Source organism: Zea mays, chromosome 9 (genome assembly GCF_902167145.1).
Source record: "Zea mays cultivar B73 chromosome 9, Zm-B73-REFERENCE-NAM-5.0, whole genome shotgun sequence".
Taxonomy (NCBI): Eukaryota; Viridiplantae; Streptophyta; class Magnoliopsida; order Poales; family Poaceae; genus Zea; species Zea mays.
Window position 1 is genome coordinate 138,223,847 of NC_050104.1, and position 70,816 is coordinate 138,294,662.

General features: G+C 46.5%; 4 protein-coding genes across 6 annotated transcripts; all 4 read left to right on the plus strand.

The window, feature by feature from the left end:
- Positions 1-19,355: 19,355 nt before the first annotated feature.
- On the plus strand, positions 19,356-20,158 carry LOC100383105 (17.6 kDa class II heat shock protein). Its single transcript, NM_001175775.1, has one exon. The coding sequence runs from the start codon at positions 19,419-19,421 to the stop codon at positions 19,899-19,901; it is 483 nt and encodes a 160-aa protein (NP_001169246.1). The 5' UTR covers positions 19,356-19,418; the 3' UTR covers positions 19,902-20,158.
- Positions 20,159-20,841: 683 nt separating this feature from the next.
- Positions 20,842-21,864, plus strand: LOC103640324 (9-beta-pimara-7,15-diene oxidase). The gene is made up of 2 exons (XM_008662926.3): positions 20,842-21,531; positions 21,604-21,864. The coding sequence occupies exons 1-2, from the start codon at positions 20,884-20,886 to the stop codon at positions 21,862-21,864; spliced, it is 909 nt and encodes a 302-aa protein (XP_008661148.3). The 5' UTR covers positions 20,842-20,883.
- A 2,647-nt stretch (positions 21,865-24,511) lies between these two features.
- Positions 24,512-26,881, plus strand: LOC111590120 (uncharacterized). Of its 2 annotated transcripts, none has more exons than XR_002749205.2 (2): positions 24,512-24,837; positions 26,766-26,881. XR_002749205.2 is itself a non-coding variant. In XM_023301040.1 (2 exons), exons 1-2 carry the CDS (start codon positions 24,596-24,598, stop codon positions 25,358-25,360), a joined length of 678 nt encoding a protein of 225 aa, XP_023156808.1. In that variant the 5' UTR covers positions 24,545-24,595; the 3' UTR covers positions 25,361-25,538. The 2 variants fall into 2 exon arrangements, 1 of the variants encoding a protein (XP_023156808.1); XM_023301040.1 differs by lacking the exon at positions 26,766-26,881 and adding an exon at positions 24,925-25,538 and having other exon boundaries at positions 24,545-24,837.
- Positions 26,882-31,305: 4,424 nt separating this feature from the next.
- On the plus strand, positions 31,306-33,616 carry LOC111590124 (uncharacterized). 2 transcript variants are annotated; one of them, XR_002749209.1, is made up of 2 exons: positions 31,306-31,631; positions 33,576-33,616. XR_002749209.1 is itself a non-coding variant. In XM_023301043.1 (2 exons), the coding sequence occupies exons 1-2, from the start codon at positions 31,390-31,392 to the stop codon at positions 32,168-32,170; spliced, it is 693 nt and encodes a 230-aa protein (XP_023156811.1). In that variant the 5' UTR covers positions 31,324-31,389; the 3' UTR covers positions 32,171-32,321. The 2 variants fall into 2 exon arrangements, 1 of the variants encoding a protein (XP_023156811.1); XM_023301043.1 differs by lacking the exon at positions 33,576-33,616 and adding an exon at positions 31,720-32,321 and having other exon boundaries at positions 31,324-31,631.
- Positions 33,617-70,816: the final 37,200 nt, after the last annotated feature.

Sequence of the window (70,816 nt, forward strand, 5' to 3'; positions counted from 1 at the left end):
ACAGAGCTATTGCCTCCTAGCTCGTAACCCTGTTGTCTCCACTGTTCACCCTTGTTGGCTTCCTTGCGATTGAGAGCAAGTTCCAACAGGGCCCAGGCGCGGCGCTGGCTTCCTTTTTTGAGGTGGAGATCCTTTCACCTGTGTCGCCGTCTGAGGCCGGGCCAGATTCCGCCGCGGGTGGAAACGACGCCGAGGATGCTGCTCCTCCCTCTGCCGACACCTGAGACTGTGAGGAACAGTTATTTTAAGTATGTGTATGTTTCTTGCGGCCGCTGAGGCCTCAACATTTTTAGTGTCAGAGAATAAAGCTGCGTTTCTTTCCTCCTGTTTCGAGCGTTAGGACTTGTTCGGTAGCAGAATCACTTATCCGAGCGCGAGTTACTTTTCGCGGAAGGTGATGAGTGAGGTATCCGTATCCCGGAGGCGTAGGAGTCCCTTGGCTCGGTCGGCCTTGCCGTTCGAGGTCTCTCTCGCTCGTTTTTAGGATTCCGTTATTGACATAGTCGAAAGGCACGAAAGTCGTTTTGGTAGAAAACTTTTCCGAGGAAAATTTTGACGCAGAGGGGGTTCCCCTTCTAGCCCCCGAGGGAGGGTCGGTTTTTGCTGAGGCAAGGCCGATCCTCCCTTGACGGTTAGACTTTTTATTTATACACGTAAAGGGACCAAGATACATGAACGACTTGAAATATTTTAAGGGTAAAAGTGACGTAGCTGTTCGATGTTCCAAGCGTTGCTGTAGACCTCGCCTTGATCGTTGGCCAGCCTATATGTCCCGGGCTTCAAAATTTTGGCGATGATGAACGACCCTTCCCAGGGAGGAGTAAGCTTGTGGCGCCCTCGGGCGTCTTGTCGTAGCCGAAGCACCAAGTCTCCCACTTGGAAGCCTTAGGGCCGAATCCTTCGGGCGTGATAGCGTCGCAGAGACTGCTGATACCACGCTGAGTGTAGTAAGGCTACGTCCCGAGCCTCTTCCAGCTGGTCCAATGAATCCTCTCGGTTGGTCTGGATGTTTTGGTCGTCATATGCCTTTGTCCTCGGGGAACTGTATTCTAAGTCCGTGGGCAGGATGGCCTCGGCCCCATAGACTAGTAAAAACAGCGAGAAACCCGTGGCTCAGCTCGGTGTCGTCCTCAGACTCCAAACCACCGAGGGTAGCTCTTTTATCCACCGCTTGCCAAACTTGTTGAGGTCGTTGTAGATCCTCGGTTTTAGTCCCTGCAAAATCATGTCATTGGCGCGCTCCACCTGCCCATTTGTCATTAGGTGAGCTACGGCGGCCCAGTCCACACGAATGTGGTGGCCTTCGCAGAAGTCTAGGAACTTTTTCCCAGTGAATTGCGTGCCATTGTCGGTGATGATGGAGTTTGGGACCCCAAAGCAGTGGATGATATTTGTAAAGAACGCCACCGCCTGCTCAGACCCGATGCTGGTTAAGGGTCGGACTTCGATCCACTTGGAGAATTTGTTGATGGCGACCAGCAGGTGCGTGAAGCCCCCGAGTGCCTTTTGCAAGGGACCGACGAGGTCCAGACCCCACACGGCAAATGGCCAAGTGATAGGTATTGTCTGTAGGGCATGAGCGGGCAGGTGCGTCTGTCTCGCGTAGAATTGACACCCTCAGCAGGAGCGTACAATCCTAGTGGCGTCGGCCACCGCGGTCGGCCAGTAGAAACCTTGTCGGAAAGCATTTCCTACGAAGGTTCGAGGTGCTGCATGGTGACCGCAAGCCCCGAGTGTATTTCCTGTAACAGCTCTTGTCCTTCGGTGACGGACATGCATCGTTGGAGAATGCCTGAGGGGCTATGGTGGTACAACTCTTTTTCATCACTCACTAAAACGAACGACTTGGCGCGCCGAGCCAGTCGCCGAGCTTCGACCTTGTCAAGGGGTAGCTCTCCTCGGAGGAGATATTTTAGGTATGGGGTCTGCCAGTTTAGGTTTGGTGTGACCCCATTCTGCTCTATCTCGACGCGCAGGGCCTCACCCTCGGCGGCCGAGGTCCCTTCGGGTTCGGGTGCGTCGTTGAGTTTGACAGATGGTTGATATATGTCCCTAGAGAAGACATTTGGGGGAACCGTCGTCCGTCCCGAGGCTATTTTAGCCAGCTCATCCGCAGTCTCGTTGTACCATCGAGCAACATGGTTGAGTTCCAGCCCATAGAACTTATCTTCCAAGCGCCTAACTTCGTCACAGTAGGCCTCCATTTTTTGATCACGGCAGTGAGAGTTCTTCATGACCTGGTCAATAACGAGCTGTGAGTCACCACGAGCGTCGAGGCGCCGAACCCCTAGCTCGACGGCGATGCGCAACCCATTAACCAAGGCCTCGTATTCGGCCACGTTGTTTGACGCCGGAAAATGGAGGCGTATCACATAGCGCACATGTTTCCCGAGGGGTGAGATGAAGAGCAAGCCAGCACCTGCTCTGGTTTTCATAAGCGACCCATCGAAGTACATGGTCCAAAATTTGGCCTGGATTGGAGCTATTGGCAATTGGGTGCCGGCCCATTCAGCCAGGAAGTCTGCCAAGACTTGGGATTTTATAGCCTTCCGAGGGGCAAATGAAAGTGCTTCCCCCATGAGTTCCACTGCCCATTTTGCTATCCGACCCGAGGCCTCTCGGCGCTGGATGATCTCTCCTAGGGGGAAGGATGACACCACAGTCACCGGATGAGACTCGAAGTAGTGTCGCAGCTTTCGCCGTGTTAGAATCACTGCGTACAGTAGCTTCTGGATTTGTGGGTAGCAGATTTTGGTCTCAGATAGCACCTCGCTGATGAAGTAGACTGGCCTCTGGATGAGTAGCGCATGCCCCTCTTCTCGTCTCTCGACTACGACCGCAGCGCTGACCACCTGAGTGGTTGCGGCTACGTAAATCAAGAGGGCTTCTCCCGCAAGGGGCACCAAGATGGGCGCATTAGTAAGGAGTGTTTTAAGGTTTTCAAGGGCTTCTTCGGCCTCGGGAGTCCAAGTGAAGCGCTCGGCCTTCCTTAAGAGGCGGTACAAGGGCAATCCTTTCTCGCCAAGGCGCGAGATGAAGCGGCTCAGAGCTGCAAGGCATCCCATGACCCTTTGTACTCCTTTTAAATTTTTGATGGGTCCCATGTTGGTGATGGCTGCGATTTTCTCTAGGTTGGCCTCGATGCCTTTTTCGGAGACGATGAACCCTAGGAGCATGCCTCGGGGGACTCCGAAGACACACTTCTCGGGATTGAGTTTTACGCCCTTCGCTCTTAGGCACCTGAATGTCACCTCAAGGTCAGAGAGGAGGTCAGAGGCTTTCCTCGTGTTGACAACGATGTCATCGACGTATGCCTCGATCGTTCTACCGATGTGCTCTCCGAACACATGGTTCACGCACCTTTGGTATGTTGCACCTGCATTCCTCAAGCCAAATGGAATAGTAGTATAACAATACATGCCAAAAGGTGTGATAAAAGAAGTCATGAGCTGGTCGGATTCTTTCATCTTGATTTGGTGATAGCCTGAATAGGCATCAAGGAATGACAGGATTTCGCACCCAGTAGTGGAGTCCACAATTTGATCGATGCGAGGCAGAGGGTAGGGAACTTTTGGACATGCTTTATTTAACCCAGTGTAGTCTACACACATCCTCCATTTCCCACATTTTTTCTTTACAAGTACAGGGTTAGCTAACCATTCTGGATGTAATACTTTTTTGATGAACCCTGCAGCCATTAGCTTGTGGACCTCCTCGCCTATGGCTCTGCGCTTTTCTTCATCAAAACGGCGCAGGTGCTGTTTCACGGGTCGGGCACCGGCTCGGATGTCCAGTGAGTTCTCGGCGACATCCCTCGGTATGCCTGGCATGTCCGAGGGACTCCACGCAAAAATCTCGGCGTTTGTGCAGATAAAGTCGACGAGCACTGCTTCCTATTTGGGGTCGAGCTCGGAGCCGATCCTGACTTTCTTGCCGGCGTCGTTGTTGGGGTCGAGAGAGACAGACTTAACTGCCTTGGCTGGCTTGAAGTTGCCGGCATGCCGCTTCAGGTCGGGCGCCTCTTTGGAGAGGCAATCCAGGTCGGCGATGAGGGCTTCAGACTCGGTGATGGCTTCGGCGTACTCCACGCATTCCACGTCACACTCGTAAGCGTGGCGGTATGTGGATCTGACGGTGATGGTTCCCTTGGGGCCTGGCATCTTGAGTTTGAGGTACGTGTAGTTGGGGACGGCCATGAACTTGGCGTAGCACTATCTTCCCAACACCGCGTGATAGGTGCCTCGGAACCCGACTACCTCGAAAGTGAGGGTTTTCTTTTGGAAGTTGGAGGGAGTTCCGAAGCAGACGGGCAAATCAAGTTGCCCAAGGGGCAGGACACGCTTGCCGGGGACAATCCCGTGAAAAGGTGCTGCATCGGCCCGGATCGTGGACCGATCGACCCCCAAGAGCCCTAGGGTCTCGGCGTAGATGATGTTGAGGCTGCTGCCTCCGTCCATGAGGACCTTGGAGAGCCTAGCGTTGCCGATGACAGGGTCAACGACAAGCGGGTACCTTCCTGGGCTCGGTACGTAGTCGGGGTGGTCGCCTTGGTCGAAGGTAATGGGCTTGTCGGACCAGTCTAGGTAGACTGGCGTTGCTACCTTCGCCGAGCAGACCTCCCGACGTTCTTGCTTGCGGTGTCGAGCCGAGGCATTCGCCACTTGCTCACCGTAGATCATGAAGCAGTTGTGGACCTCTGGGAACTCTTCTTCCTTGTCGCCCCCCTTATTGTTGTTGCCTTGGTCCTTGCCACCTTCTGCCGAGGGCCCAGCCTTATTGAAGTAACGCCGGAGCATGTCACACTCTTCAAGGGTGTGCTTGACGGGACCCCTGTGATAGGGGCACGACTTCTTGAGCTTCTTGTCGAACACGTTGGCCCCTCCGGGAGGTTTCCGAGGATTCCTGTGTTCGACAGCAGCGACGAGATCTGCGTCAACGGTGTTGTGTTTTGCTTGCGCCTTTTTCTTGGTCTTCTTCTTCATGCCACGCTGGACGGACGCCTCGGGGACGTCTTCCTTCTGCCTTCCCTAAGGCTGCTTGTCCTTCCGGAAGATGGCTTCGATCGCCTCCTGACCAGATGCGAACTTGGTGGCTATGTCCATCAATTCGCTTGCCTTAGTGGGAGTCTTGCGTCCCAGTTTGCTTACCAGGTCCCGGCAAGTGGTGTCGGCGAGGAATGCTCCGATGACGTCCGAGTCGGTGATGTTGGGCAACTCGGTGCACTGCTTTGAAAACCGCCGGATGTACTCTCGCAGGAATTCCCCTGGTTGCTGGTGGCAGCTCCAGAGATCCGACGAGTTCCCAGGGCGCACGTACATACCTTGGAAATTTCCAGCGAAGGCCTTGACTATGTCGTCCCAGTCGAAGATCTGCGCAGGAGGCAGATGCTCCAGCCAGGCCCGGGCAGCGTCGGAGAGGAAAAGGGGGAGGTTGCGGATGATGAGGTTATCGTCGTCCGTCCCTCCCAACTGGCACGCCAGCTGGTAATCCGCGAGCCATAACTCCGGCCTCGTCTCCCCTGAGTACTTGGTAATGGTAGTCGGGGCTTAGAACCGGGCCGGGAACGGCGCCCGTCGTATGGCCCGGCTGAAGACCCGCAGACCTGGTGGTTCGGGTGAGGGGCTCCGATCCTCCTCACTGTCGTAGCGTCCTCCGCTTATGGGGTGGTAGCCTCGGCGCACCCTTTCCTCGAGGCAGGCTCGACGGTCGCGGCGGTGTTGCTCGTTGCCGAGGCGGTCCAGGGCTACAGGTGTCCTGTCTCCTGTGTGCTCGGTGTGGACCGAGGTTTCTCGCATGTGTCGGGAGGACGCTGCGTGATGCTCCGAGGGGCATCCTCGCCTTCGGGAGGCAGAGCTCTCGGCTCGTCGGACTGCAGCATTTTCCAGGAGGTCCTTGAGTTCGCCCTGGATACGTCGCCCCTCGGTGGTGGATGACTCCGGCATTGTTTGGTGCAGCATCACTGCTGCAGCTAGGTTCTGGCCGGCCCCGTTGAAGGCCGGGGGCAGCCCTGCCCTGGCGTCGTCAATAATACGGCGCTGGACGTCCCGGGCCCGATGACGCGCTCCTCCGGCGAGTGCTCGGCCTGCCCACTCTTGCTCGAGGTTTTGTCGGAGCTGCATAAGTCACCCCGTTTCTTTGTCGAGCTTGGCCTGCATCTCATGGAGTTGCTCAAGCTGTGTGCCTTGACCCCCCGCAGGGGCCCAGGCCTCAGCTAGCTCCCGCGGGATCTCAACACGAGACGCAGGCGCAGGGGCGTCGTCGTTTCTTGGCATGCCGAGGTGGTTGTCTTCGTCGCAATCCTCCTGATCGATGTGGAAGCACTCGCGAGTTGGGTCGTAACCCTCATCGTCAAGGCCGTGGCCATTGTCAGAGTAGCCAGAGAGGCAGTGGTCACATGCGAACATGAAGTCTCGCATGGCACTGGGATCACGGAGTTCGGAGAAATTCCAACTGAAGTCGGGGTCGTCCTCTTCCTCGGATTCCACGGGTTCGGAGGTTGAGACGGCCGTCAGTAGGTCCCAAGTTGACCACATATGGTACCCCTGAAGGTCAGGATATGCCCTTGCGGAAGCGCTTGCCGAAGTGGGGTCGCTTGGTGGATCGAAGCTGAATCTAAAGGGAACAGGATGGAAAACTGATGGTACCTCCTGGTTGGTGGATGGTGGTGAAGTTGCATCGAAGATGGAATGTGTCGTTATCTCAGGTACGAGACTAATGCCCGACAAGTCCCTCGCAAGGGTGCTGGCGTCATCGTACCGCCTAGGGTTGGCACGTTGCTGGGAAGCGACACCCGTCGTTGTCCCAGGTGCGAGGATAACACCCGACATGTCCCCCGCAGGGGTGCCGGCGCCGTCGACTCGCTCCGGTTCGACAGCCGACGAGATGCTGCCTCTTGCCTGGCCACGGTTGCTCCGTCTTCTCCTCCTCCGGCGAGGAGGGTGGTGGGGCAAACCCGGGTGTTCCTCTTCCGCCCCGGGGAGATGTCGTCGTCGGGTTCGCCTCCGCCGGGCGAGCCGACGACCGTCGTTGCTGTCGTGCTGCAGGGGGAGGAGTATCATGTCGTAGCTGCCGTCGGGGGACATGAACTCGAGACTCCCAAAGCGGAGCACCGTCCCGGGCTGAAGAGGCTGCTGAAGATTGTCCATCTGGAACTTAACGGGAAAGTATTGTCAACACGAAGCTGAGCCTCTACCTGGCGCGCCAACTGTCGGTGTTTTGGACCCGCGACGACCCTCAACCGACTAGTGAATTTTACGCTGTGTGTCCCTGCCCGGATGGATTGATGCAAGATGAAACACAAGAGGGAGGATGAGGCTTATATTATCTTGCACCGGGGTGCTTGTAGTAGGGGTTATAAGCTTCGCGAGAGAGGGTTTGGCCTTGAAGTGAGCCGTCTGAGTTAGCCTTTTTTGCGTGCCTTGGGAAGGCCCTGGGCATCCCCTTTTATAGATACAAGGAGATGATCCAGCTGTACATATGGGGGTGTAGCTATGTGCTAACGTGGCCGACGGAGAAGTACTTGAGCCCTGCAGAAGCGTAGCTGGCGGTGCGGCCCCAGGTCCTGCTGACGTTTCTTCGCCTTCGTAGAGAGCCGAGGACAATCGACGTCATGGACGCATGCAGGGAACCATCATTACCTATTACCAGAGTAATCTTGATGTGACACCGGTCTTGTTCCTTTGGAGCCTGAGGTGGCTAGCTAGGGGTAGGATAATGTCTTATTCCCTGTAGCGTAGTCGGTCCGAGGCCGAGGTCGGGCGAGGCGGTGACTTCTCCCGAGGCCGAGGCTAAGGTCGGGCGAGGTTGTGACTCCTCCCGAGGCCGAGGCTGAGGTCGGGCGAGGCGGAGACCTTCTCCCAAGGCTGAGGTTGAGGCCGAGGCCTGGGTCGGGCATAGTGATGACTCCTCTCGAGGCCGAGACTGGGGTCGGGCGAGGCGGAGCTCCCTGTTGCGCCTGAGGCTGAACTCGGGAGAGTTCGTAACTTACTGTTGTTAGTCTTACCCTGGTGGTTGGCACAGTAGTCGGAACAGGGTGAATAGTGTTGTTATCCTGTCAGAACGATCAGTAAAAGGGCGAAGTGACTGCGGTCATTTCGACCTTGCCAACTGAGGCACGCGTGTCAAGATAAGGTGTCAGGTGATCCCCGCATTAAATGCGCACGTGAAACTGTTGGGGGTATGTTTCGTAGCCAAAGATCCCAAAGGAAGAAAACACCATCGGCAGATTCTATCAGAAGCAGCGCCGAAGCTATCACCTATAAAGCTTCGGCATAATGACAAATCTCAAGACGAAGGGGTGAACCGACTTAAAGATGAAATGACCTAAAGACCCATGATGTTTTGTGTCATTATTGTAGTCAATTGTAAAGGGCATAAATGTAATTTTACACAGGCTTTGCCCTGTGCCTATAAATAGATGAACAGTATCCCTATACTGTTCACACAATCTTGTAATCACGGACACGTTATGCTGGAATTATTGTCTTCTGCCAAGACGAAGGTATAAATGTACCTAAATATTATGTTTTAATATTCAGATTTATGCAATAAAATATGTGAATAATATTATCTGTTTTCGCTATATCTTTCTATAATATTTCATGCTTTATATTTCATTTTATATTATTTTATAAGCCTGATCACGAAGGTGCGACCTTCGTGATATTTTGTTCATGGCCTTCGTCCGAAGCTCATTAAATCCTTGGGGAGATAATGCTTCAGCGGACGAAGGGCATTAATATTTAACATTTTATGTTGCCTTGTTCTTGATTCATAGCATTTGAGAACAAGTCCCCAACATTGGCGCCCACCTCTGGTGAACTCACTTCCACTTTCTGAGCTGATGGCTTCGTTCAACAACCAAACTGGAGCTGCTTCGGCTCTGAAGCTCGTACTCCCGATAACAGGCGGTTCATGCTCAGAACCGGCCAATAAGAAGCAGAAGGAGGCACAGAGAAGGGTACAACATGTTGGGGTGCAAGGACCCTTCATCAAGTCAAGATGGTCCCACATCCCAATTACCTTCTCCCAAGAGGACCTTCAGCTCAAGGATTACCCTCACAATGATGCTATGGTTATTTCTTGTGTTATCAAAGGGTTTATGGTTCACAATGTTCTGGTTGACACAGGCAGTGCAGCAGATATTATATTTACCAAAGCCTTCAAACAGATGTAAGAGCCAGAGGATAAGATTCATGATGCTATACACCCTCTTTGTGGCTTCGGAGGAAGGCAGATTGTAGCGCTCAGCAAGATCACGATGCCAGTGACCTTCAGATTTGTCAACAATACAAGGACTGAGCAAGTTGTGTTTGATATTGTCGACATGGAGTACCCCTACAATGCAATCATTGGTCATGGGACACTCAATGCTTTTGAAGCAATTCTTCATCCAGCATATCTTTGTATGAAGATACCTTCGGATCAAGGGCCCATTGCTATTCATGGAAGTCAGGAAGCTGCCAGAAAGGCTGAAGGAAACTGGACAGATTCAAAAGCAATCCATAATATAGATGGACCTGAAGCTTGCGAGCAATACAAGTACAAAAGGGAGAAGGCTGCTTCGGCCGATCAGCCGAAGCCCATGCTCTTATGTGAAGATATAGCAGAGCAGAAGGTGTTGCTGGGATCTCAATTATCTGAGGAACAGGAGAAAAACCTAACAAGGTTTCTGTTCAACAACAAAGATGTATTTGCATGGTCCGCCAATGATCTCTGTGGTGTCAACAAGGATGTCATTGAACACTCGCTCAATGTCGATCCATCCTTCAGACCCAGAAAGCAGAGGCTTCGGAAAATGTCTGATGACAAAGCCGAAGGTGCTCGAAATGAGATGAAAAGACTTCTTAGCGCTGGAGTCATCAGAGAAGTAAAATACCCAGAATGGCTAGCCAACACTGTTATGGTGAAGAAGGCCAATGGTAAATGGAGAATGTGCATTGATTTTACTAATCTCAGCAAGGCTTGTCCGAAGGATGAGTTTCCATTACCAAGGATAGATTCTCTAGTAGATGCAGCAGCTTCGTCAGAGCTCATGAGTCTATTAGATTGTTATTCAGGCTACCATCAAATTTGGATGAAAAAGGAAGACGAGCCAAAAAAAGCTTCATAACCCCCAGTGGTACATATTGTTATCTTCGGATGCCTAAGGGGCTCAAGAATGCTGGAGGAAGCTTCAGTAGAATGGCAGCGAAAGTCCTTCATTCTCAGATAAGCAGAAATGTGCTAACTTATGTTGATGATATCATAGTAAAAAGCACGAAGCAAGAACATCACATTGCTAATCTGCAGGAGACATTCGCTAATTTTAGGCAAGCTGGCCTGAAGTTGAATCTAGAAAAGTGTGTCTTTGGAGTAAAGAAGGGGAAATTTCTTGGTTGTCTAGTTTCAACAAAAGGGATCGAAGCTAATCCAAATAAAATCGAAGCTATTCTTAGGACGGAGCCGCCAAGCACAAAGAAGGGGGCTCAACGGCTGACAGGAAGACTGGAATCTCTGAATCGATTTATATCTAGATGAGCAGAGAGAAATTTACATTCTTTGAAGTATTGAAGTCGGCCGAAGTCTTTCAATGGGGGTCAGCTCAGCAGAAAGCCTTCGAAGAGCTGAAATAGTATCTGATAGATCTAACGACGCTAACTCCACCCGCGCCAGGGGCTCCTCTGCTGTTGTACGCAGCAGTTTTGCACTCTGCAGTGAGTGCGGCACTTGTCCAGGAGAAGCTTGAAGGACAAACTAAAAAGCAAGCCCCAGCATACTTTGTCTCCGAAGTTCTCAGTTTATCAAAGAAAAATTATACAGAATTGGAGAAGGTGCTATATGTTGTCTTAATGGCCTCCAGGAAGCTTCGACATTACTTTCAGGCATACCATATAATTGTTCCTTCATCACAACCTTTGAAGGATATTATGAGGAATAGAGAAGCTACTGGAAGGATTGAAATGTGCGTTGCGGAACTCAACGAATTCAGCATTGATTATGTGCATAGATCCTCGATTCAGTCCCAGGCGTTAGCAGACTTCATCGCTGACTGGACGCCAGGGGCTCAGGAAGAAGAAGCAAGTAAAGATGCCGAAGCTTGGACAGTGTTCTGCGACGGTTCCTAGGGAACCTTCGAGGCAGGTACAACCGCTGTTTTAGTTGCACCTTCCAAAGTTAGAACATGTTATGCAGTGAAACTTGATTTCAGCTGCACAAATAATATTGCTGAATACGAAGCTTTGCTTTTGGGGCTTCGGAAGTTAAAGGCAATGGGGATAAGAAGGGCGGTTCTCAAAACCGATTCCCAAGTTATTTCTGGTCATGTTGACAAAAGTTGTAAAGCAAGAGATCTGAAGCTCGAGAAATATTTGGATACAGTTCGAATGCTTGAAGCTTCTTTCGAAGGGTTTTCTGTCAAGAATATTCCACGAGGAGAAAATGAACACGCTGATCTGCTAGCCAAGTCAGCGGCACAGGGGTTGCCTTTACCTTCAGAAGTATTCTTTGAGACAATAAAAGCACCTTCGGTGGAACTTCTTGAAAGAGCAGTGCTCAATATATCTCATGTCCATAGTGAAGATTGGAGAACAGAGATTATATCTTTTCCCCAGGGCAATTGCCTTTCAGATGATGAAGCTTATAACAAGAGAATAGAGGCAAGAGCCCGACCATATGTAATAATAGAAGGGGTGTTATACAAACATGGAGTCTGTTCTCCATTGATCAAATATTTATCCAGAGCTGAAGGTATATAATTGACGAAGGAAATACACGCAGGCCTGTGTGGATCTCACATCGGATCTAGGCCCTTGTTGGGAAAAGTTTTCCGTCAAGGATTTTATTGGCCGAAGGCAGCTTCGGATGCAGCAGAATTAGTCCAAAAATGCGAAGGCTATCAAAAATGTGCAAGAGATCAAAAACAGCCTTCGTCTCTGACTCAGTTAATACAGCCCACTTGGCCGTTGCAAAGGTGGCGCCTTGATTTGCTAGGCCCACTTCCACCAGCACAGGGAAATTTAAAATATGTTGTGGTGGCGGTAGAATATTTTTCCAAATGGATTGAGGCAAAACCTTTAGCCACAATAACTTCGGTCACTGTTCAGAAATTTTTCTGTCAAAATATTGTTTGTCGCTTCGGAGTGCCGAAGGCTATCACTGTAGACAACGGAACACAGTTTGATGCCGAAGCTTTCAAAGAGTTCTATGAGCAAATTGGAACGAAGATCCATTTTGCATCTGTTACACATCCAGAGTCAAATGGACTTGTCGAAAGAGCTAATGACATTATAATGGCAGGAATAATAAAGTTAATTTTCAATCAGCCTAGGGGAAAGTGGCCAGATGAATTGATCAAAGTGGTGTGGAGACACAACACAACGATGTCAAGGTCAACAGGCTTTACACCATTCAAATTACTGTTTGGTGACGAAGCGATAACCCTGGAAGAAGCTAAAGCAGGATCAATAAGAATAGTGGTTGCGGCAGAGGACGAAGCTGATTATTCTGTAGCAAAAGATGCTATAGAAGGAATCAGGCTTCAGGCTGTGGAAAACATCAATAAATATCAAGTCGAAACAATAAAATGGCGTGACAGAAAAGTTTGATTAAAAAATATGAGGCCAGGGCACTTGGTACTTCGGAGAGTTACCAACCCAGATACAGTAGGCAAGCTACAGTTGAAGTAGGAAGGACCTTTCCTGGTAGTATCTTCATCAAGACCCGGTTCTTACTGATTGAAGGATATGGACGACAACGACATTCCTAGATCTTGGAATGCGGATGAGCTTCGACGATATTATGTGTAGCTTGATGTAATCTTTTTATTTTTTCTATGGCACCCTTTTCCTTTCCAAAGGGGGAGAAAGGTTTTTAACGGGGCCATAGCATGTAATTTCTCTTTTTCTTATTTTAGCTCAACAAGAGCAATATCCCTCAAAGATGTAAATGTAAAAGCTGAGCATGCACCATCGAGTGCAAAGAAAAAAGAAAAAAACAGGGAGAAGCTCGAAAGACGCCTCTAAGGGGATGCAGAGCACGACGAAGCTACAAAAAAGCCGTTCCTAAGAGAGCGCAACGTAAGTTTTCTTTTCAAAAGTCGTTCCTAAGGGAATGCAGAGCTTACAGCGAAAAGTCAACGCTGATTCCGCCGAAATATAAGGCGAAGCGCGAAAAGTCAACACGATACCGCCGAAATAGAAGGCGAAGAAGTTCAAAAGACGTTCCTAAGGGAATGCAGAACTTACAGCGAAAAGTCAGCGCTGATACACCGAAAAATAAACGGCAAAGAGACTTTGGTTGTTCCTAAGGGAATGAAGGCTTTGGTTATGGCTTCGTATGTGTGCGTTTGGACATTCATTTGCATGGTACATTACATCATACATTTGCATTCATAAACATTCATTTAGGCATACATAGGATCATCATCATCATAACATACACAGTTACTTCAGCTCTAAAGAGAAGGCTTCGGGAAAAAGAAAAAGAAGCAGTTTTATGCTTCGCTGTGTACGAAAAGAAGGGAAGGTGTTTTTTGCCTTCGGCTCAAAAATGTTAATTTCGTTCACATCAAAGCACTTTATACATTGATGGAAAGGTAAGAATATATTATAAGGTATGAACAAAGTCCACGAAGTAAAATTTAATTACATCATTCTTTATACAAATTATTACAAGAGTTTTTTGAGCTTTTCCTACAGACTATTCAAGCTTTGTCTGTGTCCATGGAGCTTCGTCTTTTTACTCCTCAGCTTCGGCCTTGGCTTCGTCATCCTGTACGTATTAAAGTACTGTAAGCGAAATTCAATTTCGAAGGAAGAGGTAGGTACAAGGTATGATTTTGTTACCGGCTTAAGATGACTTCGAGCTTCATCACCAGCTTTGCTTCGTCCACCCTTTGTCCATACCAATTTTATAAATCTATTGGCTATGCTTCGGGCAAGGTTGGGAATGTTATCCAGATCTGCTGGTGATAAGCTGAAATTGGGTCTATTGATAACCTTTCCGTGTTCGCAGCTAGACTTTAGGAAGGCAACAGCTATGCCCCGAGAAGCTACCAGGGCACAAAAGTCACCATGTCCAGCTATGACATCGTCGAGGTCATCAATTTCACCTTCGATATGTTCGAAGGCCCCTGGCAGGTCTTCAGACGAAGGATCAAATTTTTTGCTGCTTGCTCCAACCGAATAGAAGACCTGCTTTAGTTGTTGAACACATCGTTTACTAAATTCCAAACATTTATTTTGAAGGCTTGTCAATGTTTTTTTCAAATCTGAATTTTTCTGGACCTCGGCCTCAAATTTTGCGTTAAGCTCTTGCTTTTCTTGTTCAAAGTGTTCTGATTGGCAGAGAAGCTTCATATTTAATTCTGCTATTTTAGCTTCAGCTTCTGCCAATAAGCCTTCGGTTGTCTGAAGCTCGAAGTTTTTCTTTTCAATAACAGTTGATTGGTCTTTTATCTTGCTCTCTAAATTCTCAATTATAACTTCGTGTTTTTTATCTTCTAAATCCTGCTGCATTTTCAAAGCTTTGCTCAACAGCATACTCTGCACATAAACAACCTTCGTTTAAAAACATTTTCGTTATTAAAAACAATAAAGGTCAGAGAAAATTTGTTTACCTTGAAATTGGAATAAAATAAACTACCGACGATGTGCTGTCGTCGGTAGCGGCTGATATCTGTTTCGAGCTTCGGGAAACCGATACTCTTTGATAGAGTACCGATAACCTTCGCACCAGTCTGATCCCGGACGCAGCCCAACCTTTCATCATCGATGCCACCGAAGAGAAGTGCTCCCGGTCGATATCCGCAAGATATAACATATTCCTTTAGTTCTTCTTTTTCAGCCTTCGTCAGCTCTTGACCAACTAAGTTTTGAAAGTTAAAAGCTTCATCTTCCGAAGTGTATTCGGCCATTTCTTTCTCCTTCTCGGGCCTTGGGGCCGCAGTCTCTTCGGTGGTTGCGACAGCCTCTTCTGCGGTAGCCTCTTCCGTGGCCATGTTTAATAGTATTTTATCTATATCAGCAACCATGCTTTCTAAATTAATATCTTTGGCTCTGGTAGCTTCGACATTTGTGGCTTTCGAAGGTGTAGCTTCAGTAGCTGTCGTGCTTTCAACAGCCGGCGCCTTCGGAGCTGAAGCTTGTGGTGGTGTCCCTTCGATGGATTCTGTTACTGTAATGATTCTTTGCTTTTTTGGCCTAGCTGCCTTCTACGTTTTCGCGGGCTCCTTGTCCTTCTGAAAAAGCTTCATCAGTTGTGGCCCAAGTGGACTTAGCTTGACAGGCAAAGATTCAGTCATTACCTTTAAGATTTCTTCTACTTCGATAGCAGAGGGTGTTGCAGTAGATTCTTCTTCCTCATCAATTGCTTTCTGCTTCGGAGTTGTAGCTTTTTTCTTCTTTGAAACACCTGTTTTCGGCTCAGGCTCTAACTTTTTCTTCTTCGGTTGTTCTTCATCATCTTTATTCAGAGCGCCAGCTACTCTTTTCCTCTTTTGACCTTCGGCATCCTTGTCTAGCCGCTCGTAGTCGGGGTATTCAAAATCTAGAGCATCCATTACACGATTTAACCTCCGCTTCGGACGGGTGCCGAAGGCCGCAATCATCAATTGATCTTCTTTTTTAGAATAATTGCCGAGTATTTCATTGCACATTACTTCAATTGTGTCCAGCCACTCTTGGCAAGGCACTTTGAAATGTTTCTTGAATTTGTAATGGTAAGGCAATCGAACAAATTCCCCCTTCTTCTTTTCTCCCTTCAGCTTCGGCATTGCTCATTCCTTCAAAGTTGGGAACACTCTGAAGGCCAAAAATTCTTGCACTAAGTCCCTAGTGCCAATATGATCTGCAATAACTCGAAATTCAGCCAAGGCAATTTGGCTCGGACTCCCCGGTGTCATATTGCACTGGGGTCTGGTCTCTCCGAAGGTCAATTCTAACGGACTCTGGACTAGCTTCTCCTTCTCTTCATCAACTTTGACGTAGAACCACTCAGACTTCCACCCAGCTGGCCACTTGCTTCGGTAGCTAATCACTAGAAATTTTGTAGTCTTGCGATAGGCAAAGTTGTAGCAGCCAAAATTTTCATGTAGCCCATCTCCTCTAGCTTTTGTCTGGTAATGGAGCTCGTGCACTCGACAGAAGCCTTCACCAAATGGCTCCACCCCTTGGCTTCGGAGAGCCCAGATATAAACACTAAGCCTAACGATAGCGTTAGGAGTTAGCTGATGAAGGTAGATCCCAAACTTATTCAATACATCAGCAATCATCTTGTTCAAAGGAAATCTCAAACCAGCCTTAAAGAAACTTTTAAAGACCACTACTTCGTCTTTTCCTGGCTTCGGAGTAGTCTCTTCCCCACCAAAACGAATCAGTTCTTTTTTCGCTTCATTGAAATAGCCCAAATTCAACATCTTAGGCAAATCATCTTCGGAGATGGTGGATTTCCCGAAATCCAGGTGACTGGGTTTACTTGGCACTGCGATATAATCATCTTCAGACTCAGTCTCCTCAACATCAGCTTGTTCTGCCTCAGTGGCAGGTGCTTCCTCCGATGCTACCAGCCCTGAGCGCTTCATCACTTTGGAGATTGGCGCAGTTTCTATATCTTCGGCTTCTTATCCGTCGCGCGTAACCCTAGCTGTAGAACGCACTCTGGCCATCTGATGATTGAATTCTTTGTTTTTTGAATGAAGTTGAAAATTTTTCTTTACTTTGCCGAAGCTCTTTCGTTTTACGAAGCTTGAGCAAACTAAATAGCTTCGGCTTTGGTCAATATTTTGGCAGCAAAACAGTGCAATATGAATGCTGTGGTAACTTCACACCTACCCGTCTGTTTATATAGTGCCGCAGGTGAAAAGGTGAATCGTCAAGGTCTTCCGCACCGAAGAAACAGTCACCCGCACTCACTGAACGGTGGGCCACAAGGACCGAGAAGGTGAATCGCCAGGACGCGCGTAAATGGTGCAAGATGGGGCCACCTCGCGCGCGGATTATTTTAATCGTTTCTCGCCAACGAGCTCAGGGAAGGTGTTTTTCGGATCTTCGGCATCCCGAAGCCTAGAAGACTTTTTCACGGATCAAGCTCGTTACGAAAAACGATCTAGCACCGCGAAGGGGCTACTGTTGGGGGTATGCTTCGTAGTCGAAGATCCTAAAGGAAGAAAACACCTTCGGCAGATTCTATCAGAAGCAGCGCCGAAGCTATCACCTATAAAGCTTCGGCACAATGACAAATCTCAAGACGAAGGGGTGAACCGACTTAAAGATGAAATGACCTAAAGACCCATGATATTTTGTGTCATTATTGTAGTCAATTGTAAAGGGCATAAATATAATTTTTCACAGGCTTTGCCCTGTGCCTATAAATAGAAGAACAGTATCCCTATACTGTTCACGCAATCTTGTAATCACGGACACGTTACGCTGGAATTATTGTCTTCTGCCAAGATGAAAATATAAATGTACCTAAATATTATGTTTTAATATTCAGATTTATGCAATAAAATATGTGAATAATATTATCTATTTTCACTATATCTTTCTAGAATATTTCATGCTTTATATTTCATTTTATATTATTTTATAAGCCTGATCACGAAGGTGCGACCTTTGTGATATTTTGTTCATGGCCTTCGTCCGAAGCTCATTAAATCTTTGGGGAGATAATGCTTCATCGGACGAAGGGCATTAATATTTAACATTTTATGTTGCCTTGTTCTTGATTCATAGCATTTGAGAACAAGTCCTCAACAGATACGGTTGGTGGTAAGGCGATTTGGCCGAGGTTGCTATACAACAAAGTTTGCCCTTTGCCTCGGGCGAGCCGGAGGCGCGCTCACTGCTTGAGGGACCCTCGGGCGAGCCGTGAATCCGTTAGGGACTACTGTTCTTGTCCGAGGCTGGGCTCGGGTGAGACGGGATCGCGTCCCTTAGTAGATGAGGCATTAACTTTGAGTTGTGCTTATCAGTCTTTACGGTTTGTTTTAAAGATGTTTTCCAGTCATGCTTAGGAGTATTGGGGGTACCTATAATTATGGTACCCAACACTTCTATATCTTTTTCTCTTCAACAACGTTCTCTATATCTCGTCTTCTATATGTAAATACCTATACTAGTGACACATTTTTTTTAAAATTTTTATACATATGTATTTATCATACTCTCAAATGTATTGTACATAATTATGGTACCCGACACTTCTATATCTTTTTCTCTTCAACAACGTTCTCTATATCTCGTCTTCTATATGTAAATACCTATACTAGTGACACATTTTATTTTAAATTTTTATACATATATATTTATCGTACTCTCAAATGTATTATACATATTTTTCTTTTATTAAATCTATTATTTAAAGTATTAAAATAAAGAGAGGAAATGAGAGAGAAAGACTATACATAAAGTTTCAACAACGTCCTTTAAATTTAGAGTATTGTTTATAGGACGCTGATGGACACGTAGAGGACGAGAATCTCTCTAAAAATTTAAGGTATAAGATCCTTTAGAGGACCTATTGAAGACAATCTAAGCTGGATTTGAATTGGATGTGTTGAAGTTTTTGACGGCTCTGTCCATGTTCCCATTAGGCTATAACTATTCTGCGGTGGTTCCTATTAGGCCATTACTATTATGCTATGTTAAGACCTCACAGGTGTTTTACTGAAACGTGACGACCAGGGGAAAAAGTTGGTAGTTAGGGCTGTAAACGAGTCGAGCCGACTCGGTGGCTAATCGAATTTGACTTGGCTCGGCTCGTCCATTACACGAGCTCAAGAATGAGGCTTGGGTTGACTCGAAGTGGGCTCGACTTGCGACTCGCACCCTCGTAAATATTATTGTATTATAAAATAAATTAAAATATATAATTGTGAAATATAAAATAATCATTCGATATTATGACTAATTTAAATTATGAATTGTCTTATATTCATCATAAAAAGCTAAGAAACGGGCTTATTATCTATTGAACTGTACAATATTCATTATTAATCTGCAGATTAATTAAGTTACTAGTGTTTACGGAAAAGATTAGAAGAATGTGGAGCTCTCAGGAAGCAACGGAACGGAAACGTTGAGCCCTCCAAAATATCTTCTGGTCTGAGTTCGGACAGGCACAGATAGGACCAGCAGGAGGCACGTGACAGTTGCCACATCCAACTGATACGTGGGCCCATAAAACTCCATTGTTTATATAGAAAGACCATCCAAAGCAGTACAAAGACTCTGTTTGATTCTGGATTCTTCCGGAATCCCGACCATCCCACGGAGCCACCTTTCAGAACCTTCCTTCGCCTTCCAGAAGCCCACCCGTCACCACCATATAAACCGCCCCTGTTCGCGTCGGCATTCCCCACACCGAGAATCACAATACGAAACGAATTAATCCCCAATCAACACAGCAAGTCAGCAACAAGCAAAGCAGCGATCCGAGAGATGGACGCGAGGATGTTCGGGCTGGAGAACCCCCTGGTGGCGGCGCTGCATCACCTGCTGGACGTGCCCGATGGCGACGCCGGAGCGGGCGGCGACAAGGCGGGCGGCGGCGCCACGCGCACCTACGTCCGCGACGCGCGCGCCATGGCGGCCACCCCGGCCGACGTCAAGGAGCTCGCGGGAGCGTACGCGTTCGTGGTGGACATGCCGGGGCTGAGCACGGGCGACATCAGGGTGCAGGTGGAGGACGAGCGGGTTCTTGTGATCAGCGGCGAGCGGCGCCGGGAGGAGCGCGAGGACGCCAAGTACCTGCGCATGGAGCGGCGGATGGGCAAGTTCATGCGCAAGTTCGTGCTGCCGGACAACGCCGACGTGGACAAGGTCGCCGCCGTGTGCAGGGACGGCGTGCTCACGGTGACCGTCGAGAAGCTGCCCCCGCCGGAGCCCAAGAAGCCCAAGACCATCGAGATTAAGGTCGCCTGAGTGTAGACCGTTGTCGGAGCAGTGCCAGTGAGCTGGGTGGCAACCTGCGGGACTCTGGTGAGGAAGAGCAAATGGTAGAAAGCAGTAGCTGTGCTTCTGAACATTGTGTGTGTTTGTTTCCCTTGTTACCGCCAATCATCCTACCTGATGTGTCGTCTGGGGTTTCGTTTGAACCATGCTGGGTTTGGAGCTTTGTGATGCAAAGCAGAATGTCCTGATGCTTTCTTTCTCCATAGAAAAAATCTCTCCTTTACCTGAATGTCACTTGTTATCTTTTCTTCGCGACCGAGCACGTTCTTCGTTAACAAGGGTTAACAAGGAGACATGTTATGCCACGTTATCCTCACAGGACACGAAATCACAAAGAAGTTCAAATCACACAGCATATCTTGTGAGACACATTCGTCGACATGTGTGCGACACACACCGCGCACCTGGATCGGAAGAGGATGAAATTTGTTCAGGAAAGAGCATGATTGTTTTAACCCCAATTCCAATCGGATCCATATGCATTCAAGGGGATTGAGTGAATTTCCTAGTAGATTAATATCTCTCTTAAATCCATACCAATTCTCTCCAAACTGAACAATCCTAGGCATCTCACCCAATGTATTGCGCGTTGAACTGCATTAGCCTAATCCTAGGCATCTTACCCGATATATTGCGTGTTGGGCTGCATTAGCCTCACTTCAATGGTGGCCCCGTATGTCCACTCCCCGCATAAAATTTAAAGGTTCATCATATCTCTACTAATCCTTAAGACGATAGACTTGGCACAACCATGTCCCCCTCCATCTCCACCGTCCGATTACGATGCCATCCTCGCTCACACCTAACACCGGATCTGCCCCCGCATGCCTCATCTACCATCCATCCTCGTGCCCCCGCATGCCTCGCTCCCGCCACCGCCCCTACCATGCGCACAGCTGCCTCCGCCTAACAACCATGCGGGATCCTCGCTCGCGCATAGCGGCCAACAGCCATGCGTGCCGCCTACGATAACGCCAGATCTAGCCTTACTATGTACCTGCTCGCCACGGAGATCATCGGCTACGGCGACCACGACTTCGCCTTCGCTCCCTACGGGGCCTACTGGAGGGCGCTGCGCAAGCTGTGCACGCTGGAGCTCCTCAGCGCGCGCAAGGTGAGGCAGCTCGCGCCCATCGGAGACATCGAGACCATGTCCCTCGTGAGGGAGATCTGTTGCTGTTCCTGTGGCGCCCGCGGCGAGCCAGCAGCAGCAGTCAACCTCGGCAGTATGCTGGTCTCCTGTGCTAACTACATCACTGGGCTGGCGACCTTCGGAGACCGCTTCAGCAGCGAGCACAAGGCGAAATTCCTGTCAGCGATGGCGGTCGTGCTGAGCAGCGGCTCCGGTTTCTGCGTCTCCAACCTCTTCCCGTCGATGCGGTTCCTGGACGTCGCCACCGGCATGCGACGCCACCTGCAGGTGGCGCATGAGCAGCTCGACCAGGTGCTGGACCATATCATCAAGGCGTGCGAGGCGAGGCAGAAGGTCAAGAATGCTGAGGCGGCGGAAGACGACGATATTCTGAGCACCATGCTTAGAATCAAAGATGAGGAGTTCGACTTCCCGTTCAACATAACACACATCAAGGCAGTCATCATTGTAAGTGTTCTTCCCTTTCCTTTGAATGGAATCTTATAAATCAAAGATGAACCTCCTATCCTATATGTGTAGGATTTATTCATAGGAGGCACCGAGACGACTTCGTCTGTGGCTGAGTGGGTCATGTCCGAGTTCATGAGGAACCCGGAAGCCATGGCCAAGCCCCAAGCAGAGGTTCAACGAGCACTCGACAGCAAGAACCCAGGCGACCACGAGTCGCTCATGGGCTGCCTGAGCTACACCGGCATGGTGATCAAGGAGACGATGAGGCCGCACCCGTCGCTCCCGCTCCTGCTTCCCCGCCTCTGCAGCTATAGCCATGTGGGGGAATGATAGTCGAATGAAATTTGTTAGGGTGAGTGGAGTACGTTCCTTTCATATTCAAACATACATTCCAGTTACATAATAAAAAATTGACGTTTTATTCTCTTATATGTCTTATGTGTAGGATGTAAAGATTCTTCGGAAGAACTTTATTATCGAACTGTTAAGTTACGAGGACAATTTGTGCAGATATGCCATCCCGGCAAATATACAACAGAGAGTTAACAATATTGTTAAAAAGATTAGATTAGTGTACAAGGTGTCAACATATTTACTTATGATTAAGCATTATATATTTACTCTTTAGAAATTATTTGTGCGATTCCATTTTAATCTATTTGGGTAGACATATTTATATCGTTCTGTGTCTATGTTTAATCACATATTTTGCCGTCACTATTGTACTCACGCCGCCCATCGCTAGGGCCCTAAGTCCATTGGAGGGTCACAATTTGTGTTCCGTGGCATCGCACGGGCACGTTCCTAGTCAACCACGTATGTTCCGTACGACTCCGTTAAGGAATAGTTTGGGAACATTATTTTTAAGAGATTTTTATTTTTTTAAAAGAAAAAATAAACTAATTTTACTTGGGAAAATGAAAATCTTATATAAAATAAGGTTTCCAAACTGGCTCTAAATCGAAAGCTCAGCTTCCCTCACACGCACAGCTCCAAACGATCGTCATGGCAACACGATCGAGGAACGAGGACTCCTTGGTCGTCTGTGGCGGTCTTTTTCGTCGAAAGCCCGAAGTGGAGTACCCCATCTCTCGCCAGAGTTAAGGCCGACTCGCACCCCCTGTTATCGTGCTACCTCTGCGTCTCTCGTGACGGTCGTCAAGCTCCGACTCGCGCCCGCCTATTGGGGATCGCCTTACGCGTCGTCAAGCGCGTGTGAAAGGGAAATGTGCCCTTGGGACATTTCTATAATTGTTTTGGTGATTAGATACCCAACACATTGTTTTGAGTTTATATGTGCTAACTAAGTGAGAAGTGCAAATCAAAGAGAAATGTATGTCTCTGGACTTAGTCAATTGTTTTTGATTACTAACATGTTTATCTAAGTGCTAGAGACATGACCAAGAAAATAGAAAAAGGATGGAAGAAAGATTGGCTAAGTAAGCCAAAACCAGCACCAACCTGGCACACCGGACTGTCCGGTGGTGCACCACACAGTGTCCGGTGCCCCAGGCTAGCTCGACGGCGAATTGGCCGCTCTCGGGAATCGGCGGGTCAACGTGGCTAAAAATCACCGGATTGTACGGTGGTGTATCAGACTGTCCGGTGAGTCTTCAGCGCCCGCGTCCAAGTACATCGGCGACGAACTCGTCGCTCTCGGGAAAAGGAGAAAGCGTCGCGGCTAAAAAATCACCGGACTGTCCGGTGGTGCACCAGACTGTCCGGTGAGTCAGAGCCGCCCGAGCCAACGGTCACCAGCGCAATCAGGGGGCGACGCGTGGCCCGCGCCAATGGTCGGTTGGGCACACCGGACTGTCCGGTGTGCACCGGACAGTGTCCGGTGCGCCAATAGGACCGCCGGCCAACGGTCGGATGCGACAGATAAGGAAGGGGATCGCACACCAGACTGTCTGGTGCACCACTCGACAGAAGGCAAGAATTGCCTTCCAAATTGATCTCCAACGGCTCCTAGCTACCATGGGGCTATAAAAGGGACCCATAGGCGCATGGAGCAGAACACCAAGCTTGCAAGAAACATCCTAAGACTCCCAGACTCTGCAATCACGCAATCAGATCATCGTTCTTGAGATTTGAGCACCATTTGAGTTGTAAACTCTCTACGCCGTGTTTGTGTGCTCACTTCTTCACTTGTGTGCGTGTGTTTGCTGCGATTCGAGTCTTGTGTGCGTTGCTTTTCCTCCCTTACTCTTGTGCTTCTTTGTGATCTATATTGTAAGGGCGAGAGGCTCTAACTAGTTGAGATTCCTCGCAAACGGGAGAAGAACACTAAACAAAAAGTCGTGGTATTCAAGTTGATCATTGGATCACTTGAAAGGGGTTGAGTGCAATCCTCGTCCATTGGGACGCCACAACGTGGAAGTACGCAAGTGTTATACTTGGCCGAACCACGGGATAAAACACCGTGTCTCTTGTGCTGCTCTTCTCTGTGATTGTTTGTGTTCGCAAGAGCTCGCTTCATAACAACTTGATTAACTCGCACTAACACCTTTATAATCAAGTTTGTGGCTATTTAGTGTTTGATTTACAGAATCACCTATTCACCCCCTCTAGGTGCTCTCAATTAGTATCGGAGACATACTCTTCATCTAAGGGACTAACTGTAACACCCTGAATTTGGGGGTATAAAACTTCTTTTCCAATATCCACCAAATTCAGGTGTTACTCTCTCAGTTCTTCGCTTTTCTTCTCTTTTTCCTAAATAATGGAGAATTATTTTATACATATAAGTTTTAAGCTTAGTAAAATAAAATCTTAAAAAGCTTCAATTGTTGCATTCATGCCATTGCATAGTGTTTGTGAGTGCTAAGATTTCTCGAAACACGTTGAATTATCTCACAAATATTTTCGTGAACTTCTGGAATCTTTGGAACGTTTTTCGAGTATTAAATATGAATTTTAGTTTTTCTAATATTAATTAAATACCTAAAATTTAGTATTTGCGAAAACTATAAAATTCTGGAAACTCGATAATATATGTATATATATTTTCCTCTCGTCGAGTCTGTTCCAGATCTCGTGTCCTTTTCACGGGATCGTTAAAATGTCTTTCCTCACAAACGTCGTGCTGCTCGTGTCTACCCTCGTCGTGCTAACAACCTTCTCTCTCGCGCCCGATCGTGACGCGATTCTGCGACGAATTCGGCAACCACCTCCCACGCTATCTCCTTTCTATATATACACAACGCCCCATCGTCGCATAACCCCTCGTCTCCCTCCCCAGATCCAAATCGCGCAGGACCAGGCATCCCATCCAGGCGGTTATTGGTCTTCTTGCGTGCGCAGGTGAGCCCTCTCCCTCTCTCCCTCCTCTGCGTGCTCCCTTTTTTTTTCGATCAAGCCGCTGTGCCGTGGCCATGTCCCCTGCGGCAGGGCGTCTTCAATCCATGGCTGCCTCCCCTGCGTGCTCCCTCTATTTTCCTCGGTCGGCGGCGCGGTGTGGCCAGGCCCGACGTCCTCGGGCGCGGCGTCCCGGCGCGGCCAGCGCGCGGCAGCCTGCGCGGCTCGTCCAGCGCGACGCGGGCGACCCCAGCACCCCGGCGTGCAGGCCCCGCGCGCCCTCGCACTGCTCCCTCGCGCGGTCGAGCTGTCCCTACGCAGGCCCCTGTACGTGTGTTTGTACGCGGCTGCATTCTCCGTGCGGCTGCTCACCACGCCGTGCTGGCCCCTGCGGTGTTTGCCTCTCCTGTTAGCGCGGTGGTCCAAGGCTCCCGGCGAGATCCCCTGGTGGCCGATTTCTTGTTCCATTAGTGCCCAGGTCGGCCTCCCTTCTCTCCATGCTGCTGGCGAGGGAGTTTTTCATTTGTGATCCATCGTGAGGAGAGAAAGGAAGAAGCTAGCCACATGTGATCCTAAGCTTGGGATCTTCTATAGCTGTGTTTCGTGTGACCATATGTGTGGCCAGCCTCTAGCCAATAATAATTAGCCATGTCGATTAAATTCCGTAAAGTACTAAATAATTAATATATGTCAAGTTATAAATCTGATTCCCTTCGTTCAATTTGCATTAGCTTCATAATAACGCCACCGGCGAGTTAACACTATTATTTTATCGGGATGTGTGTTTTAACTAATTAATTAATTATTGTTTATCTGATGGCTATTAAAGTAGTGATCTAATTAAAACTAATATATAGTTTTAATTTGCGCAAGTATAAATGGACGTTAACATGATTTATGTCAACTGAAATGTTTATATTTGTTTAACATGTCTTCATTCTAAACACAATACTGTTAATGATTTCCCGCTTGTCGTGTTGTTCGCGCACGTCGTCGCCTCGCTGTAGCGTTTGCGAGTTCATGTCTTGCACTGTAGTATGCGTAATACCCGCGAGTTGTCGCGCGGACCGCTCGTGCTATCTGCATGTGTCGTTGTTGCTGTTCACATGCGGTTCGCGCGCGTTGTCGCGTGCCACCTCGTTTAAATTCCGCGAACCATTAAATATCCAATATATTTGTGTTGAAAATCCGTTTCGACTTATTTCTTTTATGTTAGCTTCGTAAAGCTATATTAACGACGTATTAGGTAACATTACTTTATCATCATGCACATTCTAATATTAATTAATTGGTCATCTATTTATCTGACAGTTATTAAAGTAGCAATCTAATTGAACTTATTTATAGTTTAGATGCACTTTATAAATACATATTAATATAATTATGCCTACTTAAATATTTTCGAACTAATACTTGTTTATATAAACGAATTCTCTATTTAGTTATTTCTCGCCGTCGCGTGTGCTGTTCCGCACGTGGTGACGTGCTGGTTCACGCGTCGTTCCTGCTAGTCGTGCGCGCTGTTTCGTGTGTTGTCAGCGTGCTGTGTCGCGCGTGTCCGCGCGTCGTTTTCACGCTGTCGTGTTATTTCGTGTATCGTAAGTTCGCCTCGCGTAGAATTTCTCATGTTAATTAAATTACTTATTTGACTGACATTCATTAGCATAGCGGATTAATCGAACTAAATTATAGATATTACTTATAATTTACAATGTTGAATTAGATATTATGATTAACACTCGTTTAGTGTGGACGCGATAACCTCTCGACCGTAGCCTCGGCCGTCGCGTTTCTTTGTCCTCGTGTGACCGTAGTAACACACTCTATTTTATTTTGCGTATTTTATTATGTTTTGCTTGAATGGTGTAATGTTCTTATGCATATATATGGTTGTTTGTTTGTGACTGTTTGTATTCGCGGTGCGACGCGAATAGATTGCGATCTGTTCCTGAGCTTCGAGGAATCGACGGTCAAGCTTCGACGACCAAGTGATCTAGCTTTTCGAGTTCCACGAAGTTGAAGACCCTGAGCATCTGTTTGGTGAAGGCAAGTGTCCTCTGACCCATTATGTCCTATTTACTTTATAATTCACTGTCCCGCATACTATGAACAACCTAAGGATTTACTAGCTTTCTATTTACCTTGTCCTTGATTTACCTTTTGGGTCACTATGGTTAGCTACATGCTAGCACTTTACTTTAATCAATGAACATGATGAGATACAATGATGATACTATGATTTTATTCTGGATATGATAATATACTTGTGGCATTTAGGGGACTCGGGCTGTTTCCCGAGTACCTCTCCGTAAGGACCTGTTCGTTGAGAGACCACCCGGGATAACAGTGCAACCATGAGGGTGAAATGGGATGCCCTTAGCTAATTAATTAGAGGAACTAGAGGTGTAGTTGCTTCGTCGTCGTGCCGTCAATGGGGTCCAGGCACAGTGCTTGCTCTGCCGAGGCTGAGTGTCGAGGTTCTTTCGTTTTGCTTTTGTTAGTCACCCTCCTGCGGGGAGAGGTACTGTGTTTATCAAACTGGAGAAACCTAACGGGCGGCTATGACCTCTAGGGAATCTTTGTAAAGGCTACGTAGTGATACCCTGCCGGACCACCTAGGAAGTGATCAATGGGGAGTCATGATCCTTGGGCAAAACGGGAATCACGGCTCATGGGTAAAGTGTGCGACCTCTGCAGAGGGTAACGAAACTGATATATCAGCCGTGCTCACGGTTAAGAGCAGCCTTGGGATCCTCTTTGATTAGAGATACTTGATCAGAGATGTATGGTTTACAGGTGGTGATGAGGAGGATGGTTATGATTATGACTATGGTAATGGTAAGTGGTATTCTTTCCGTTTGGAAAGGGTACTTTGGGTTAATAACTTGGGTTAACGCTAAAACATGGCTTTCTACTAGTAATAATAACCTGACCAACTAAAAGCAACTGCTTAACTTAACTCCATATAAAGCTAGTCCACTACAGCCAAACGGGACATTTGCTGAGTACGTTGATGTGTACTCACCCTTGCTTTCACAAAACACCAGGTTGCCTTTGGTGCAACCTATGCTCAGGTAAAGAAGGTGTCGAGGCGGATCTCCAGGAGTTCCAGGACTTCGACGAGTTCGAGGATTAGGCTAGCGACCTCCCCCAGTCAGCTGCCTGTGGTGGGTTGTTTACGTTGGCTACGTTTCGATTCTGTGTACTTTGATTTATATTATGTAAATGGCTCTAGTCTGTAATAGTATTACTTACTCTTTATTGTAATTCGAAGCATTGTGCTATGATGAGTCATTTATGTAATCGCTGTGTACGTGAATTACTGATCCTGGCACGTACATGGTTCGCATTCGGTTTACCTTCAAAACCGGGTGTGACATAAGTGGTATCAAAGCCGTGCTGACTGTAGGACCGCTGACCTAGAGTAGCATTGGCCATCTTAAGGACTTATTGATTATTACTTCACCTCATCCTTTATTCTGCTTCAAAATATTAGTCACCTCGACTAATTCTATGTTGTGCTCCTATATGCCCCCTTGCCAAAAGTATTTTATTCTAGTATGGTCTCTACTTCTCTCAATCTATTAGATCTGATCTTATTCTTATGCTTGCGACATCTTTTTAGATGCCCCTTGACCATAACCTTCTTGTCCTTTTGGGATTCTTTCCTCTTTCGTTATTAAATTGCTACCATTTGGCGAACTCTAGTCCTTTGGTATTGACATGCTTGTATCCCTTTAATACTCTTGTTTCAAGTACTTACCTCTGAATTTCTACTGCCTACTTAAACATTTCAGTTTATATGTCCATGATCATCCTGTCTTTTGAGACCCTTTCTTATTCTGTTGTTAAGCCGCTATCTTTTCGGCAATTCATACTCCCCTGGTCTTGGTATGCTCGCACCTTCGTAATCTTGCATACTTTTACTTTGTATATAAATGCTTACCTTTGCACTCCAATGTCTGTTTAAAACATTTCAGTTTACATACTCTTGACCACCTTTGTTTCTTCATGATCCATGAGCGATCGTTCTATTCCTCACATCCTTAATGATCTCATCGTTTCCATATAACTTCTCTCGGTAATAATTTCTTTTACTTCAACCATTCTGTTGGAACCTTACCTACCTTACCCGTGATTGTCTTCTCCATTTCGCCATTTTGTGAGTCTTGCCTTAACTCCATCCTTTCCTATGCTCTTTGTTATTATCACCTTTACCCTTAACACTTCTATATCTTGCATTGATGTTCATCTTATACCTAACCTTCAAGGTCTCCCCTCTCCCATCTCAATCTGAGAGTTGTATGTTTTACCTATTTTTCTTTTGAGGCGTATCATCTTCTTTATCCCTTGCGAGTTTTTATCTCCATCCTTTGCCCACTTTTGTTTGCTATTACCTTTACCTTTCTCATCCCTCGATCTTACCTTGGTGATTACATTATGTCTGTTGTCTAAAATCTCCAATTTCATATTCCAACTTGAGAGCGGTGTTTTACTTACCTCACCCTTGGCTATATCCTCTTCTTTATCGTGTGTAAGCTTGGACGTGACTCCATTCTTGGTTGTACTCATAACGCTGGCTCTTCAATGCTTTCATCTTTTCTCTCATACCCTTGTCTGTTATCGCCTTTGACCCTTGGAAGATTGACGTCTTCTACCTAAACGCGTACCTTGAACTTATCCTTTAAAACCCTCCCCTTTCTTTCAACCCAGTTTGAGAGTTGCGAGGTACCTACCTCTCCCTTGATTTATTTTCACCTCTTGTCGCCTTACAAGTTTAGTGTTAATTCTATCCTTTACGGTGTTTTTATTTGCTATCACCATCACCTTGTCGTCTGTCGATCTTGCCTTGATACTCATCTTTATTCCTACTCTTTAAAAATCCCCTCTCTTTCACCTCAATTTGAGAGTGAGAATTTACCCATTTGGCCCTGGGCGCACCCTCTCCTTTTTCATTTGCAGGTCCTGCCTTAACTCCATTCTTTATGGTATTTCTATCCTTCGTTCTTATGCTCATTTACCTTCCCTCTTACATTCTTGTCTGTTATCACCTTTAACCCTTGTAATATCTATACGATTACCTTCACGCTTACCTTGAGCCTACCCTTTAAAGAGTTCTCTTTTCCGTCCCTGTTTGAGGATAATGCCTCACCTACTTCACCATTGATTGCTTCCCTTTCTTCGACACCTTGCAAGCTTTGCCTAAAATACATCATTTGTTGTGTGTTTGTCCGTTATCATCTTAACTCTTGTCATCCCTCGATCTTTACCTTGATGCTTATCCTATGCCTATCTTTTGAAGTACCATTTTTCCCACTTCAATTTGAGAATGGTGTTTTACCTACCCTACCCTTGGTTGCATTTCTCCCTTGTAGATCACAGTCCTTGCTTTGACTCCATCCCTTATTGTACTTGTGTCCCTATCCTACACGTTTGGTTCTTCTCCTTGTCCTTCAACAACCTTAGAGAGCAGTTTTTCCCTTTTAAGAAGGACCACCATTTAATTAAAAGGAACGTATAGCAACGAGATGTTTGTTGTTGTATGCTTGTGCTGTTTGTCTCTGTGTGATGACTGATTTGCTTCTTTGTGATGAGTGTTGATGTGTTGTGGCCCTTGGTCCGCAATGACATCAGTTTACTAGCTGATTGCCATAGAGTTAGTAGTTGGGTGCTCTCCCTTTTCTCTCTTTAATCCATCTATGCTTACCTTTTCTATCTATACCCTCTCCTCTTGTGTCTGTCTGGTTGGCATTCTTAGCCCTCCCTTAATCAGTCAAGACCAGAGTCGGCAGCAACTTCACCAAGTGTATATCAACGCTCCTGTTAAGGGGGGTTAGCCGCTAACCCCAATGAAGACAATGCGATCAACATCAACCAACATGATCAGAGTGGCGCAGCGAAAGCGTGTGTGGGTCCTAACCCACAGGTCCATGAGATCCTCAAGAATTGCGTCGGTTGGTCTCGAGCGTCTGAAAGTCAAAGCAACCAGTCCACAAGTTAAGTTTGTAGAGTCAAAATCAACTCCAGAAAGCTGTGAGCAACCAATGAACCAATCTCATTTTCTTGCTAGCCTCTTCTTGAATCTCGAGGGCGAGATTCTATTAAGGGGGTTAGATTTGTAACACCCTGAATTTGGGGTATAAAATTTCTTTTCCAATATCCACCAAATTCAGGTGTTACTCTCTCAGTTCTTCGCTTTTCTTCTCTTTTTCCTAAATAATGGAGAATTATTTTATATATATAAGTTTTAAGCTTAGTAAAATAAAATCTTAAAAAGCTTCGATTGTTGCATTCATGCCATTGCATAGTGTTTGTGAGTGCTAAGATTTCTCGAAACACGTTGAATTATCTCACAAATATTTTCGTGAACTTCTGGAATCTTTGGAACGTTTTTCGAGTATTAAATATGAATTTTAGTTTTTCTAATATTAATTAAATACCTAAAATTTAGTATTTGCGAAAACTATAAAATTCTGGAAACTCGATAATATATGTATATATATTTTCCTCTCGTCGAGTCTGTTCCAGATCTCGTGTCCTTTTCACGGGATCGTTAAAATGTCTTTCCTCACAAACGTCGTGCTGCTCGTGTCTACCCTCGTCGTGCTAACAACCTTCTCTCTCGCGCCCGATCGTGACGCGATTCTGCGACGAATTCGGCAACCACCTCCCACGCTATCTCCTTTCTATATATACACAACGCCCCATCGTCGCATAACCCCTCGTCTCCCTCCCCAGATCCAAATCGCGCAGGACCAGGCATCCCATCCAGGCGGTTATTGGTCTTCTTGCGTGCGCAGGTGAGCCCTCTCCCTCTCTCCCTCCTCTGCGTGCTCCCTTTTTTTTTCCGATCAAGCCGCTGTGTCGTGGCCATGTCCCCTGCGACAGGGCGTCTTCAATCCATGGCTGCCTCCCCTGCGTGCTCCCTCTATTTTCCTCGGTCGGCGGCGCGGTGTGGCCAGGCCCGAAGTCCTCGGGCGCGGCCAGCCCGCGGCTGGCCCAGCGCGACGGCCAGCGCGCGGCAGCCTGCGCGGCTCGTCCAGCGCGACGCGGGCGACCCCAGCACCCCGGCGTGCAGGCCCCGCGCGCCCTCGCACTGCTCCCTCGCGCGGTCGAGCTGTCCCTACGCAGGCCCCTGTACGTGTGTTTGTACGCGGCTGCATTCTCCATGCGGCTGCTCACCACGCCGTGCTGGCCCCTGCGGTGTTTGCCTCTCCTGTTAGCACGGTGGTCCAAGGCTCCCGGCGAGATCCCCTGGTGGCCGATTTCTTGTTCCATTAGTGCCCAGGTCGGCCTCCCTTCTCTCCATGCTGCTGGCGAGGGAGTTTTTCATTTGTGATCCATCGTGAGGAGAGAAAGGAAGAAGCTAGCCACATGTGATCCTAAGCTTGGGATCTTCTATAGCTGTGTTTCGTGTGACCATATGTGTGGCCAGCCTCTAGCCAATAATAATTAGCCATATCGATTAAATTCCGTAAAGTACTAAATAATTAATATATGTCGAGTTATAAATCTGATTCCCTTCGTTCAATTTGCATTAGCTTCATAATAACGCCACCGACGAGTTAACACTATTATTTTATCGGGATGCGTGTTTTAACTAATTAATTAATTATTGTTTATCTGATGGCTATTAAAGTAGTGATCTAATTAAAACTAATATATAGTTTTAATTTGCGCAAGTATAAATGGACGTTAACATGATTTATGTCAACTGAAATGTTTATATTTGTTTAACATGTCTTCATTCTAAACACAATACTGTTAATGATTTCCCGCTTGTCGTGTTGTTCGCGCACGTCGTCGCCTCGCTGTAGCGTTTGCGAGTTCATGTCTTGCACTGTAGTATGCGTAATACCCGCGAGTTGTCGCGCGGACCGCTCGTGCTATCTGCATGTGTCGTTGTTGCTGTTCACATGCGGTTCGCGCGCGTTGTCGCGTGCCACCTCGTTTAAATTCCGCGAACCATTAAATATCCAATATATTTGTGTTGAAAATCCGTTTCGACTTATTTCTTTTATGTTAGCTTCGTAAAGCTATATTAACGACGTATTAGGTAACATTACTTTATCATCATGCACATTCTAATATTAATTAATTGGTCATCTATTTATCTGACAGTTATTAAAGTAGCAATCTAATTGAACTTATTTATAGTTTAGATGCACTTTATAAATACATATTAATATAATTATGCCTACTTAAATATTTTCGAACTAATACTTGTTTATATAAACGAATTCTCTATTTAGTTATTTCTCGCCGTCGCGCGTGCTGTTCCGCACGTGGTGACGTGCTGGTTCACGCGTCGTTCCTGCTAGTCGTGCGCGCTGTTTCGTGTGTTGTCAGCGTGCTGTGTCGCGCGTGTCCGCGCGTCGTTTACACGCTGTCGTGTTATTTCGTGTATCGTAAGTTCGCCTCGCGTAGAATCTCTCATGTTAATTAAATTACTAATTTGACTGACATTCATTAGCATAGCGGATTAATCGAACTAAATTATAGATATTACTTATAATTTACAATGTTGAATTAGATATTATGATTAACACTCGTTTAGTGTGGACGCGATAACCTCTCGACCGTAGCCTCGACCGTCGCGTTTCTTTGTCCTCGTGTGACCGTAGTAACACACTCTATTTTATTTTGCGTATTTTATTATGTTTTACTTGAATGGTGTAATGTTCTTATGCATATATATGGTTGTTTGTTTGTGACTGTTTGTATTCGCGGTGCGACGCGAATAGATTGCGATCTGTTCCTGAGCTTCGAGGAATCGACGGTCAAGCTTCGGCGACCAAGTGATCTAGCTTTTCGAGTTCCACGAAGTTGAAGACCCTGAGCATCTGTTTGGTGAAGGCAAGTGTCCTCTGACCCATTATGTCCTATTTACTTTATAATTCACTGTCCCGCATACTATGAACAACCTAAGGATTTACTAGCTTTCTATTTACCTTGTCCTTGATTTACCTTTTGGGTCACTATGGTTAGCTACATGCTAGCGCTTTACTTTAATCAATGAACATGATGAGATACAATGATGATACTATGATTTTATTCTGGATATGATGATATACTTGTGGCATTTAGGGGACTCGGGCTGTTTCCCGAGTACCTCTCCGTAAGGACCTGTTCGTTGAGAGACCACCCGGGATAACAGTGCAACCATGAGGGTGAAATGGGATGCCCTTAGCTAATTAATTAGAGGAACTAGAGGTGTAGTTGCTTCGTCGTCGTGCCGTCAATGGGGTCCAGGCACAGTGCTTGCTCTGCCGAGGCTGAGTGCCGAGGTTCTTTCGTTTTGCTTTTGTTAGTCACCCTCCTGCGGGGAGAGGTACTGTGTTTATCAAACTGGAGAAACCTAACGGGCGGCTATGACCTCTAGGGAATCTTTGTAAAGGCTACGTAGTGATACCCTGCCGGACCACCTAGGAAGTGATCAATGGGGAGTCATGATCCTTGGGCAAAACGGGAATCACAGCTCATGGGTAAAGTGTGCGACCTCTGCAGAGGGTAACGAAACTGATATATCAGCCGTGCTCACGGTTAAGAGCAGCCTTGGGATCCTCTTTGATTAGAGATACTTGATCAGAGATGTATGGTTTACAGGTGGTGATGAGGAGGATGGTTATGATTATGACTATGGTAATGGTAAGTGGTATTCTTTCCGTTTGGAAAGGGTACTTTGGGTTAATAACTTGGGTTAACGCTAAAACATGGCTTTCTACTAGTAATAATAACCTGACCAACTAAAAGCAACTGCTTAACTTAACTCCATATAAAGCTAGTCCACTACAGCCAAACGGGACATTTGCTGAGTACGTTGATGTGTACTCACCCTTGCTTTCACAAAACACCAGGTTGCCTTTGGTGCAACCTATGCTCAGGTAAAGAAGGTGTCGAGGCGGATCTCCAGCAGTTCCAGGATTTCGACGAGTTCGAGGATTAGGCTAGCGACCTCCCCCAGTCAGCTGCCTGTGGTGGGTTGTTTACGTTGGCTACGTTTCGATTCTGTGTACTTTGATTTATATTATGTAAATGGCTCTAGTCTGTAATAGTATTACTTACTCTTTATTGTAATTCGAAGCATTGTGCTATGATGAGTCATTTATGTAATCGCTGTGTACGTGAATTACTGATCCTGGCACGTACATGGTTCGCATTCGGTTTACCTTCAAAACCGGGTGTGACACTAACCGCTCGAAGAGATGGATCCTAAGGGTAAGGGGATGGTGGTCAACGATAAGGAGAAGGAGTTCCTCTTCAACGAGCCAAGATATGACAATCCCACTGACTCAGGCTCGAGTCCCAAGAAGAGGGACGGGAAGAAAAAGAGGCGCATCAAGAAGATCATATACTATGACAGCGACGCCTCCTCTTCTTCACCAAGGGATGACGACGATGACGACTCGTCCAAAAGAAAGACGGTTAATCAAAACTACTCCTTTGATTATTCTCGCATCCCTTATAATTCAAATGCTCATTTGCTATCAATTCCACCTAGGAAACCCCCACACTTTGATGGAGAAGACTATTCTTTCTGGAGTCATAAAATACGTAGTCATTTATTTTCTCTCCATCCTAGCATTTGGGAAATTGTGGAAAATGGGATGCACTTTGATAGTACGGATAATCCTGTGCTTATAAATGAACAAATTCATAAAAATGCCCAAGCTACTACTATTTTGCTAGCATCTCTTTGCAGGGATGAGTACAATAAAGTGAGTGGCCTAAACAACGCTAAGCAAATCTGGGATACTCTTAAGATATCACATGAGGGTAATGACGCCACCATGATCACGAAGATGGAATTGGTGGAAGGCGAGCTGGGGAGGTTCACGATGATCAGGGGAGAGGAGCCAACAGAGACCTACAACTGGCTCAAAACCCTGGTCAACAAAATTCGAAGCTATGGAAGCACAAGATGGACGGATCATGACATCGTCCGACTCATGCTCAGGTCATTTACAATAATTGACCCTCATCTTGTGAATCTTATTCGTGAAACCCCAGGTACACCAAGATGACGCCCGAGGAAATACTCGGAAAATTCGTGAGCGGGCGTATGATGGTGAAAGAAGCTCGATACGTGGACGATGCATTAAACGGTCCACTGCCCATCTACGAGCCACATCCCGTTGCCCTCAAAGCGACTAGCAGCAGGGAGGCGCTACCAAGCAAGGTGGCACAAGTGGAGGCTGCCGAGCTAAATGAAGATGAGATGGCACTCATCATCAAGCGCTTTAAGACCGCGATAAAAGGACGCAAGGAGTACCCCAACAAAAACAAGTCAAGGGGAAAACGCTCCTGCTTCAAATGCGGTAAGACTGGTCATTTTATAGCTCAATGTCCCAATAACGATAATGACCAGGCACAAGACAAGCACGGGAAGAGGGAGAAAAAGAAGAACTACAGGAAGGCCAAGGGTGAGGCACACATCGGAAAGGAATGGGACTCCGACTGCTCCTCCTTCGACTCTAAGGATGAAGGACTAGCTGCCTCGGCCTTCAACAAGTCTTCGCTCTTCCCGAACGACCGCCATACATGTCTTATGGCTAAGGAGAAGATGGTACACATTCGAGACACTCCAAAGTACTCTTCTTCTAGCGATGAGGAATCTTCTGATGATGAGGTAGATTACACTGATTTGTTTAAGGGATTAGATAGAGCTAAAGTAGAGAAAATTAATGAATTAATTGATGCTCTTAATGAAAAGGATAGACTGCTAGAAAAGCAAGAGGATATTTTATATGAGGAACATGACAAGTTTATTAGTGTTCAAAAATCTCTTGCTTTAGAATTTAAGAAAAAAGAAATATTGTCATCTGAGCTGTCTTCCTGTCATGAATCCAACTCTAGCTTAAAGAATTTAAATGATGAATTAAATGCTAAGCTAGAGAAAGTTAATAAAACTAGTTCATGTGTAGAGCATGTAGTAATTTGCAATAGATGTAAAGATTTTGATGTTGATGCGTGTGATGAACATGTTACTTCTATCGCTAAATTAAACAATGAATTTGCAAGTCTTAATGCTCAACTTAAGACTTGCAAAGATGATTATGATAAGTTAAAATTTTCTAGGGATGCCTACACTGTTGGTAGACACCTCTCAATTAAGGATGGACTTGGTTTTCGAAAGGAAACCAAGAACTTAACAAGCCAAAGGACTTCCGTTCTCAACAAGAAGAAAGGGAAGGCCCCGATGGCTAGTAGTTCTCAAAAGAACCATGCCTATATTTATGATAGGAAATTCACTAGTCATGCTTTAAATGATTGATGCTATGACCGCATTGTTTCTCATGATGCTACATTTAATTCTCATGCTATGTTCGCATCTAGTTCCACTTTTGTTCATGGTAGAAGAAGGCCTAGACGTAATCATGTTGTGTCTCATGCGCCTAATTGCAATGGTCCTATTACTGTCTATCATGCTTGCAATGCTTCCTTTGTACTTTTATGTAAAAATGCAAAAGTGGTTGCTAGGAAGTTGGGATCCAAATGCAAGGGAGACAAAACTTGCATATGGGTTCCAAAAACTGTTGTGACTAACCTTGTAGGACCCAACAAGAGTTGGGTACCTAAGACCCAAGCCTAAACTCCTTGCAGGATTATGCATCCGGGGGCTCAAGCTGGATTATCGACAGCGGATGCACAAACCACATGACGGGGGAGAAGAAGATGTTCACCTCCTACGTCAAGAACAAAGATTCTTAGGATACGATCATCTTTGGAGATGGGAACCAAGGCAAGGTCAAAGGGCTGGGAAAAATAGCCATCACATCCGACCATTCTATCTCTAATGTGTTTTTAGTTGAATTGCTTGGATATAATTTGTTGTCTATGAGTCAATTATGTAACATGGGTTATAATTGTTTATTCACAATATTGATGTATCTGTCTTTAGAAGAAGTGATGGTTCACTAGCTTTTAAGGTGTACTAGACGACAAGCTCTATTTAGTTGATTTTTCGAAAGAGAATGCCGATCTAGATGCATGCCTAATAGCTAAGACTAATATGGGCTGGCTTTCGCATCGCTTTCTAGCACATGTTGGGATGAAGAACCTTCATAAGCTTCTAAAAGGAGATCATGTGTTAGGACTAACAGATGTCTGTTTTGAGAAAGACAGACCTTGTGCAGCATGCCAAGCAGGGAAACAGGTGGGAAGCACTCATCATAGCAAAAATGTGATGACGACGTCAAGACCACTGGAACTTCTTCATATGGATCTCTTCGGTCCCGTTGCCTATCTCAACATAGGGGGAAGTAAGTATGGTCTTGTAATAGTTGATGATTTTCCCCGCTTCACTTGGGTATTCTTTTTGCAGGACAAATCAGAAACCCAAGGGACCCTAAAGCGCTTCTTAAGGAGAGCTCAAAATGAGTTTGAGCTAAAGGTGAAGAAGATAAGAAGCGACAATGGGTCCGAGTTCAAGAATCTACAAGTTGAAGAGTATCTTGAGGAGGAAGGCATCAAGCACGAGTTCTCCGCTCCCTACACACCACAACAAAATGGTGTGGTAGAGAGGAAGAACAGGACACTAATCGACATGGCGAGAACGATGCTTGGAGAGTTCAAGATGCCTGAGCGGTTTTGGTCGGAAGCTGTGAACACAGCTTGCCACACCATAAACCGGCTCTATCTGCACTGTCTCCTCAAGAAGACCTCTTACGAACTCTTAACTGGTAACAAACCAAATGTTTCTTATTTTAGTGTATTTGGGAGCAAATGTTACATTCTGGTGAAGAAAGGTAGACATTTGAAATTTGCTCCCAAGGCACTAGAAGGTTTTTTACTAGGGTATGACTCAAATAAAAAGGCGTATAGGGTCTTCAACAAATCATCAGGATTAGTTGAAGTCTCTATCGACGTTGTATTTGATGAGACTAATGGCTCTGCAAGAGAGCAAGTTGATCTTGATGATATAGATTAAGATGAAGTTCTGACAGCCGCAATTCGCACGATGGCGATAGGTGATGTGCGACCACAGGAACTGTAGGAACAAGATCAACCTTCTTCCTCAACACTGATGCATCCCCCAACCCAAGACAATGTACAGGTACCTCAAGAAGAGGGACAAGATCAAGGGGGAGCACAGAAACAATAGGCTATGGAGGAAGAAGCATCACGGGCCCCTCCAACCCAAGTCCGAGCGACGATCCAAAGACATCACCCCGTCGATCAGATTCTGGGTGACATCAGCAAGGGAGTAACTACTCGCTCACGATTAGCTACTTTTTGTGAGCACTACTCGTTTGTCTCTTCTATTGAGCCTTTCAGGGTAGAAGAGGCCTTGCAGGATCTAGACTGAGTGTTGGCCATGCAGGAAGAGCTCAACAACTTCAAAAGGAATGAAGTCTAGAGCCTGGTGCCACGTCCAAAGCAAAACGTTGTGGGAACCAAGTGGGTGTTCTGCAACAAGCAAGACGAGCACAGAGTGGTGACAAGAAACAAGGCTCGACTTGTGGCAAAAGGTTATGCCCAAGTCGCAGGTTTGGATTTTGAGGAGACTTTTGCTCCTGAGGCTAGGTTAGAGTCAATTTGGATTTTATTAGGCTATGTCGCTCACCATTCCTTTAGGCTGTTCCAAATGGATGTAAAGAGCGCTTTCCTCAATGGACCAATCAAGGAGGAGGTATACGTGGAACAACCCCCTGGCTTTGAGGATGACAGGTATCCCGACCATGTATATAAGCTCTCTAAGGCGCTCTATGGACTTAAGCAAGCCCTAAGAGCATGGTATGAATGCTTTAGAGATTTTTTAATTGCTAATGCTTTCAAGGTTGGGAAAGCTGATCCCAGTCTTTTTACAAAGACTTGTGATGGTGATCTGTTTGTTTGCTAAATATATGTCGATGACATTATATTTGGTTCTACTAACCAAAAGTCTTGTGAGGAGTGTAGCAGGGTGATGATGCAAAAGTTCGAGATGTTGATAATGGGCGAGTTGACCTACTTCCTTGGATTCCAAGTGAAGCAACTCAAGGACGGCACCTTCATCTCCCAAACGAAGTACACTCAAGATCTTCTCAAGAGGTTTGGAATGAAGGATGCTTAGCCCGCAAAGACACCGATGGGAACTGACGGACATCTCGACATCAACAAAGGATGTAAGTACGTTGATCAAAAGGCATACGGTCAATGATAGGTTCATTACTTTATCTTTGTGCTAGTAAACCAGAAATTATGCTCAGTGTATGCATGTGTGCTAGATTTCAATCCGACCCCTAGGAATGTCACCTTGTGGCCGTTAAGCGAATTCTTAGGTATTTAGTTTCTACGCCTTGCTTCGGGATTTGGTATCCAAAGGGGTCTACCTTTGACTTAATTGGATACTCAGACTCCGACTATGCCGGGTGCAAGGTTGATAGGAAGAGCACATCAGGGACGTGCCAATTTCTAGTAAGGTCCCTGGTGTCCTAGAGTTACAAGAAACAAACATTCGTTGCCCTATCCACCGCTGAGGCCGAGTACGTTGTCGCAGGACAGTGTTGCGCGCAACTGCTTTGGATGAGGCAAACCCTCCGGGACTTCAGCTACAATCTGAGCAAAGTCCCACTCCTATGTGAAAATGAGAGTGCAATCCGCTTGGCGGATAATCCTATTGAACACAGCCGCACTAAGCACATAGACATATGGCATCACTTCCTGAGAGACCACCAGCAAAAGGGAGATATTGATGTTTACCACATTAGCACTGAGAACCAACTAGCTGATATCTTCACCAAGCCTTTAGATGAGAAAAGGTTTTGCAGGTTGCGTAGTGAGCTAAATGTCTTAGATTCGTGTAACTTGGATTGATCTATATCATACATGTGTTTCATGCCTTTGATCATGTTACTTTGAGCATTTAAATCATTTATTGCTTATTTGTGGTGCTCAAGTTGTACAAGTCATCCCCGGACCTCATAAGTCTGTTTGCAAATGATGCACATGTTTAGGGGGAGATGAGCTACAACTTGATTCCTGTGAGACTAACTTGTTGTTTGAGTACACTTGAAGTAGTCTCGAAGGACCATTGAAAGGGAAAATGAACTTGGACGATGAAAAGACTTCCACTGCACTCCGATATAAGTGTATTTAAATTCCAAGTTCATACTAATGCTCTCATTGCCTTTTTGCTCTTATTTGACGTTTTGTTGAGGCAATGGGGTTAAAGGGGCCAAAAGTTTTCCCGTTTTGGTGCTTAATGACAAAGGGGGAGAAATTAAGGGCCAAATCAACTAGATCAGCCAACCACTTGTAAATTTCAAAAATAGTAGAGTTAGAATTTGTATTTTGCACAAATGACTCTTATTGCAAAATTTGGTCTCTTATGGGGGAGAATTTTGATTATGGGAAAAAGGGGGAGTTTTTGACACTTGATCAATTTTACTCTTGCAATATCTCTCTATTTGCCCAAACAAGTGTGTTTGACTTAGAGATAGGAAAAATGATTTGATTTGCAAAAACAAACCAAGTGGTGGCAAAAGTGATCCAAATATGCCAAATACTAAAGGTAGAAAAATCTGGTCTTAAATTTGCACTTCTTAATTGCTTTTTAATGTGTTGGCATAAATCACCAAAAAGGGGAGATTGAAAGGGAAATGTGCCCTTGGGACATTTCTATAATTGTTTTGGTGATTAGATGCCCAACACATTGTTTTGAGTTCATATGTGCTAACTAAGTGAGAAGTGCAAATCAAAGAGAAAGGTATGTCTCTGGACTTAGTCAATTGTTTTTAGTTACTAACATGTTTATCCAAGTGCTAGAGACATGACCAAGAAAATAAAAAAGGATGGAAGAAAGAATGGCTAAATAAGCCAAAACCAGCACCAGCCTGGCACACCGGACTGTCCGGTGGTGCACCAGATAGTGTCCGGTGCCCCAGGCTGGCTCGGCGGCGAGCTGGCTGCTCTCGGGAATCGGCAGGGCGACGTGGCTAAAAATCACCGGACTGTCCGGTGGTGCACCAGACTGTCCGGTGAGTCTTCAGCGCCCGCGCCCAAGTACATCGGTGACGAACTCGTCGCTCTTGGGAAAAGGAGAAAGCACCGCGGCAAAAAAATCACCGGACTGTCCGGTGAGTCAGAGCCGCCCGAGCCAACGGTCACCAGCGCAATCTGCGGGCGACGCGTGGCCCGCGCCAACGGTCGGATGGGCACACCGGATAGTGTCTGGTGCGCCAACGGGACCGTCGGCCCAACGGTCGGTTGCGACAGATAAGGAAGGGGATTGCGCACCGGACTGCTATAGTAGCTGTCTGGTGGTGCACCGGACTGTCCGGTGCACCACTCGACAGAAGGCAAGAATTGCCTTCCAAGTTGATCTCCAACGGCTCCTAGCTGCCTTGGGGCTATAAAAGGGACCCCTAGGCGCATGAAGCAGAACACCAAGCTTGCAAGAAACATCCTAAGACTCCCAGACTCTGCAATCACGCAATTGGATCATCGTTCTTGAGATTTGAGCACCATTTGAGTTGTAAACTCTCTGCGCCATGTTTGTGTGCTCACTTCTTCACTTGTGTGCGTGTGTTTGTTGTGATTCGAGTCTTGTGTGTGTTGCTTTTCCTCCCTTACTCTTGTGCTTCTTTGTGATCTATATTGTAAGGGCGAGAGGCTCCAACTTGTGGAGATTCCTCGCAAACGAGAGAAGAACACTAAACAAAAAGCCGTGGTATTCAAGTTGATCATTGGATCACTTGAAAGGGGTTGAGTGCAACCCTCGTCCATTGGGATGCCACAACGTGGAAGTAGGCAAGTGTTATACTTGGCCGAACCACGGGATAAAACACCGTGTCTCTTATGCTGCTCTTCTCTGTGATTGTTTGTGTTCGCAAGAGCTCGCTTCATAACAACTTGATTAACTCGCACTAACACCATTATAATCAAGTTTGTGGCTATTTAGTGTTTGATTTTACAGAATCACCTATTCACCCCCTCTAGGTTCTCTCAGCGTGACCGAGTAACTCTAGCTCACAAATCACGCCATAAGAGCTCGTCAATCACATGGCCAAGCAACTCCAGCTCATCAATCTTGCATCCAAGAATCGTGTCCTACGCGCCCTCGAGGCGCGAGACCGAGGAGCTCCGCGTCCTCAAGCGTGCGGGCGAGGATCTGCGCCAGCTTGAGAAGATGTACATGGCGTTGGCACGTGGAGGATGAAGAGGAAATTTGTTTTTTCTTTTTTGTTTACTTTTTCTTCGATATGTTTGTTTGACGATGACATTCGCAATATTTGTTGTGGCGTGTTTGAATTGAATTCCATTCTAGTAATCATAATTTAGACATAAACTAATTAACTTAATATATCTTTATATGTAATATATTTGTATATTATATTTAATCACATAGGAGAATTAGTTATACACTACAACTATACTATAGAGAAAGAAGTAGAAAATTTAAGATAGGCCTAAATGTAAAGTTTGGAAATTTTTTTATTATCACATTCTATAAAATAACCTACTCCATTAGTTAGATTTTAATTCCTTAAAATGAATTGAAACAAACGAGACCTAAGAAAAATGGTTGGAGATTCACTATATATAGAGACAATATTTTAATAAAATATAATAAAATATACTCTCACTGATTGTAAATAAATTTTGTTTCTCCTTTTTAGCTTGAAAGGAACTTTTCCCTACCCAAGAGTGCGAGCTATTAGCTTGTCACTCCGTGCCAGGGTTGGATCACGGTTTACAAAACTGTTTACTCTGATAAAACCGCTACCCAGCGGTAACGGTTTATCTACGGTAAACCGGTGGAAACCTGTAAAAACCAGCCGGTTTGACCAATTCAAATCAATTTAAATTTGAAACGGTTTACCGGCGAAAAACCGATGAAAAACCACCGGTTAACCGCGAAACGAACGGTTTTTGCTGTTTTTTACAGAAAAATGGAAAAATTTGACAATATTTATTTGTAGTTTGCTCAATTCACATAGCACAATAAATATTAATTGATCCACACGACGTGTGTTCACCAAAATAACATACAACATACACTCAAATACAAGTTCTTTTACAACTCTCCAACGAGGCAACGACATGTAGGTCGACTTATTTCACAATACTCACATGTTCATCTCAAGCCATATTGATAGTATTCAGGCATGTTGGAAGAATCGTGATATTGTTTCAATTTGTCATAGTGACAGTGATAGGTCTATACAAAATATATGAGATACATTAGCGAGAAAACAAGAACGACAAATAAATACTCATCCACAAAACAAAAAAACATACCGATATGTGTGTTTGGTGTTGTAACATCCCAATTTTGATTTCCAAGGTTAGAAACCCTAAACTCCTAACCCCCCCTTCCTTTTTTATTATTTATCTCTTAAGACCCCATCTCATGAAGCATTATATTCATCATATGCATACACCATGATTGCTAGTAGCACTTCACATAGAATATTTCATTTTGGGCACCTAGGAAATTTAGATGAATATTTGTTAAAAGGAAACAGAGATTAAGGGAAAGAAAAGTGAAAAGAAAAAGGAAAAAGAAAAAAAGAAAACCCTTCCCTCTCGGCTGGGCCGAATCCGGCCCAAGCTCCCCCCTCTCTCCCTCGCGCCCGCGCTCCTCCCTCCCTCGCGGCCCACGCGGCCCATCTCCCGCGACGCCTCGCTCTCCCCTGACAGCCCGACCCCACCCGTCAGCCGCACCTGCCCTCTCTCCCTCGCGATGTAACACCCTGATTTTGGGGGTATAAAATTTCTTTCTAATTACCACCCAAAACCATGTGTTACTCTTCTTTTTCTCACTCTAGGCTTTCTCTCTCTAGATTCTTTCTCCCTTTTTTCTTTTTGATTAGAAATAGCTTAAACTAGTGGAGGTTAATTATTTATTTTTGTCAAAAACTTATGAGTCATGATATGTTGCATCATGCTGAGCTTAAAATATTCTTTGAAGTATTGCACAAGTTTGAATTTATTTGAATTTGAAACCTAGTTTGAATTTGGATTTGAAAACCCTATAGAAAAAGAAATAGAAAAGGAATTAGAAAATCCAGAGAAAAAGAAAAGGAGAAAGCAGCCCAGTCGACCCACTAAGCCCAGCCAGGCCGCGCGCCCGCGCGCCCGCGCCGCCTGACAGGCGGACCCCGCCTATCAGCGACAGATCTCCCTCGCGCGCGCCCTCCCTCTCTCGCTCGCTGCCCAATGGGGGCAACCTGTCGTTGCCAGTTTTCTTCGCCCGTTCGCTCCCTCTCTCTCTGTCTCGCGGGCCCGGATCGCCAGTCGCTGAGCCGTTGCCCCGCGCCGTCGCCTCATTTCGCTTAGCTCCACCCTCTCTCGCGCTCTGCCCATGACGCCAGCCACCGCCAGAGACCCGCGCCCGTGTTCCCGGCCATCTAGCTCGCCGGAGACCGCTCCAAGCCTCCTCGAGCTCTGCCCGAGGTGAGACACTCGTCCCCATGCCCAATTTCCCCTATTGTGCCCTGTGTTCGGCCAATTTCACCTTCGCCGGTGCTCGGCCGCGGCGGACCGCCGTGCTCGCGCAGTGACCGGCCGATTAAGCCCGGTTTAGTTCACCGGAGTAGGTCCCTGTGTCACCCCTACCTCTGCTGAAGTTAGCCAAGGCCTTAGCGCGCTTTAATTCCCCTCCTCGTGGCCGGAATGGCTCACCGGAGTTACTCCGGCCCGCCCGAGGCTTTCTCACTGCCGTTCTCCCCTCTCTGCCCGTGGATTCGTGGCCTCTTCCCCGCCATTGAGTTCGCCGTGGCGCCCTCTTCCTCTCTGCCCAACTCCGGCGACCCCGGAGCAACCCTAGCTCGTGCCAGCCTCAACTCCGGCGACTTCACCGCCGTGGAGAGGAGCGGTGCCGCCCGCAGCCGTCTGTTTCCCATGGTCTGATCCCCTCCGTCTGATTCAGATCGAACGGCTCAGATCACGGCTAACACTTCGCGCACGCACGCCCTGACTCCCTGGCCCGCCTGTCAGCGCCCAACCCCCCGGGCGCTGGGCCCGCTCGGTCAGCGCGCTCTCCCCCTCTGTCGTTGACACTCACTGGCCTGCCTGTCAGCGCTCGCCCGCTCGCGCGCGCGCGCTTTCGGCCGCAGATCTAATCTCGGCCGTCGGTTTCTGATCTAGCGGTTAGATTAACCCGATACCCCTTCGCGCGGTAGTTTTCTTAAAGAGACCCTCAGTTTATTAGAAATCAACCCGCCGTCCCTGGTTTTCGCGCGCAGGACCCTGTAATCTTGCAGATTTAACCCTGGACTTTTAAATATTCACAGAATTAGACCTAATTTCATATTTTGAATTCCCAAACTTGTTTATTTCATAACTTTTGCATATGAACTCCAAATTTAGTGATTCAAATTGCAAAATGTTCATAGAATTATTCTCCGTTGAAATAAAATGGTTTCACTTACTGTCTGTACACTCTAATTTTTAGGATTGAATATGAACTAATGTAGATGTATGCTTTATTTATTTAATAAAATAAATAAGAGGAGAACCTTAGAGATTTAAACTTGTTTAAGCTTGTGAGATTAATAATATGTATTACATAAGTTCATCTCTGTTCTAAATTTTAGGTCACAATAAAATATGTTGAACTATGTTTATGTACTTGTAAGTAACATTTAGGGGAAATAGTAATCTATTTTCAAATAAAGTTAATGTATGTTATAGTTTATGTTATACTTTGAATTCATTATCCCTTATGTAGTATTGTGTCTTTTTAAGATGTGTTCCAATGTTTGTACATGTTTGGTGTGATGTTCATTTGTACTTTCCAAATGTATTGAATGCATGCTCGCTTTATTTAGACAACGAGCAGTCCGAGGTTCCTGAGTGTGTTGTTGGAGACCTCCCTGAGCAACAACCTGGTGAAGGCAAGTGTCCTCTAACCTATTATGTCCTACATACTTTATATTTCACTGCCCCGCATTACTTTATGGAACCTAAGGATTGACTAGTCTGTATTTACCTTACCTTTGTTTACCTTTTGGGTTATCATAGTTAGCATGTTGATATTGCCTTAACTTAATCAATGAACATGATGTGAACATTTATGATACGATACTATTATCCTGATTATGTGGATGATCTTGTGATACCTTAGGGGGCTCAGGCCTTTTTCCTGAGTACCTCTCCGTAAGGACCTGTTCGTGGAGTGACCACCCGGGATAACAGTACAACCATGAGGGTGGAATGGGATGCCCTTAGTTGATTAATTAGGTGAACCTGGGGGTGTAGGTTGCTTTGCCAGAGGGCCGTCAATGGGGACGGGGCGTAGTGCTCGCTCTGCCAAGGTTGGGGTGCAGAGGTTCTTTCGATTTGGTTTTGTTAGTCACCCACCTTGGGGAGGTGTACTGCGTTTGTACGACTGGCGAAACCTAACGAGCAACTATGCACCAGGGGAGTCTTTGTAAAGGCTACGTAGTGCATCTCTAGCCATTCACCTTGGTAGTGAAGATCGGGTCTGTACAACCCAGGCTGGAAAGGGATCACGACTTGTGGGTAAAGTGTACAACCTCTGCAGAGTGTTAAAAACTGGTATATCAGCCGAGCTCACGGTTAAGAGCAGCCTTGGGATCCTCTTTGATTTGAAGAACTTTGGATACTTTTATGATGATGGTTAATAATGATGTTATAAAATCTGATCTCTGGTATTTCCTCTTTGGAGGAGGTACTTCTGGGTAATAACTGGGTTGATTACTAAAACTTGGCTCTACTAATAGTAATAAATACTTGACCAACTAAAAGCAACTGCTTGACCTCAACTCCATATACAGCTAGTCCACTTTAGCCAAACAGGACATTTGCTGAGTATGTTGATGTGTACTCACCCTTGATTTACACACCACCCCCACCCCAGGTTGTACCCAGTGTACTCAGTGCTCAGGAGGTGATGCTGGCAACATGGATCACTTCGAGGAGTTCTAGGAATATGACGAGTTCTAGTCCTTTATTAGTGGCAAACCCCCAGTCAGCTGCCCGTGTAGGCTTAGCATCTACGTTTCGTATTTTCGCACTTTGATAATTATGTTGAACAATGGTTATGTAATAGACTATGTGGATGTCTCTGACATCTTGATGTAATAAAGTATCTTTTCGCTATTTATTTCGAGCATTGTGTGATGATGTCCAATTATGTAATCGTTGTGTATGTGAGTTTCTGATCCTGGCACGTATATGGTTCGCATTCGGTTTACCTTCCAAAATCGGGTGTGACATAAGTGGTAGCAAAGCCTTGCTGATTGTAGGACCGCTAACCTAGACTAGAATGGTCGACCTAAGGACTATAGACCCCTACTCTTACCTTGACCTTAGAGTTCTTTCAAAAGTTGGTCATCTTGACCAACTCTATGTTATTTACTCATCTCAAAAGTTGTCTCACTTTTCTTTCTGTTTACTTTATGGTCTCATAGTTCCACTCTTACTCTTGTGCTTACGATGTCTTTTTTTAGATGGCCCATATCAGGTGCATGGTGTCAGGTCAGTCTAGCCAGCTGGAGAGACTGCATCGTCGCTTGCACGAGGAGCAGGAGCAGGACTAGGAGCAACAGGACTCTTCCCCTTGCCATAGCAGGAGGTGGAGTCTGAGAGGCCTCCTTCCCCTGCACCTCAGCCAGAGATGCCTCCTGCACCACCTCAGGGCATCCCAGCTGCTGGAGGAGACCCTGACGGAGACGGAGACGACGCCGACGCCGGTGGCAGTTCGAGCCACGACACGGAGCCCTCGGAGGAGCCGGAGCCAGAGGGATGGATCGCTAGACCCATCACTCGTGACGCTGCTCACGGGTGTCACTTCCACGACGCTCTCGATACCTTGCTGCGTCAGGCCTTCGACCGACACACATGGCCTATCGAGTACCGTTGTGTAGTCTACCAGCATCGTCGAGGGCTATACCCGGACTAGTGGGAGGCTACTTGTTTGGTGCGTCGTCCGGACGATGATCTCCGGGGTGCAGAAGCCTTTTCAGAGCACTATTCTATTACTGAGAGGGATATTGCCGAGGCAGCCATGCAAGATGCAGCACGACGAGCACTTTCTCAGTATTGCTAGTTGTTCAGCGGGGTAGCTGATGGCCTCAACTTGAAGTACTACCCTTGTCGTTCGACCGGCAGTGCTGGAGGTGTGATTGTCTCGCCAGTGGGTGAGGGCAATCCCAGGCTGAACAACATGGTCAACTTGGTTGTCGTGCTCAACACAGAGTTGGACCACGCCCTTGACGAGTTGGGCAAGGTTCGGGCAGAGGTTGTGGAATTGCGTGCTGAGTGTGCAGCACGCCACTATCTGGATGGTGGTTCTCCCGCCCCTGTCGGGATTCAGCACCCTTACCGTTAACCGCCCTGTGGTCGCTTCGACTATGGTACCCCAGACTGCAGGACCCGGATAGATTTGGATCCGTAGATCGACAGAGTCGGAGTCTGTAATAATTCTTAGTTCAGTGTCTCAGTCTAGTCAGTCTAGTTAGAGTTAGTTTGCTTATTTTATGTTGGATGCTTGTTATGATGGACATGTACTGAAGTTGGATCTTTGTAATGATTGTCAACAAGGTGTGGGTATCCCCTGCAGCTTGGTGTAGTTATTAATAAAGTCAGTTATTTAGTTAGGTAATCCATTTATTTCTACTTTCCTCTTTATCTGAGAAGCTGTCAGTGAAGATGGTCATTTGTTCAGTGCTATGAAGATTTTCTATACATCTTTTCTTATGCTGAAAGACTGCCAAGTCAGATTTGATATATGTGTGTGATTTCTACAGATGTCTGAGAATAGGCGCAGAGGTGTGAGGCGTGCTCAGTCTGAACAGCAGGCACCCCAAGAGGAAGCAGCCCCGCAGTAGCATTTGCCATCGCCACCCCTGATGACTATCGAGCAGATGTTCTAGATGCAGACCGAAGCAGTCCAGGCAATTGGTCAGACATTAGCAGCCATGCAGCAGGTGGCATTAGCAGCCACCACCGCCTCATCCTCCAGTGCAAGTCCAGATGCCACAAGTGCCCAGAGACAAGCGGGCAGAGTTCATGATGGGCCATCCCCCAGTCTTTGCCCATTCTGCCGATCCCATGGACGCTGAAGATTGGCTGCGTACCGTGGAGCGTGAGTTGCACACTGCCCAGTACAACGATCGTGAGAATGTGTTGTATGGTCCCCGACAGCTGAGGGGAGCAGCACAGTCTTGGTGGGAGTCCTATCTCGCCACCCATGCCAACCCTGAAGCCATCACTTAGGAGGAGTTCAGGGATAACTTCCGTCGCTACCATGTGCCCGAGGGACTGATGATAGTGAGGAAGGAGGAGTTTTTTGCCTTGAAGCAAGGTCCCCTATCCGTCAGTGAGTACATGGACAAGTTTCTGCAACTATCGCGTTATGCCCTAGAGGATGTCAACACGGATGCCAAGAGGCAGTACCGCTTCTTGAGAGGATTGGTTGATCCCCTCCACTATCAGCTAATGAACCACACCTTCCCTACCTTCTAGCATCTGATAGACAGAGCAATCATGACAGAAAGGAAGCGTCGGGAGATGGAGGACATGAAACGCAAGATAGGTTGGCACAAGAGATTACCATATGCAGAATTCTCTTACAACAACAGCTACCAAGCCAGTCTGAAGATGTCACCATTTGAAGCGCTCCATGGGAGGAATTGCAGAACTCCATTGCATTGGGATCAACCTGGTGAAAGATAGGTGTTCAGTCCAGATATTTTGCTTGAAGCCGAAGAGAACATCAGGATGGTTTGAGAGAATTTAAAGGCAGCGCAGTCCAGACAGCGAAGCTATGCTGACACTCGAAGAAGAGAACTCAGTTTTGAAGTGGGAGACTATGTCTACTTGAAGGTGTCACCCATCAGAGGAACCAGAGGTTTGGAGTCAAAGGCAAGCTAGCACCTCGTTATATTGGACCGTATCAGATTCAAGCCAGACGTGGAGAAGTGGCTTATCAACTTAGCTTACCAGAGAATCTGTCAGCTGTGCACGATGTGTTCCATGTGTCTCAGTTCAAGAAATGCTTGAGAGTGCTAGAAGAGAAGTTGCCAGCAGAGGATATTGAAGTTCAAGAAGATCTGACTTATATTGAGAAGCCAACTCAAATTCTGGAGACAGCAGACCGGGTCACTCGGAGAAGTACCATCAGGATGTGCAAAGTCAAATGGGGTCACCACTCAGAAGAAGAAGCAACCTGGGAAAGAGAAGATGATTTGAAAGCCAAGTACCCTGAGCTCTTTTCTAGCGAGCCCTGAATCTCGAGGGCGAGATTCTTTTAAGGAGGATAGGTCTGTAACACCCTGATTTTGGGGGTATAAAATTTCTTTCTAGTTACCACCCAAAATCATGTGTTACTCTTCTTTTTCTCACTCTAGGCTTTCTCTCTCTCTAGATTCTTTCTCCCTTTTTTCTTTTTGATTAGAAATAGCTTAAACTAGTGGAGGTTAATTAATTATTTTTGTCAAAACCTTATGAGTCATGATATGTTGCATCATGCTGAGCTTAAAATATTCTTTGAAGTGTTGCACAAGTTTGAATTTATTTGAATTTGAAACGTAGTTTGAATTTGGATTTGAAAACCCTATAGAAAGAGAAATAGAAAAGGAATTAGAAAATCCAGAGAAAAAGAAAAGGAGAAAGCAGCCCAGTCGGCCCACTAAGCCCAGCCAGGCCGCGCGCCCGCGCCGTCTGCCTGTCAGCGGCAGTTCTCCCTCGCGCGCGCCCTCCCCTCTCGCTCGCTGCCCAGTGGGGCCAACCTGTCGGCGCCAGTTTCCTTCGCCCGTTCGCTCCCTCTCTCTCTCTGTCTCGCGGGCCTGGATCGCAAGTCGCCGAGCCGTTGCCCCGCACGCCCATTTCTTCTCTCTCTGAGCCGTGGGCCTGCCCTGTCAGTTCCGCCCCCTCCGCGCTCGCCGTGGACCGGCACGTGCGCACTCGCGCACGTCGCCGGATTTCTCGGCCACGACGCCCGCCCACACGCCCAGCTCCCTTCTTAGAGCCCCGTCAGTGCCCCGCGCACACCCCTCGCCTCATTTCGCTCAGCTCCACCCTCTCTCGCGCTCTGCCCATGTCGCCAGCCGCCGCCGGAGACCGACGCCCGTGTTCCTGGCCATCTAGCTCGCCGGAGACCGCTCCAAGCCTCCCTGAGCTCCGCCCCAAGGTGAGACACCCGTCCTCGTGCCCAATTTCCCCTATTGCGCCCTGTGTTCGGCCAATTTCACCTTCGCCGGTGCTCGGCCGAGGCGGACCGTAGTGCTCGCGCGGTGGCCGACCGATTTAGCCCGGTTTAGTTCACCGGAGTAGGTCCCTGTGTCACCCCTGCCTTTGCTGAAGTTAGCCAAGGCCTTAGCGTGCCTTAATTCCCTCCCCGTGGCTAGAATGGCTCACCGAAGTTACTCCGGCCTGCCCAATGCTTTCTCGTCACCGTTCTCCTCTCTCTGCCTGTGGATTCGTGGCCTCTTCCCTGCCATTGAGTTCGCCGTGGCGCCCTCTTCCTCTCTGCCCAACTGTGGCGACCCTGGAGCCACCCTAGCTCGCGCCAGCCTCAACTCCGGCGACTTCACCACCGCGGAGAGGAGCGGTGCCGCCCGCAGCCGTCTGTTTCCCTTGGTCTGATCCCCTCCGTCCGATTCAGATCGAACGGCTCAGATCATGGATAACGCTTCGCGCACGCACGCCCTGACTCCCTGGCCCGCTTGTCAGCGCCCAGCCCCCTTGGCGCTGGGCCCGCTCGGTCGGCGCGCTCTCCCCCTATGTCGCTGACACTCCCTGGCCCGCCTGTCAGCGCTCGCCCGCTCGCGCGTGCGCGCTCTCGGCCGCAGATCTAATCTCGGCCGTCGGTTTCTGATCTAGCGGTTAGATTCACTCGATACCCCTTCGCGCGGTAGTTTCCTTAAAGAGACCCTCGGTTTATTAGAAATCAACCTGCCGTCCCTGGTTTTAGCGCGCAGGACCCTGTAATCTTGCAGATTTAACCCTGGACTTTTAAATATTCACAGAATTAGCCCTAATTTCATATTTTGAATTCCCAAACTTGTTTATTTCATAACTTTTGCATATGAACTCCAAAATTAGTGATTCAAATTGCAAAATGATCATAGAATTATTCTCTGTTGAAATAAAATGGTTTCACTTACTATCTGTACTTGTTTATTTCACTAATGTAGATGTATGCTTTATTTATTTAATAAAATAAATAAGAGGAGAACCTTAGAGATTTAAACTTGTTTAAGCTTGTGAGATTAATAATATGTATTACATAAGTTCATCTCTGTTCTAAATTTTAGTTCACAATAAAATATGTTGAACTACGTTTATGTACTTGTAAGTAACACTTAGGGGAAATAGTAATCTATTTTTAAATAAAGTTAATGTATGTTATAGTTTATGTTATACTTTGAATTCATTATCCTTTATGTAGTATTGTGTCTTTTTAAGATGTGTTCCAATGTTTGTACATGTTTGGTGTGATGTTCATTTGTACTTTCCAAATGTATTGAATGCATGCTCGCTTTATTTAGACAACGAGCAGTCCGAGGTTCCTGAGTGTGTTGTTGGAGACCTCCCTGAGCAACAACCTGGTGAAGGCAAGCATCCTCTGACCTATTATGTCCTACATACTTTATAATTCACTGTCTCACATTACTTTATGAAACCTAAGGATTGACTAGTCTGTATTTACCTTACCCTTGTTTACCTTTTGGGTTATCATGGTTAGCATGTTGCTATTTCCTTAACTTAATCAATGAACATGATGTGAACATTTATGATACGATATTGTTATCCTGATTATGTGGATGATCTTGTGATACCTTAGGGGGCTCAAGCCTTTTTCCAGAGTACCTCTCCGTAAGGACCTCTTCGTGGAGTGACCACCCGAGATAACAGTACAACCATGAGGGTGGAATGGGACGCCCTTAGCTGATTAATTAGATGAACCTAGGGGTGTAGTTGGCTTTGCCAGAGGACCGTCAATGGGGGCCGGACGTAGTTCTCGCTCTGCCAAGGTTGGGGTGCAGAGGTTCTTTCGATTTGGTTTTGTTAGTCACCCACCTTGGGGAGGTGTACTGTGTTTGTACGACTGGCAAAACCTAACGAGCAACTATGCACCAGGGGAGTCTTTGTAAAGACTACGTAGTGCATCTCTGGCCATTCACCTTGGTAGTGAAGATCGGGTCTGTACAACCCAGGCTGGAAAGGGACCACGACTTGTGGGTAAAGTGTACAATCTCTGCAGAGTGTTAAAACTGGTATATCAGCCGAGCTCACGGTTAAGAGCAGCCTTGAGATCCTCTTTGATTAGAAGAACTTTGGATACTTTTATGATGATGGTTAATAATGATGTTATAGAATCTGATCTCTGGTATTTCCTCTTTTGAGGAGGTACTTCTGGGTAATAACTGGGTTGATTACTAAAACTTGGCTCTACTAATAGTAATAAATTCTTGACCAACTAAAAGCAACTGCTTGACCTCAACTCCATATACAGCTAGTCCACTTTAGCCAAACGGGACATTTGCTGAGTATGTTGATGTGTACTAACCCTTACTTTACACACCACCCCCACCCCAGGTTGTCCCCAGTGTACTCAGTGCTCAGGAGGTGATGCTGGCAACATGGATGACTTTGAGGAGTTCCAGGAATATGGCGAGTTCTAGTCCTTTCGTAGTGGCAAACCCCCAGTCAGCTGCCTGTGTAGGCTTAGCATCTACGTTTCATATTTCCGCACTTTAATAATTACGAGCCTTTGGTTGATGATCAATGGCTACACAACCCCCATTTTGTCGAAAATAGCCACGAACGACCATTTTCAATAATACCGAAGGCTAACACCTACGGATTTTTGACCATGAAATGGTCTCCACCAGAAATCCAAGAATGTGATATATGGCAAGGAAACCTATGTGGGGTGAGGTGACAATTTTCAATAATATCGAAGCCTAACACCTACGGATTTTTGACCAAGAAATGGTCTTCACTAGAAAGCCAAGAATGTGATATATGGCAAGGAAACATATGTGGGGTGAGGTGTACGAGCCTATGGTTGATGATGAATGGCCACACAACCCCTATTTTCGTCGAAAATAGCATGAATGACCATTTTCAAAAATAGTGAAGGCTAACACCTATGGATGTTTGACCAAGAAATGGTCTCCACCAGAAATCCAAGAATGTGATATATGGCAAGGAAATATATGTGGGGTGCAATGAACGAGGCTCTGGTTGATGATTAATGGCCACACAACCCCCATTTGTGTCGAAAATAACCATGAATGACCATTTTCAATAATACCAAATGCTAACACCTACAGATTTGTGACCAAGAAATGGTCTCCACCAGAAATCCAAGAATGTGATGTATGGCAAGGAAACTGTCGGAGAGGGAATGCTCCGGCCGGGTGGCGGATCGCACCCGCCCTAAATCCTAAGATGAGGAGGGGCCTAAGCGTTTTGCCTGCTAGATGGAATCGGGAAGAACACAAGAACACACAAGGGTTTAGAGTGGTTCGGGCCACCGGAGTGTAACACCCTACCCCACTGTGTGATGTATTGAGCTTGAGAGCTCGTATGAACTTGTGAGCCTAAGTTGGGTCTAAGTGTGTCTGCCTTGTAACGTCGTGTGCTCTCCCTTTATAGTTCAAGGGGGGCACGTACAAGGGTGCTGGGCCCCGACATGTGGGCCCAGGGGCAAAACGGAGGGAATACATATAGAAGTATCCAATGCCAATGCCACCCAGAAGATCTCCGAGTGCCACAATGTCCGTAGTGCATACAGTATTGATATCCTGCGCTGCTTCCTCGGTAACGCGCGAGTCATGATGATCGTAGCGCATGCGGCAGTAAGGTCGTGCCGCCTGCCACGGGAATGGACAGGCACGCTGAGAGCACCTAGAGGGGGGGGGGGGTGAATAGGTGATCTTGTAAAATTCAACAACTAATAGCCACAAATCTTGGTTATACAAATGTTAGTGAGACTAAGTAGTTGCGAAGCGAGTTCTTGTGGCCAAGACAATCACAAAGAGATCAACACAAGAGACATGTGATTTTATCCCGTGGTTCGGCCAAGTAACACTTGCCTACTTCCACGTTGTGGCGTCCCAGTGGACGAGGGTTGCACTCAACCCCTTTCAAGTGATCCAATGATCAACTTGAATACCATGGCTTTTCTTTGCTTATCTCTTTTTCCCATTTGTGAGGAATCTCCACAAGTTGGAGTCTCTCGCCCTTACAACAAAGATCACAATGAAAGCACAGAGTAAGGTTGGGAAGAGCAACGCACACTAGAATTAAATCCACACCGCAAACACGCACACAAGTGAGAAGATGAGCACACAAAACACGCGCAGGGAGTTTACAACTCGAAAAGTGCTCCAATCTCAAGATCGATGAACGATTGAGTGAAAGTGAGGACTAGAAGTCTTGGAATGCTTAGAGTGTGCTTGGTTGACTCCTCCATGCGCCTAGGGGTCCCTTTTATAGCCCCAAGGAAGCTAGGAGCCGTTGGAGGCCAACAAGGAAGGCCAAAGTTTCCTTCTATCGGGTGGTGCACCGGACAGTCCGGTGCACCACCATACAGTCACTGTAGCATGTCCGGTGCGGATCTCCTTCCTATTTTGGCGTAGTCGACCGTTGCAACTCTGGGCTGGTTGGCGCACCGGACACTGTCCAGTGCCCCCTACCGACCGTTAGCGCGGGCCACGCGTCGTTCGCGGATTGCGCGGCCGACCGTTGCGCTGGCGACCGTTGGCTCACCGGACAGTCCGGTGCACCACCAGACAGTCCGGTGAATTATAGCCGTACGCCACCAAACTTTCCCGAGAGTGGCCAGTTCGCCAGAAGACAGCCTAGCGCACCGGACACTGTGCCAGACTGAGTTGAGTATTGGCTGCTCCAAGCCAAGTCCTTTTCTTCTTCTCTTTTCTCTGTTTCTAGCACTTATACAAAATATGTTAGTACTCAAAACAATGTACTAAGTCTAGAAACATACCTTGTTACATGATTTGTACTTCTTGCTTGTTTGACACATAACCATCTCACTTAGTATGTGTTGGACAGTTAATCACACAAATATAATAGAAATGGCCCAAGGGCACATTTCCCTTTCACATGCCGCCTGCGGGATGGTCTGGTCGCCGTCCGCCAGCGGAGTGGCAGGGCTCATTAAATGCCAAGGCGGCACATCACCTGCCAGTGGGATAGACAGGCGGAGCGTCTCATCCGCAATAAATGCAGAGACCACGCGGCCCAGAGGCCTTACGTCAGGCTCCGCCCGTTGGCTTATGTCATGAGCAGCGTGCCACGTGGCAGCATCGGGGCTCCGCCTGAGTGGGGAGCAGAAGCGTACGCGGTATGGCCCGGACACGTGTTAGCTCCGGACCCCCGCCTGGCCTTGATTAAGGCCTGGGTATTCTTTGTCCCAGAATCCCGGGACCCTGCTGAAGGTGGCCGGACCCCCACACAGAGAGGTCCGGGACCCGTACCCGGGGTCCGGTCAGTACCCGCGGAGGTCCTGGGCCCTGCCCGGAGGTCTGGTCCGTATATGCAGGGGTCCGACACTTTCCTATGGGGCTCCGGACTCCTGCCGACACCTTGGAGTGTATCATCTTCTTCGGCCACGTGGCGGCCCCGGAGCCGTCTGCTTGGTGGGGTCGGGTGTTGTTCGCCATGCGACTAGAGACAACTGCGTGGACACCGCGCCTTCATGCTGTGGTAAGGGGTACCCCTGTTTTAGGGTACCGATAGTGGCCCCTGGGCCCGCCTCAGGGGAGGATACGAGCCTGCAGGTGGGGCCAAAACTTGACTGTCGATTTGTGCACCGCTTCCGTGCATTTGCTAGCGTAATCACTGCCAGACCGCCTTCGGTCACACCAACTGCCACATTTGTCCCCGCGGCTGACTGACCCGCTAGAAGGGAAATGTGCCCTTGGGCCATTTCTAAGTATTTTGGTGATTGAGTGCCAACACAAGTGCTTTTGTGCTAATCTATGCAAAGTGGTGGACAAAGTGCAAATCATGTCAAAAGGTATGTTTCTAGACTTTGTACATTGTTTTATGGACTAATGTATTATGTCTAAGTGCTGGAAACAGAAAAATTGAGTTGGAGAAGAGATGGCTAAGTTCAGCCAAAGTCTGCTCAGTCTGGGTGCACCGGACTGTCCGGTGGTGCACCGGACAGTGTCCGGTGGTGCACCGGACAGTGTCCGGTGCGCCAGGCTGGCTCTGGCGAACAGACTGCTCTCGGGACTTCGACGGCGGTGTACGGCTATAATTCACCGGACTGACCGGTGGTGCACCGGACTGTCCGGTGAGCCGGTCACAGGCGAACTCGTCGCTCTCGGGAAGCCATCAACGGCGTACGGCTATAATTCACCGGACTGTCCGGTGTGCACCGGACTGTCCGGTGAGCCAACGGTCAGTCGGGGCAACGGTCGGTCGAGGATTCCGCGCGTGACGCGTGGCCGAGCCAACGGTCACATTGGTGCACCGGACTGTCCGGTGCGCCAACGACTTTTAGACTCCAACGGTCGGCTTCGCCAAATAAGGAAGGATATCTGCACCGGACTGTCCGGTGGTGCACCGGACTGTCCGGTGCACCAATCGACAGAAGGCAAGATCTGCCTTCCAGGAATGTTCCCAACGGCTCCTAGCTGCCTTGGGGCTATAAAAGGGACCCCTAGGCGCATGGAGGAGAACACCAAGCATTCTCACAACATTCCTAAGCACCAAGACTTCGATTCCGCGCATTTGTTTCTTTGTGATAGCATATAGAGCTCTAGTTTAGTTGTGAACTCATTGGGTTGTGTTGCGAGCTCTTGTTGCGACTTGTGTGCGTGTTGACACTCTGATTTTTGTGTCTTGTGTGCGTTACTCATCCCTCCCTTACTCCGTGCTTCTTTGTGAACTTCAAGTGTAAGGGCGAGAGGCTCCAAGTTGTGGAGATTCCTCGCAAACGGGATTAAGAAAAGCAAAGCAAAACACCGTGGTATTCAAGTGGGTCTTTGGACCGCTTGAGAGGGGTTGATTGCAACCCTCGTCCGTTGGGACGCCACAACGTGGAGTAGGCAAGCGTTGGTCTTGGCTGAACCACGGGATAACCACCGTGCCATCTCTGTGATTGATCTCTTGTTGGTTATTGTGTTTTGTTGAGACTCCTCTCTAGCCACTTGGCGATTATTGTGCTAACACTTAACCAAGTTTTTGTGGCTTAAGTTTCAAGTTTTACAGGATCACCTATTCACCCCCCCTCTAGGTGCTCTCAATTGGTATCGGAGCCGTTCTCTTCACAAAGGGACTAATCGCCCGAAGAGATGGATCCTAAGGGGAAGGGAATCGTGATCAACGACAAGGAGAAGGAGTCCTTCGTCAACGAGCCGAAGAATGACAAGCCTACCGACTCGGGCTCGGGCCACAAACGTAAAGACGGGAAGAAGAAGACGAGACACATCAAGGAGATCGTCTACTACGACGACAGCGATGAGTCCACTTCTTCCCAAAAGGATGACTACGACTACGAGAAACAAAAGACAGTTAATTCGAATTTTTCTTTCGATTACTCTCGTATTCCTCAGAGTTCAAATTCACATTTGCTCTCCATTCCTCTCGGCAAGCCTCCACACTTTGATGGGGAGGACTACGGATTTTGGAGCCACAAAATGCGTAGTCACCTGTTCTCTCTCCATCCAAGCATATGGGAGATTGTTGAGAATGGAATGAAATTTGATAGCTCGGATAGTCCTATTTTTATTAATGAGCAGATTCATAGAAATGCACAAGCTACTACTGTGTTGTTAGCCTCCTTGTGCAGGGACGAGTACCATAAGGTGAGCGGCTTGGACAATGCCAAACAAATCTGGGACACCCTCAAGATCTCTCATGAGGGGAACGACGTCACCTTGCTCACCAAGATGGAGTTGGTGGAGGGCGAGCTTGGACCATTTGCGATGATAAGGGGCAAGGAGCCAACCCAAACATACAACCGGCTCAAGTCCCTTATCAACAAAATAAGGAGCTACGGAAGCACGCGATGGACGGACCACGACGTCGTCCGCCTAATGCTAAGGTCCTTCACTGTACTTGATCCACATTTGGTGAACAATATTCGTGAAAATCCTAGGTACACCAAGATGTCGCCCGAAGAAGTCCTTGGAAAGTTCGTAAGCGGGCGAATGATGATCAAGGAGGCTAGGTACGTGGACGACGCGTTGAACGGTCCAATCCATGAGCCACAACCCATTGCTCTCAAGGCAACGAGGAGCAAGGAGGCGCTACCTAGCAAGGTGGTGCAAGTTGAGGCGGCCGGGCTCAATGATGAAGAAATGGCCCTCATCATCAAGCGCTTCAAGACAGCGCTAAAGGGTCGCAAGGGACAACCAAGCAAGACCAAAACCAAGGGGAAGCGCTCATGCTTCAAATGCGGTAAGATTGTTCATTTTATTGCTAACTGTCCCGATAATGGAAGTGACCAGGAACAAGGGAGCAAGAGGGAAAAGAAGAAGAATTACAAGAAGGCCAAGGGCGAGGCACATCTCGTAAAGGAGTGGGATTCGGATTGCTACTCCTCCGACTTCGACAATGAAGGACTCGCCGCCACCGCCTTCAACAAGTCATCCCTCTTCCCCAACGAACATCACACATGACTCATGGTGAAGGAGAAGAAGGTATGTACTCGGGATACCACTTATGCTTCTTCAAGTGATGATGATTCTAGTGATGACGATGAGATAGACTATTCTAGTTTATTTAAAGGATTAGATAGAATTAAAATTGGCAAAATTAATGAGTTAATTGATGCCTTGAATTACAAGAATAGGTTAGTAGAAAAGCAAGAGGATTTGTTGTATGAAGAGCATGATAAATTTGTTAGTGCACAAAATTCACTTGCTTTAGAAGTTAAACGAAATGAAATGCTTTCTTGTGAAATATCTACTTGCCATGAGACAATTTCTAGCTTAAAGAGCATAAATGATGATTTAAATGCTAAATTAGAAATATCTGGTAAATTAACATCTTGTGTAGAGCATGTTGTGATTTGCACTAGGTGTAAGGATTTTAATGTTGATGCTTGTAGTGAACACCTAGATTGCATTTCTAAATTAAATGATGAAGTAGCTAGTCTTAATGCCCAACTTAAGACTAGCAAAAGTGAATTTGACAAACTAAAATTTGCAAGGGATGCCTAAACGATTGGTAGACACCCCTCAATTAAGGATGGTCTTGGCTTCAAGAGAGAAGCCAAGAACTTGACAAGCCATAAGGCTCCCATCTCCGCCAAGGAGAAAGGGAAGGCCCCTATGGCTAGTAGTGTGCAAAAGAACCATGCTTTTATGTACCATGTTAGGAGACAATCTAGAAATGTTTATAGGAGTTGTAATGCATATGATGCTTTTGATTCTCATGCCATGTTTGCTTCTAGTTCTTCCTATGTGCATGATAGAAATGTTGGAAGGAGAAATGTTGTTCATAATATGCCTAGGAGAAATGTTGTTAATGTTCCTAGGAAAGTTAATGAACCTTCTACAATATATCATGCTTGCAATGCTTCATTTGCCATTTGTAGAAAAAATAAGAAGGTGATTGCTAGGAAGTTAGGGGCCAAATGTAAGGGAGACAAGACTTGCATTTGGGTCCCTAAGACAATTGTGACTAACCTTGTAGGACCCAACAAGAGTTGGGTACCTAAGACCCAAGCCTAAATTTGCCTTGCAGGTTTATGCATCCGGGGGTTCAAGCTGGATTATCGACAGCGGATGCACAAACCATATGATGAGGGAGAAGAAGATGTTCACCTCCTACGTCAAAAACAAGGATTCCCAAGATTCAATAATATTCGGTGATGGGAACCAAGGCAAGGTAAAAGGGTTAGGTAAAATTGCTATTTCATCCGAGCACTCTATATCTAATGTGTTTTTAGTTGAGTCTCTTGGATATAATTTATTATCTGTTAGTCAATTATGCAATATGGGATATAATTGTCTATTCACAAATGTAGATGTGTCTGTCTTTAGAAGATGTGATGGTTCACTAGCTTTTAAGGGTGTACTAGACGGCAAACTTTATTTGGTTGATTTTGCAAAAGAAGAGGCCGGTCTAGATGCATGCTTAATTGCTAAGACTTGCATGGGCTGGCTGTGGCATCGCCGCTTAGCACATGTGGGGATGAAGAACCTCCACAAGCTTCTAAAGGGAGAACACGTGATAGGTCTAACCAATGTGCATTTCGAAAAAGATAGACCTTGTGCAGCTTGTCAAGCAGGGAAACAGGTGGGAGGCTCTCATCACACCAAAAATGTGATGACCACATCAAGACCCTTGGAGATGCTTCATATGGACCTCTTCGGACCCGTCGCCTATCTAAGTATAGGAGGAAGTAAGTATGGTCTTGTTATAGTTGATGATTTTTCCCGCTTCACTTGGGTATTCTTTTTGCAGGATAAATCTGAAACCCAAGGTACCCTCAAGCGCTTCCTCCGGAGAGCTCAAAATGAGTTTGAGCTCAAGGTGAAGAAGATAAGGAGCGACAACGGGTCCGAGTTCAAGAACCTTCAAGTGGAGGAGTTCCTTGAGGAGGAAGGGATCAAGCACGAGTTCTCCGCTCCCTACACACCACAACAAAATGGTGTGGTAGAGAGGAAGAACAGGACGCTCATCGATATGGCGAGGACTATGCTTGGAGAGTTCAAGACCCCCGAGCGTTTTTGGTCGGAAGCCGTGAACACGGCTTGCCACGCCATCAACAGGGTCTATCTTCACCGCCTCCTCAAGAAGACTTCGTATGAGCTACTAACTGGTAACAAACCCAATGTGTCATATTTTCGTGTATTTGGGAGCAAGTGTTATATTCTTGTGAAGAAAGGTAGAACCTCTAAATTTGCTCCCAAAGCTGTAGAAGGGTTTTTATTAGGTTATGATTCAAATACAAAGGCGTATAGGGTCTTCAACAAATCATCGGGTTTGGTTGAAGTCTCTAGCGACGTTGTATTTGATGAGACTAATGGCTCTCCAAGAGAGCAAGTTGTTGATCTTGATGATGTAGATGAAGAAGACGTTCCAACGGCCGCAATGCGCACCATGGCGATTGGCGATGTGCGACCACAGGAACAATTGGAGCAAGATCACCCATCTTCCTCAACAATGGTGCATCCCCCAACCCAAGATGACGAACAGGTACCTCAAGTGGAGGCGCATGATCAAGGGGGAGCACAAAGTGAAGAGGAAGAAGCACCTCAGGCACCTCCAACCCAAGTTCGAGCAATGATTCAAAGGAATCATCCCGTCGACCAAATTTTGGGTGATACTAGCAAGGGAGTAACTACTCGTTCAAGATTAGTTAATTTTTGTGAGCATTACTCCTTTGTCTCTTCTATTGAGCCTTTCAGGGTAGAAGAGGCCTTGCTAGATCCGGACTGGGTGTTGGCCATGCAGGAGGAACTCAACAACTTCAAGCGCAATGAAGTTTGGACACTGGTGCCTCGTCCCAAGCAAAATGTTGTGGGAACCAAGTGGGTGTTCCGCAACAAACAGGACGAGCACGAAGTGGTGACGAGGAACAAGGCTCGACTTGTGGCAAAAGGTTATGCCCAAGTCGCAGGTTTGGACTTTGAGGAGACGTTTGCTCCTGTGGCTAGGCTAGAATCAATTCGTATTTTGCTAGCATATGTCGCTCACCATTCTTTCAGGTTGTACCAAATGGATGTGAAGAGCGCTTTCCTCAACGGGCCGATCAAGCAGGAGGTGTACGTGGAGCAACCCCCTGGCTTCGAGGATGAACGGTACCCCGACCACGTGTGTAAGCTCTCTAAGGCGCTCTATGGACTTAAGCAAGCCCCAAGAGCATTGTATGAATGCCTTAGAGATTTTTTAATTGCTAATGCTTTCAAGGTTGGGAAAGCCGATCCAACTCTTTTCACTAAGACTTGCGATGGTGATCTTTTTGTGTGCCAAATTTATGTCGATGACATAATATTTGGTTCTACTAACCAAAAGTCTTGTGAAGAGTTTAGCAGGGTGATGACGCAGAAATTCGAGATGTCAATGATGGGCGAGTTGAACTACTTCCTTGGGTTCCAAGTGAAGCAACTCAAGGACGGCACCTTCATCTCCCAAACGAAGTACACGCAAGACTTGCTAAAGCGGTTTGGGATGAAGGACGCCAAGCCCGCAAAGACGCCGATGGGAACTGACGGACACACCGACCTCAACAAAGGAGGTAAGTCCGTTGATCAAAAAGCATACTGGTCCATGATAGGTTCTTTGCTTTATTTGTGTGCTAGTAGACCGAATATTATGCTTAGCGTATGCATGTGTGCTAGATTTCAATCCGATCCTAAGGAGTGTCACTTAGTGGCTGTGAAGCGAATTCTTAGATATTTAGTCGCTACGCCTTGCTTCGGGATCTGGTATCCAAAGGGGTCTAACTTTGACATGATTGGATATTCAGATTCCGACTATGCTGGATGTAAGGTCGATAGGAAGAGTATATCGGGGATGTGCCAATTCTTAGGAAGGTCCCTGGTGTCGTGGAATTCTAAGAAACAAACTTCCGTTGCCCTATCCACCGCTGAGGCCGAGTACGTTGCCGCAGGACAGTGTTGCGCGCAACTACTTTGGATGAGGCAAACCCTCCGGGACTTTGGCTACAATCTGAGCAAAGTCCCACTCCTATGTGACAATGAGAGTGTTATCCGAATAGCGGAAAATCCTGTTGAGCACATCCGCACAAAGCACATTGACATCCGGCATCACTTTTTGAGAGACCACCAGCAAAAGGGAGATATCGAAGTGTTTCATGTTAGCACCGAGAACCAGCTAGCCGATATCTTTACCAAGCCTCTAGATGAGAAGACCTTTTGCAGGCTGCGTAGTGAGCTAAATATCCTAGATTCACAGAACTTGGATTGATTTATAGCATACATGTGTTTATGCCTTTGATCATGTTCCTTATGCATTTTGTTGCTTACTGTGGTGCTCAAGTTGTACAATCACTCCCCGGACCTCACAAGTCCGTGTGCAAGTGATGCACATATTTAGGGGGAGTTGTGCTACAACTTGACCCTTTGAGACTAACCATTTGCTTGAGTTTGCCTGTTTTAGTCTCAAAGAAGGTTTGAAAAGGGAAAAGGTGGACTTGGACCATGAAAAGACTTCCACTGCACTCCGATGAGAGGGTAACTTATTCCAAGTTCATCTCATGTACTCTTATTGCCTTTGTACTCTTATTTGAAGATTTTGGTGAGGCAATGGGGTTAAAGGGCCAAGATTGATCCCGTTTTGGTGCTTGATGCCAAAGGGGGAGAAAATAAAGGCCAAAGCAATAAATGGATCAGCTACCACTTGAGAAATTTTGAAAATAGTAGAATAGAGCTTTTGGTTTGTCAAAACTCTTTTATTGTCTCTTTTGTCAAAAGTTGGCCTCTTTATTGTCTCTTTTGTCAAAAGTTGGCTATTGGGGACTTGTTCTCAAATGCTATGAATTAAGAACAAGGCAACATAAAATGTTAAATGTTAATGCCCTTCGTTCGCCGAAGCATTATTTCCTCAAGGATTTAATGAACTTCGGACGAAGGTTAAAAACGGTGCAATTACGAAGGTTGAATCTTCGGAATCGAACTCTCAGAGATTATATAAAACAATGCGAAGTATGAAGCATCAAAGACAAGTAAATTATAAGTAAACGTCATCATTTTTATATTATATAAACTTGATGTATCCAAATATTAAATACATTTATACTTCTGCCTTGGCAAAGAATAATTTCCGAGTGATGCGATTGCAATTACAGGAATGCGTGAACAGTAAAGGAATACTGTTCACTATTTATAGGCACAGGACACAGCCTGTGAGGAATTACAATTATGGCCCTCATAAAAGTTTACAACATTGACTCAGACCTTTATTGGCTAAAAAGTCATTCTATCTTTAAGTCGGTTCGACCCTTCATCTTCGGATATGTTGCAATACCGAAGCTTCATGAATGGTTCCTTCGGCGTCACGTATGAGCAGCTTCAGCCGAAGCTGTCTCTTTCTACAGGACCTTCGGCGACGAAGCATGGTCCCAACAGTAGCCCCTTCGCGGTGCTAGATCGTTTTTCGTAACGAGCTTGATCCGTGAAAAAAGTCTCTTAGGCTTCAGGAAGCCGAAGGTCCGAAAAACACCTTCCCTGAGCTCGTTGTCGAGAAACGATACAGTTTCCGAGCGCGTAGCGGTCCCACCCTGCAGGTTTACTATTTGGTCTCTGCGGCCCACCGCGCAGCGGGTGTGAGCAGCTGTTTGCCTGGTGTAAAAATCTTGACGATTCACCTTCTTACCTGCAGTACTATATAAACAGACAGGTAGGTGTGAAGTTACCACAACATTCATTGCTATTGCACTGTTTTGCTGCCAAAATTTTTAACCATAGCCGAAGCTTGACTCTCGCAATCAGACGAAGCTCCAGTTTAGAGCCTACTTCGTCAGAAGAAAAGCTTCGGGAGAAGAAGTTTTTTAGTTCCCAAGAAATCTTTCAAGAAATTCAGAATTAAATGGCCAGAGTGCGCTCTACCGCTAGAGTTGAGCGTGAGGGAGGTGAAGCCGAAGGAGCAGAGACCGTTCCTATCTCCGAATCAATGCGACGATCCGGACTGGTGACCTCGGAAGGAATCTCCACTGCCGAGACAGAACAGACTGTTGCCGATACAGAACAAGTTGCTGCCGAAGCGGAGGAAGGAGATATTGAGGAAGCTGATTCCGATGATGATTACCATATCGCCGTACCGAGCAAGCCCAGCCATTTGGACTTCGGAAAGTCGACTGTCTCCAAGGCTGATTTCTCCAAAATGGTGAAGTCGGGCTATTTCAGTGAAAATGAGAAGAAGCTGCTTCGCTTCGGGGGGGAGGAAACTACCCCGAAGCCAGAAAAGGATGAAATAGTTATTTTCAAGAGTTTTCTGAAAGCTGGGTTGAGATTTCCTTTGAATAGAATGATTTCTGATGTGCTACAAAGGTTTGGGATCTATTTTCATCAGCTGACTCCTAACGCCATTGTCAGGCTTAGCGTTTATATCTGGGCCCTCCGAAGCCAGGCGGTGGAGCCGTTTGCCGACAGCTTCTGTCGAGTTCATGAGCTGCATTACTAGACTAAGGCCAGAAAAGATGGATTGCATGAAAATTTTGGTTGCTATAATTTTGCCTATCGGAAAACCACAAAGTTTCCTGTGATCAGCTACCGAAGCAAATGGCCGGCAGGCTGGAAGTCAGAATGGTTTTATGTCAAAGTTGACGAAGACAAAGAGAAGCTGGTTCAGAGCCCTCTTGAACTGATCTTCGGAGAAGCAAGACCCCGATGCAAAATGACAGTAGAAGGTCCAACTTGGGCTGCACTGGGTGAGTTCAAAATTATTGCAGAACATATTGGTACTAGAGATTTAGTGCAAGAATTTCTGGCCTTCAGGGTATTTCCAACTATGAAAGAGTGGACTATGCCGAAGCTTAAAGGGGAAAAGAAAGAGGGGGAACTCGTTCGACTGCCCTATTATTATAAGTTTAAGAAATATTTTAAAGCACCCTGTCAAGAATGGCTCGATACAATTGAAATAATGAGTAATGAAATTCTTGGAAATTACTCCAAAAAAGAGGACCAACTGATGACAGCAGCCTTCGGCACTCGGCCGAAGCGAAGGCTGAACAGGGTGCTTGATGCTATAGGATTTGAATATGCTGATTATGGTCGACTAGGCGGAGATGCCGGAGGCCCGAAGCGAAAAAGAATTGTCAGCGCTACTGACGAAGAAGTCGCCAAGGTGGCCAAAAAGAAAAAGAAAGATTCTGAAAAACTTAGCCCTGAAGAGTTAAACCCTGAGCCGAAGGTGGCCACTACAAGAAAGAGAAAAAGTGCATCTCCAGAGCCGGAAACGCTGGTTCGAGAAGAAGATACTCCTGCTACTCCTTCTGCTATTGAAGTAGAAGAGATTATGAAGGTAATGACTGAACCCTTGCCTATCAGGCTAAGTCCGCTGGCGCTGGAACTGACAAAGTTTTTTCAGAAGGACAAGGCAGCTTCGGCAGACGAAGGTCCTGTACTGCCGAAAAAACGAAGGATTATTCAAATAGCAGATGTAATTCATGGGACACCGTCTCCAACACCGGCATCAAAAATTGCCATTGATCAAACTGCTAAAACTGCCGAAGCTAAAGGCGCCGCAGCCGAAGCCACCAGAACGGAAATTTTCGAAGCCGATACTGGCGCAGCCGAAGCTGCCGAGGCTGAAATCGGGGCCTCAGAAGATCCAAACCTAGAAGAGACACTTGAAGTTATTGATAACATACTCCTAAAAATGACTGAGGAGGAATCTGTTGTGGCTGCGGCAAGCACAACTACTGAAAAGGGGAAAAAACAAGCTGAGGACATTTTGGAGGAAGAAGATTTTGAATTTCAAGATTTACTTGGGCAAGGACTGACAGACGCTGAAAAAGCAGAGCTTAAAAAATGTGCTATAGCCTGCGGATATAAGCCAGGGGCTACACTTTTCGGCGGTGTTAACGAAGGAAAACTGAGGTGCCTTCGAAACCGCAGCGAAGCTAAAATTGTTAGAACTCTCTGCAAAAACATTGGCTTGCCGAAGCTAGAAGCAGACCTGTGCCGTTATCAACGACACCATATCGCCGGAAGCTTGCTTTATGCTAACTTCAAGGTAACAAATATTTTTGTTATTTTATTACTATTATTATTATCTTTTAGGTCATGTTTTAACGAAGATCGTTTCGACAGAGCATATTATTAAACAAGGTTCTAAAAATGCAACAAGATCTGGAAGAAGAGAAAAACAAAGCCGTCATTCAAGATTTGGCTGAAAAAGTTGAAAATTACGAAGCTAATCTGAAAAAGAAAGACTTCACAATCCAGGACCTTGAAATCATGGTCAAAGAGCACGAAGGTGCATTAGAAAAGAAAGATTTTGTTATTCATACCATGGAGGGTTCTTTGGCTGAAGTCCAAACTGAGAATAACAAGTTAAAGAATGAATTGCTGCGACAGTCAGAAAAATTCGAGCAAGAAAAGAAATATCTTGAAGCAAGCCTCAAAACTGAAGTGGATAAAAATTCAAATTTGCAGAAATCTTTTAAAGAACTTCAGGAGAAATGCTTAAGCTTCGGCAGCCGATGCGTGCAGCGGCTGAAGGATGTGTTTCACTCTGTTGGAGCTAGCTCTGCGAAATTTACACCTTCAGCTGAAAATCTGCCCAGAACATTAGAATATATTGAAGGCGAAGTTGATGCCCTTGACGAAGTTATTGGTGGGCACGCCGACTTCTGCGCCCTGGTAGCTTCTCGGGGCACAACTATTGCTTTTTTGAAGGCTGGCTGCACGCATGGAAACATTGTGAACAGACCAAACTTCAGCTTGTCAGCATCAGATCTGATAGATATCCCAAGCCTAGCCCGAAGCATTGGAAATAGATTCATGACCCAGATCTGGGTAAGTGGCGAGCGAAAAATGGCAGGTGACGAAACTCGAAGCCATCTTAAGCCGGTAAGAAACTTATGTTTGTTACTTTTACCTTCTCCTTTGAAATTTGCACCTTTCTTATTCTGCTGTTTGGTATACACAGGATGCCGAAGCTGAAGAATGACGAAGCTGAAGTTTGACGAAGCCGAAGATGAAACCTAGGCTGAAGTTTAAAGTTGCTTAGAATATGCTTTCGTGCAAAAATTCTGGAGAAACTCTTGTAATATAGCTATGGAACAACTCATGTAAATTTGTACATACCTTGTAATATATTCTGTCTCCCTTATCCGCATACAGTCTGCTTTGCTGTGGACGAAACTTCTCTTTTGAGCCAAAGGCGAAAAACACCTTCCCTTCTTTTCGTACACAACGAAGCATAAAAAAATTTTTCCTTCGAAGTTTTTCCTCATTTCTGAAGCACTTGTCTTCTTTGTGTATCATGATGATGATTCTATATATGTCTAAATGAATGTTTATGAATGCAAATGACATGATGACATGTACTGTGCAAATGAATATTGGGACACATGTTCAAAAACCATAAGCATAGCCCTTCATCCCCTCAAGAATGATACAAATCTTTTTGCCGTTTACTTTTCGGCTTCACCGTTTACTTTTCGGTGTATCAGCGTTGACTTTTCGCTGTAAGCCTCCCTTGGGAGCTTCTTCGCCTTTTACTTTCAGCGGAATCAGCGTTTATTTTTCGTTGTAAGCCTCCCTTAGGAGCTTCTTCGCCTTTTACTTTCAGCGGAATCAGCGTTTATTTTTCGCTGTAGGCTCTGCATTCCCTTAGGAACGACTTTTGAGCTTCTCCCTGTTTCCTTTTCTTTTTTCCTTTGTGTTTACATTTACATTTTTTGGGGATGTCATTCTCATAGAACTGAAATAAGGAAAATTACATGTTGTGGCCCCATTAAAAACCTTTCTCCCCCTTTGGAAAGGAAAAGGGTGCCACAAAAAAGAATATAAAAAATTACATCAAACTAAACATAATATCGCCGAAGCTCATCTGCATTCCACGATCTAGGAATATCGTTGTCGTCCATATCCTTCAATCTGTAGGAACCGGGTCTTGACGAAGATACTACTAAAAAGGGGCCTTCCCACTTCAGCTGTAGTTTGCCTACTGTCTCAGGATTGGCTACTCTTCGAAGTACCAAGTGTCCTGGTTCAATGTTCTTAAGCTTAAGTTTTCTGTCACGCCATTTTATTGTTTCAGCTTGATATTTATTGATGTTTTCCACAGCTTGAAGTCTGATCCCTTCAATAGCATCTTTTTCTACAGAGCAATCAGCTTCGTTTTCGCCTTCTGCCGAAGCTACTGTCCTTATTGATCCTGTTTTGGCCTCTTTTGGGGTTATTGCTTCGTCACCGAACAATAGTTTAAAGGGTGTAAAGCCTGTTGATCTTGACATGGTTGTATTATGACTCCACACCACTTTGATTAACTCGTCTGGCCACTTTCCCCTGGGCTGATTGAAGATTGACTTCATTATTCCTGTCATTATGATCCCATTGGCTCTTTCGACAAGTCCATTTGACTCTGGGTGTCGGACTGATGCAAAATGGATCTTCGTGCC

Bases quoted from the DNA above. Each gene is read 5' to 3' on its own strand.
- LOC100383105 (NM_001175775.1), top strand. From the start codon at position 19,419: ATGGACGCGAGGATGTTCGGGCTGGAGAACCCCCTGGTGGCGGCGCTG.
- LOC103640324 (XM_008662926.3), top strand. From the start codon at position 20,884: ATGCGTGCCGCCTACGATAACGCCAGATCTAGCCTTACTATGTACCTG. The intron at 21,532-21,603 runs GTAAGTGTTCTT...CTATATGTGTAG, and splicing joins ACATCAAGGCAGTCATCATT to GATTTATTCATAGGAGGCAC.
- LOC111590120 (XM_023301040.1), top strand. From the start codon at position 24,596: ATGTCTTTCCTCACAAACGTCGTGCTGCTCGTGTCTACCCTCGTCGTG. The intron at 24,838-24,924 runs GTGAGCCCTCTC...CCCCTGCGGCAG, and splicing joins TGGTCTTCTTGCGTGCGCAG to GGCGTCTTCAATCCATGGCT.
- LOC111590124 (XM_023301043.1), top strand. From the start codon at position 31,390: ATGTCTTTCCTCACAAACGTCGTGCTGCTCGTGTCTACCCTCGTCGTG. The intron at 31,632-31,719 runs GTGAGCCCTCTC...CCCCTGCGACAG, and splicing joins TGGTCTTCTTGCGTGCGCAG to GGCGTCTTCAATCCATGGCT.